The following is a 60,948-nucleotide window of genomic DNA, read 5'->3' on the forward strand; positions in this document are numbered from 1 at the left end:
TAACAGTCCATTTTACGTCTGTATTAAAACTATATTAACAATAAAATCTCTCGATATGCTCTACTCCAATCCGATTATAGTTTTTCTCCAATAAAAACTATGAAGTGCTGCAAAAGAGAAAACAAACTAACGTTACAGTAAAGACGTGATCCGGAAGCTCAACTCGGACCGTTGTCATGGAAACGGTAAAGTAAGTATTTTGGCGCAACATGGAAGCTCTTTTGGAAAGTTTGGACGCTTTTTGTGGTAGTGTAATTTAGTAGGGAGAGCAGGGGCGAAAGTACCATTTTTCAGAAAAACTTAATTTGAAAAGATGATATTTTAGACAGAGATATATTTTTGCTGTGGTCAGACACTTACAAGTGTGGTCTATCAATAGCAGGTGGTATTTTGAAAAAAATGTAGAAGGACTTCAGTATAATTTCACTTTGAACTTAAGACTGCTTATGTTACTTTCGACCCCGTCAGTTGGGACGAAAGTAACACACAGGTGGGTCAAAACTAACACAACAATATACAAGCTAGATTTTTTGTGTTACTCTTGTTTTTTGTTTGTTTTTTTTATTAGCCTAAATATACCTGAGTATATGACCTTGTTAACATGTAACTGCAAACATATTTTGGCCTTTATATAAGCAAAAAATTGTTAATTTAAATTTTCATTTTAAATTTCAGTTTCATCAATGTTTCAAATAACCCAACAGTACAAACTTGAATTGTTTAAAATCTTTTTTTTTTTTATTGGCAATGTCAATCTATTTTATAAAATGTGTTTTCAACATGAACAATATGAAAATTAAATTAAATTACCATAATATAAATTCTCAACATAATGTAACAATAGGCATGTTTCCATCAAGCTGTTTTTATGCATAGATTTAAAATCTGCATAGAAACATCAGGATGGAAACCCTGCAAATCCATATATCACTCCCTCCAGGAAATAAACGACACCATGGCTCTGGTTACTGATGGATTTATTGCACTTGTCATCCTTTTCTCCGCCATCACATTCACCGTCAATGAAATCCACCGTCAAACTACAGTATGACAATGTAAAGATAATCACGTTCACATACACTATAAACTGGTAAATACAAATACACTCTGGAAATACAAACGTAATACACATACCTCGCTGGCTGCACATAACCAAGAGGGAATGAGTTCACTTGAAAATACCCGGTTCAAAAAAGAAAAATGAAAAACATCTTCTTTACTTCTTCACTCAAAACACGAGTAACTTTTGTAATCCACACACGGAGAATAATTTCTGACCAAATATGTGTTTTTCCTGTTGCACCTTTAAAAGTTTCAGAGTGCAACGCAAAATGTAGGCTACTTTAGTTCCTAGTTAACATCGACACTCAATATTCATGAATGGATTAAACAAATATAACAAAAACATGTTAAATAACAGAAATAATATGTATGGCAGTTATACCATAGGTGGAGGTGGAAAAGCTATAAGGTATGGCTAAAACCTAAATGTGACTAGGGTAAATGGAAACAGATTGAGTGTAAAAAAATGGTGACACAGAAATCAGCTGATTTAAATGTGAACGCCCTCTCATAAACATCTGGCTGAATCAGACCTCTATCTGTCTTACTGACCCTCACTTTTGCCATATTCTGTTAGTATAATATGACATAAACATGTTTTAATAAATGCTGCAACACAGAAAAAGTCACCACATTAGCAGCGCGACAAAATAAACACTTGTTTTCACTATAGAGGGACAAAAGTAACAAGTGTTACTTTCGTCCCGACAGGAACTCCGGACATTTAAACCCGATTTACTTTTATACTGAAAAACTCTGACAAGGCAAACTTCAGGATGTGTTACAGCACTTAATAACCTGTAGATAGATCATTACTGTGTGACATGAAACTAAAAACACAACTTGTAATTAGAAAAAAAGTACCGCTTCAGTAATTTACTTATCGCACTCGAAAACTGCTTACCGGACCTAACCGCGGGAAACGATGACGAAATCGCGTGATATTTGGCAGCTCTGTCAAGGGTTGCGTACTAAACGTGCTGTCATAGCTTGAAATGCTAATATAGTCAGGGCTCTGAGAAAATTGCTATGTTACTTTCGTCCCGCATTACTTTCGCCCCGGTTCTCCCCCTAGTCTGTATCGTGGAGCATTTCTTTGTCTCACACGGCCTCTAAAGACGTCCATCCTGTAAGTATCTCAAGAAATCAAAGTGTGAAAGAGTAAAAATGATATAAAATTAAATAAACCAAATAAAATGAATAGAAAACAAGCCTATCGCGACATTTCGGTATTTATAATACCTTCTTCAGGCAGTCTTGTTGTAAATATGGACAAAGAATAAAAGAAAAAGAAGATATATATTTATACAATAATATGATATGCTATAATATATAATATATTTCTCTAATAAATTGGTTTTAAATAAGTTCTTTTTTTGAACTGCAATACTGCAGCGCGATCTTCGTTTCAGCACGTTCAGCTAGTGAAGTGTGAATGGGTGGGCGCACGCTGTAAAGTCCGTAAACTCGAGGGAATTACGAACATTTATTTGCCCGTGTGAATGAGCCACCAAAAACACAGACTTCAGGGGGTAATTTCTTAATTACAGAGGTCCAGGGGTAATACTAATCCCGTGCGAATAGGGCTATAGTCAAGTCTATATGTAACAAATGTATGAACAAGTTTTTCATTCTCTAGGCTGTTTTAGAAAAATTGCTAATATGTATTTTTTTTTTTATCTGGGGTCCCTGTCAAACATGATTCTTCAGTTCTTGACCTGGCTACTGACTTTTACATTTACATTTAGTAATTTAGCAGACGCTTTTGTCCAAAGCGACTTACAAATTAGGACTAAATTAAGCGAGTCATCGTGAAGAGGCAAGAAACAACGCAAGAAGTGCTCAAAATACGAAGTTCAGGCATTGTTCAGAGTAGCATAAGCCCGATAAGCGAGGGTTTAAAGGAAAAAGGAGATTTTTTATTTATTTTTTTATGAGGTTAAGTGCTCATGGAAGAGATGGGTTTTCAGCTGTCTTTTGAAAGTTGTCAGGGAACTGTGAATGAGAATGTTCTAGAAAGTGATTTTGTGGTTTTCTGTGATGGAACCACGAGACGTCACTCGTTGACCAATCTTAGGCTTCTGGTAGGGATGTAGACTCGTAGGAGTGAGTGAAAGTAGGAGGGAGCTGAGCCTGTGATAGATCTGTAAGCAAGCGTCAATGCCTTGAACTTGATGCGAGCAGCGAGAGGTAGCCAGTGCAGAGAGATGAACAGAGGAGTGACGTGGGCCCTCTTTGGCTCGTTGAAGACAAGACGAGCTGCAGCATTCTGAATCATCTGTTGAGGTTTAGTTGCACATGATGGAAGTCCAGCCAGAAGAGCATTACAGTAGTCAAGCCTAGAGATGACCAGGGCCTGGACGAGAAGTTGTGTTGCATGCTCAGTTAGGAAAGGCCTGATCTTCCTGATGCTGTGCAGTGCAAACCTGCATGATCGAGCTGTCTTTGAAATGTGATCTGTGAAGGTCAGCTGGTCATCCAGTATTACTCCAAGATTTCTGACCGACCTTGATGGGGTGATTGATGATGATTCTAGCTGGATAGTGAAGTCGTGTTATAGAGATGGATTGGCAGGGAGGACGAGAAGCTCAGTCTTTGCCAGGTTGAGCTGCAGGTGATGTTCCTTCATCCATGTCGAGATGTCCGCCAGACAGCTTGAGATCTGTGCAGCTACTGTGGGATCATCTTTTAGAAATAAAGAAGCAAGATATAGAGCAATAGATTGTTTCTCTACGACATTATGATAACAAGTGAAGTACTTCTATCTTATCTTTGTTCAGCAGTAGAAAGTTCTGTGACATCCACAATTATATTGTTATAATTTATTGCTATTATAAATAATAGAGGGCCCAAAATTGAGCCTTGAGGAACGCCACAATATATGACACAACATCTAGAGGTGTAACATAGTATTCCCTGCTTCTTAAGTAGGATCTGAACCAGTCTAAGACTGAGTAGAATCTCATGATCAACGGTGTGAAAAGCTGCACTCAGATCTAAAAAAACAAGTCCTGAATAACTTGCAGATTGTTACAGAAGGCCTTCTCTGTTCTGTGGTTTGTACGGAAGCGAGACTGACATGTTTCATTAAGTTTATTGGTGTCATTGAGCTGGAAATTGAGATAAAAGTATGACTGAATAAAAATCCCACACTTGTTATCTAGAAATCATGGTCAGGCATTGACCTGTCAAACTGTGTGTGTGGTTATCTGTGAATCTGTCTGTCAGGCGGTCGGTCATGCTGAGGTCGACACACAGACGCAATCCTGCTGCTCTGGCCTCCTCCAGTCTCTCTTTGGTAATGGCTTTCATGACACGTTTACTCAGCTGCAGCTCATTCACATCTGCAACACACACATCCAGTCAATTAGAAAACACTCTTGGTTCCAATCAGATCATAATGCTTTCACATTGATTTCATCAGGACTTAAAGTCCCCCTGTGGTGAAAATCAAGCTTTTAATGTTGTTTATATGTCTATGTGGTGTTTTTAATATGCTTTAAGACAAACCATGAGCAAATTCATAAGTCGACACCATTGCTGAGTATTTTCTCCTTAAAACTGCAGTGAACTAAAGACAGTCTGAAATCGCTGGTGTTTCTGACGTCACAACAGTAGCGGTTTTTGGCACGGGCGAACCGGGCAATCGCCCGGGGCGGCATTTTTGAGGGGGCGGCGCCGCCGGCACGAGCTGAAAAAAAAAATCATATTATGACTCATCATCTTACAGAGCACGAGGTGTCCTCTCTGTCGGCACACGCGGGCTCGTCAAGATGCGGCCTACATCAAGATGTTAGGTCTGGCCAGGGTCTGGCAACTCACCATAGACACGGCTCAATCCGAGGGGCGGGATAAACGGCTGTCTTTCAAATTCCCTCTGCACGCAATAGGACAGCGCTTCAACCAACCAGAGCGTTTTCTCAACAGCGGAGCTAACGAGTATGGGGTCTCTGCGGAACAAAAGTGGGCGTTTCTAAATTTGTGGGTGAAAATTTAGACCCTAAACCCTACCCTCTCTGTGACGTGGGCAAATCAGGTAACACGGTGGAAAATGCCCCTCTGTTTATGGCCTCGCTCACTGATCTGGTAACTCCTATTACTGTCCTGCAGAGACCTATACTTGGAGCTAACCATAGACTGTAAAAAATATGGACAAAGCGTCTGTGACGTCACCCATAGACTTTCTGAAGAACGGTTTTGAAGCCGTTTATGGGGGGTATGGGCGGCGCCATCTTGGAAAATCTTGGGAAATCCTAACCCCGCCCACCTTCTGACACAGCGCGCGTCACTCAGCTCGCTCTGCTACTCCGGTTATCTCTGTATATTTTAGGCAATGAAATATGTTATAAAACACCATACTAACTCTTTTCGTTTTCATTTAAAGAAATCTTAAACATTATAGCCACACAAATGTGGTTCAGGCAACGCGTATTGATTATATTCACTGCATATAACGTTTGCCTATTTATAACAAAACGAAATATAAAACACAACCTGCCTCTTTTCATTTTAAATATAATATAAAAATATTAAAAATTTTAATATGGTCCAGGCAATATGTGCATTTGTACTAAACAACAGATGTTGCAGTAAACAACATTACAGATCATCTTCGTTGTATTAAAATTTAAAATGACAAAACTCAACCCAGTCTCTTTTTGTTAAATTTCAGTTTTATCAATATTAGCTATTATAAAAGTATAAGTAAAAGGTACAAGAAGCTATACAAATAAAGCAAACAATTCAGTCAAACATACAAAGTCAGCGCTCTAGTCTAACCATACAACGGTAAAGTTAAATAGCTTATAAAGTTATGAAACTTCCCCTCAGCCAAAACGATTGGCCAGGGAAGAAATTGTAGATTCACGAGACCAAAAATCAATCGTTAGATATAGACAAGACGAATTATATCTCATGTTTAACCACTACAGAGACGCCAGAGTCAGCGGCAAATGTCAGAACGACTAGCCGAGGAAAGGCTGTTCCAGGCGGGGTACATGAACGCCGAGCGCCCGGTCATCGCTGGATCTCACCACCTGGATAAAATTTTCATAAATCTTTATAAACCACAGATTTGAGCTTTAAACAACTACATTCTCGCCTGAAAAACTCTTAAAACTACATTTCATGATACAGAAACAGTAGTATTATATTTCAACTGTGTTAAAAAATGGCGCTTCTTATGTTGTCATTCTCCTTGGCGCAGCCTAAGCTCGTTATCAGCTGTCAATCAAGCTGTCAATCAAAGTTAACCACACCCTTATTTGTCATACATTTTATATCTAAATACGATCTAAACTAACGAGTTAGAAAAAAATTCACCCCCCTCACAGTTGTCAGGCACTCGGAACCTATCGAAAAATACAATAAAAGTCCATTGGACCAACCTGTAAAAACATGAATTTATGCTGTGAAAACGGACATTTTAACATGGGGTCTATGGACATTTGCTCCCTTTTGGGACCTCCCTCAGCGGATTTTCGATGTATTGCAGTTTTTCGCACTTCCGGGTAGGCTTCATTTTTCAGATTAGAATGTTGCCGCTTGGAGCTAACCTATAGCGATGTTCGCCGGAGTCAAATGTGACATCACGATATGGGCGTGGACGCGAACTGGTTGGCAGAAAGAACCAAAACATGTCGCAGCAGTCTACCTGTGTTTTGTCAGCATATGCTAATTCTTTGTCCGAAGAAGCTAAAAGGAGATATAAGGTTAAGCTTTTATATAACCAGGGTTCATGTTCTCTGCCTGATCCATATCAGAATTGGAGCAAAAGCCCGGACACATGGCCAGATTTGACATTCGGCGACATCTAATGTTACCTGTATCTCATCGACACGCCATCTATGATTACCAGAGAGTCGATGAAGGCGTACAAATCTTTATATGCCTATATAAGTAAAGCCCTATTCGCACGGGATTAGTATTACCTAGGGACCTCCGATAATTTGTAATAATCGCAGAGGTCGTCTGTGATTTTTATCCCGTGCGAATCTGCCATGTCTGTAAAAATGTCTGTAAAAATTCCCCTGAAAATTACCTACCGTATTTCGGCCAACACAGGGGTCCTCTGATAATACCAGTCCCGTGCGAATCCCCATGTCTGTGATTTGGGCTGTTTTTCTGTGAGCCTATCGTTTCCTAAAGAACGTAACCATTATGGGCCGTTTAACAGTCCATTTTACGTCTGTATTAAAACTATATTAACAATAAAATATCTCGATATGCTCTACTCCAATCCGATTATAGTTTTTCTCCAATAAAAACTATGAAGTGCTGCAAAGAGAAAACAAACTACTGTAAAGACGTGATCCGGAAGCTCAACTCGGACCGTTGTCATGGAAACGTCAAATTAAGCATTTTGGCGCAACATGGAAGCTCTTTTGGAAAGTTGGACGCTTTTTGTGGTAGTGTAACTTAGTAGTCTGTATCGTGGAGCATTTCTTTGTCTCACACGGCCTCTAAAGACGTCCATCCTGTAAATATCTCAAGAAATCAAAGTGTGAAAGAGTAAAAATGATATCAAATGAAATAAACCAAATAAAATGAATAGAAAAACAAGCCGCGACGTTTCTGTATTTATAATACCTTCTTCAGGCAGGCTTGTTGTAAATATGGACAAAGAATAAAAGAAAAAGAAGATATTATATATTTATACAATAATATTATATTCTATAATATATATAATATATTTCTCTAATAAATTGGTTTTAAATAAGTTCTTTTTTTGAATTGCAATACTGCAGCGCGATCTTCGTTTCAGCACGTTCAGCTAGTGAAGTGTGAATGGGTGGGCGCACGCTGTAAAGTCCGTAAACTCGAGGGAATTACGGACATTTATTTGCCCGTGTGAATGAGCCACCAAAAACACAGATGTCAGGGGGTAATTTCTTAATTACAGAGGTCCAGGGGTAATACTAATCCCGTGCGAATAGGGCTTAATTCATAATTACGAATATTACTTGTTTTAACTAAGGATAACTGGTAAATGTGTTACAACTAGAGTAAAATAGAGGTGTAATTTATCCATGGGCTATATTTTGAATCAAAATTATCTTACCTCTGATATTATATATAACATTGGTTAACATATACGTAAAAATGTATGAATGAAAATACAATAATTTGCCCTTAATTTATAAAGGTATGTACACAGATGATATACACAGTACAGTACCCAATCTTTGGGTTATGTCTTTAAAAGTCCCGTTCTTCGTGATCCCATGTTTCAAACTTTAGTTAGTGTGTAATGTTTTTGTTAGAGTTTAAATAATATCTGTACAATTATAAAGCTCAAAGTTCAATGCCAAGGGAGATATTTTATTTAACATAAGTCGCCTACATCGAACGGCCCGTTTGGACTACATCCCTCTACTTCCTTCTTTAATGACGTCAGTAGAACAGTTTTTTGACTAACCTCCGCCCACAGGAATGCTCCCTCAACTCTACCGAAATTCGTTTATGTACTTGCGCACTTCTTATAACTTAGCCTACTGTTTACTCAGCTCTTACGGTGATTTTCTGAAGTAAAACTGACGCTTCATCTTTTGTGTGATGTACAATAAACTTTATTAAACTCATCAGTATATGTTTGATCATCATTCGGACCTGGTCCGAAACAGCAGACTTGTAGGCTATTAATAAATAATGGATACATACAAGCAGATGACAAATACGTTATAATAACCGTAATTAAACTACTAAACTATACCTGTTCCATCTCTATACAGCACTCTGACTCTGTAGGCATTATTGTCCGACTTGAAATGAACACCGTTACTGAGAGTTTCTGATATTATCATCATTCCGTGAGATGAAATTGTCCTGAGAGACTGAGCGCGAGCTCATGAAGCTCCGCCCCCTGTGCAGCAGCAGCTTATTTGCATTTAAAGGGCACACACTAAAACAGCGCGTTTTTCTGAGCCCCAAAAAATTACAATTTAAACATGCTTTAAAAAATGATCTGTTGGGTATTTTGAGCTGAAACTTCACATACACACTCTGGGGACATCAGAGACTTATTTTACATCTTGTGAAAAGGGGCATAATACGGGACCTTTAATGTCATCATACTTTCTTTTTTTTTCAGGTATGTATTGAGCGGACACGTTCAAGAAATTATATCTCATAAGATTGATGGCCAGTGTCCATATATGGCATTAAAGACAAAAGTGACAGCATCACAGAGAGCAAGAGACAAAATGTAGGTAGCAGATGCGATCGTGGTTCGCTGGCTCCCATTGTTTTCCGCTGGGTTCTAGACGCCTAATTACAGAAATCCAAAGCTTTCTTCTTGATTCAGGCTGTTTAGGTACGCGGTAGAAGCTCTTGGGGTTACTCTTATCGAACCTGTTAACACAGCCGATCACACAGGACGATACAACCATTTTTCTTCTGTGTTTGCGCTGTGCAGCAAGCGGCCATTACTTTTCTTCTGCCAACCAGAGCGCACGTAACCGCGTCGTGACGTCACGGGCCAAGATCGCTATACTGTCTATGGAGCTAATGTTAGTTGATAGATTCAACTTTTGAATCTGGCCGGCAAAACTACGAACACATCTTCCTTTTTTAAGAATGACTTAAGTGCCGTTCTTTGCTCTTTTCTCAAAGAAAAACTTAACTCCAAGTCCTCCAGAGTCGTGGCCAAAGCCGATTTGAAAGACTGTTCTCCAGCAGCAGCCATTCTTTCGGTGCGTCCCAATTCGCATACTATCCGTCCTAAATAGTATTAGAAAATTGAATTAGTACGTCCCAAATCGTAGTATGTTGAAATGAGTGTTCCAAAGATACCCGGATGGTCTACTATTTCCGGTCAGAATCCGAAGTGTAGATCGGTGCGCACTATAACGGCTATTATAAAACGGTTAGTTCCAATCCTTGATTCTGATTGGTCAATAGCTGTGCTTTATTCACGATAAAACATGGCTATGACCGCTTCACCCAACTGTTCTATGTATCACTACAACACCCTTAGCAACCACTCTTAGTAACTTAAACACGTTTGATCTCATTGATATTGTTCATTGAAGCTATAGTAGAGTATTGTGAGAGATCGAGTAAGTGAGTGTACCTGCATTTACAGTAGATATAGCATTTTCCTTCAGGTCAGTCATATTCATAATAAAAAAAAAAATCTGTTTGAATGTCCGCTGCGATATCTTGTCCTTTTAACAGTTTTGGGGTTTTTCCCGTGCCCATAGTCATCAGTCAGTTGCGTCTTCCTTCTCCGTGTTCACAAGTTTGATTCCTTTCAATGTAAAAGTCTTCACTACTGACTGACTCACTCATAAAGACAGTCTTTGCCGCCATCTATTGGCAAAATAATGTATGTGACGTCTGTTGCTGTTTACGGTCAGGGACTATTTTTTCCAGCGGAAGGAAGGCTTTTAGTGATTTTACTTCATAAAAGTTGCATAGATACGTTTTTAGGCTTTAATAGTTGTATTGTGTGGTAACGTTTTCTAAAAGCAATAAGGTACTCGAGACAAGTGCTGTATCGTGAATAAGTAACGGCTGAAGCACAGCCTCTCGTACCTTATTGCTTACATATTGCCCACAACCCATCGTGCGTTGGACGAGGATTCGGTTAGAACTACAAACACGAGTGAAAAGTGTTAAAAAACTACAGACATGGAGGACGCGCGAGTCTGGCGGTTATGAGAGGTTTAGATAAAGGGGTTTGAGTGATTAATTATCAGTATCTAACCTGACGAAAATTTATTTTTTCAATGTTGTCCACATTATATTGCATCTGCAGCGGCATTATGAACTTTTGTAAAGATACGTTTAGCCATTAACTTTTAAATGCATCATTATATTCAAATTGCAAACACAAGGAGAGGAGAGTCTCCGCATGAAAGACCCACGACTGGCAGATCAACGTGCAACTACATTTCTCTCCGAAACAATAAGAAATTAAATTAGATTGAATGGAGGATTTTAACTGTGACAAGATGATTGATAGGGCAGTTTACGGTGACAGGACGCACGCAACAGATCTGTCCGTTAAAGATGACGAAGTAGTATGTCCCAAAGCTTGCCTAATCTTTTGCTACACACTCAAAAGTATGTACTTTTTCTTCACAAAAAGATTACATACTTTTAGGGCGTAATATAAGTAGGCGAATTGGGACGCAGCATTTTTTTCAAGTAGCAGGGAACCGTCGCAACTCTGTCGTCATTATGTTAAGCCCGCCCCGCCTACTCTATACACGACGTGATTGGCCTGACCCAATTTAGGTTTTTCCAGCACGAAAGTCAATGGAGAGTTGCTAGACTACCCTGGCTGCAAAATACATTTTGCTGCTGCTAGGGTGCGTCTAGATTTCTAGGCTAGCGGGCTCGAGCTCCACATCAATGCGCAGAAACTCCAGTAAATCAGAGACCGCAGCATCGTTTAGTTTCGACGCTCCGTCAGAGTAACAGCAGCTCTCGTGTGGCGCTTCTTCCATCTGTTTTATGTCTAAAGTCAGATGAATGTATCCCCCACAAAGCAATGGAAAACACATCTATTATAACTGTACGGCAGGAGAAAATGAAGACCTCGGATACTGATAAAGTGAAAGTAAGGCGCTATGCTGCTGAAGATCGTCTCTTCCGACATACTGAAAGTGGAAGCAACAAATAACTGATATACCTTAGATCTATAAACGGATTAAAACATACAGCGATCCTGAAAAACTTTTTATAGAAACTGTAAATGACATAAACACCACAAATGCTAATGTTTTCAACTCGAGAGAGTCGGGCGCGATGTTATGACGTAACGACCACGCTGTTGTTGCTACTTTGGACGCATTTTGCTTAATATACATCATACATAAATGCAAGCACAGTAAAACCAACCTTTGTGTTTAGTTCTTGAAAAAGAAATTCAAATATAGGCCCATTTGTTCTGACTGCACATTTTTCAAGTCAATAAATTATCAATAAAATCAATATGGTTTAATATAATATAGCCTATATACATTCTTATTTTATTCTTGTGTTATCATTTGACATATATGTATTTATTTCTCAACATCTACTTATACGTTTTTCATTATATATTTATTTCTTCTTTTTTTTTAAATTACATCAGTATTATAGTTACATCAATAATATATGCATGTTCATTTGGTAACCAAAAGCTCATATTTAGTGTTTTCTGGTTATTAAATCACACATATCCACATTCTAACTGTCCAGCAAGTGTTACGTGTTAATGTTTAGTTTGTTTACATGTTTTTGTACATTACTTTTTACATTATTTGAAATTTTTTATTTGAACCGTTATATTATAAAAAAAAATTAGAAGAGATACTATAATCATTTAATATTTTACCAGATGCTTTTATTATCAAAAGGAACTTAGACAGAAGTATAAAACATGAGTGATTCATCATCATTATAAAGATTATATCATCAATGCATGTGTTGTAGTACAAACCCTAACTAGAAAAAAAAAGTTTGTTGAGACAAACTTTAAGTTGGCATGAGTAAGCCGGACCAGAGAGTTTGAAGAAGTTTAAAGAAGTATGAAGTTTAAAGTAGTCTGAAGTTACAGTTTTTCTCAATTGTTTACACACAAATACTGGTACTTGAGACACAATGACCACAACATGTAACTCATTCACCAACCCCCTGAACCAATTCTGCTCAACTAAAAGCATAATTCCTGCTTTACACTCAAATTGCAGTTCTAAAACACACCTTTTTCAAAACACTACACACAATTCTCTGCTTTTGGCACAATTTTCATGCAGAAAATCTCTTGTTTTCACAAGGAACACACTGCCATTCAAATATGCACACTGACTCATCACATGGGCAAACACCCATCACACAGTTTTACAATTAGCAATCAGAGCTTTAGCATAAAAGAGCAACAGGTGAGCTCTTCAATGGAGCAATGGATGCCAACTGTAACTTTTTTACTGTAACTGTATACAGTCAATTCTTCTGTTGTTTTGTATGTAGACCACTGTATGTACAACTTTGTGTTGGTTGGGATGTACACTGTGTATATTGTTTTTGTGGGAAAAATAAAATATATTTGTTACCGTGTATTTGTGTGTTCTGAGTATAAAAACAATATTCTCAAATATTTTACAACACACTTAAAGTACTTACTTATGTATGTACTGTCTGTAGAAAGTGTAACACTGAACAAAAAAAAGGCCTAAGTCATTATGATGAATGGAGAAGAAGTGTTTTCCATTCATCATAGTGTTTTACATTGAGCACATCAGTGTTCAACTGGTTCTTATAAATGTCTATTCATATGATGGTTTGTGTGTGCCATTTGAAAACAAAATACCATTTTGAGAAGAAATAACATTGTTTTGAATGTAAAGTTTCATTTTGCAGGGCTGAAGGAAATTTGGGAAGAGGGATGAAATGAGTAGAGGCAGGGAGACCTGTGACGAAATCTAGCGCAATATGTGACCAGGGTCTCGAAGGAACTGACAACAGTTGAAGGAGCCCAGCAGGAGGACAAGTGGAAGGCTTACAACTGGCACAGACCGAGCAGGCCAATACAAAACGACGAGTGTCGCGAGCCATAGTTTGCCGCCATTTACCGCCATAAACTGTTGTTTAATGAGAAAAACATTACGAATGACTCCTGGATGACAAGCTACCTTGGAACAATGACCCCACCGGATAACGTTGGACCGCAATCTCTCTGGCACAAATAAGCGACCTGCTGGGCATCCGGGTAGAGGCACTACCCCATGTAAGGCCGTGCGGACCTTCGACTCGATCTCCCAGGTCAGTATTGAAACCACACAACTCTGTGGAACGATGGACTCGGGAGAAACCAGGCGTTCAGATTGATCAAAAATGCGGGACAATGCGTCAGGTTTGATGTTCTTGGAACATGGACGGTAGGAAATGGAAAAATGTGCCCACCGAGCCTGCCTAGAGTTAAGTCGTTGAGCGAATCTGATATATTCAAGGTTCTTGTGGTCGGTCCAAACAATGAAAGGTACCCCCGCGCCCTCCAACCAATGACGGCACTCCTCCAAGGCTAACTTGACTGCCGACAATTCTCTATTACCAATGTCGTAGTTACGTTCAGCGGGTGACAAACAATGAGAAAGCGCACGGATGAACCTTGCCATCCACGGAGGAGCGCTGGGAGAGAACCGCACCTACCCCCACCTCTGACGCGTTAACCTCCACCACAAACTGACGAGAGGGATCATGGGCGACAAGAATGGGGGCTGAAACAAAGCAGTCCTTTAGTTTGGAGAACGCAGCTTCAGCTGCACTAGACCACCTGAAAGTCGTCATGGTGGAGGTCAAGGCCGTCAGAGGCGCGGCTAGTTGGCTATAGTTGCGAATAAAATGCCGGTAAAAATTGGCAAAGCCCAGAAACCTCTGCAGGGCTTTGCGGGAATCTGGAGTTGGCCAATTTACCACTGCCTGAATCTTGTCGGGATCCATGCGCCACCCCCTCAGACGACACGATGTATCCTAAAAAAGGGACAGACTGTGCATGAAAAACGCATTTCTCCGCCTTGACATAAAGCCCATTGTCCAACAGCCTCTGAAGCACTCGTCTGACGTGCTGAACGTGTTCCTGGAGAGACGAAGAAAAAAATCAATATGTCATCCAGGTAAACATATATGAACTGATCGACCATGTCTCTCAGCACGTCGTTGACGAGTGCCTGGAAAACCGCGGGGGAGTGGGAAAGACCGAAAAGCATGACCAAGTATTCAAAGTGCCCCCTGGGGGTATTAAACGCAGTTTTCCACTCATCCCCCTTCCTAATGCGGACCAAATGATAGGCGTTACTTAGATCCAACTTTGTGAATAAGGAAGCGCCCTGCAGTCTCTCGAAGGCTGAAGACATCAGCGGCAAAGGATAAGCATTCTTTACCGTGATGCTGTTCAGTCCTCGATAATCAATACACGGACGCAGGGAACCGTCCTTCTTACCCACAAAGAAGAATCCCGCCCCTGCAGGAGAAGAGGAAGGGCGGATGAGTTTGGCTGCCAGAGAATCAGAAATATATTTCTCCATGGCCTCCCTCTCCGGAGCGGAAAGTGAGTATAATCTGCCCTTTGGCGGAGACGTACCTGGCAATAAGTCTATAGCACAGTCATAAGGACGATGTGGAGGAAGAGAAGCAGCCCGAGACTTACTGAACACTTCCTTCAGGTCGAGGTACTCCCCGGGCACGTTAGACAGATCTGCCTGCTCATCCTGCAACACAGAACAAGACACAGAAGAACACGCAGACACCAAACAAGACGCATGACAGTTCTCACTCCAAGACATGACAGAGTTCTGACGCCAGTTTATGTGGGGGTTGTGAAGAGTGAGCCAGGGGTGTCCCAACACCACAGGGGCAAAGGCAGAGTCAATGAGGAGGAACTGGATCTCCTCGACGTGATTACCCGATGTGATAAGACTCACCAGTCCGATGGAGTGAGTGATAGACGATAGGAGTTGACCACCCAGTGCGTTGACAGAGATGGGATAAGTGATAGGAATTATGGGTACTCCAAGATGATGCGCCAGGTCGCGGTCCATAAAACTCCCCTCAGCTCCAGAGTCCATGAGAGCCTCGCACAGGTGATGCGAGGTAGCCCACTGCAGCCTTACCAGGAGGAGCGTCGCCTCTCGGGAGGATTCGTCTAAGGAAATGCCACCCGTCAGTAACCTCCTCTCTACTGACGGGCGTTGGCTTTTACCGGGCACTTAAGAGCAAAGTGTCCCCCGGCTCCGCAGTACAGACACAATCCCTGCGCTCTCCTCCGTTCCTTCTCCTCCCGGGAGAGGCGAGCTCTGCCCACCTGCATGGGTTCTGGATCGGATGAGGAGCCGACCTTATCACAGGAAGGGAGGACAGGATGGACCTCTATGTCTGGGACCCGACTTCTCTGCATCAGAAGGTCTCACCGTTGAAGCCGTGCGTCCAACTCGAATAGCTAGATCAATTAACCCATCCAACGATGCAGGTAAGTCCAGGGTATAGATCTTGTTCTGGATACGGTTGGCCAACCCATGCAGAAACATGTCCCACTGCGCCTCGCTGTTCCACTTACACTCTGTGGCCAGTGTCCGGAACTCAATCGAATAATCTGCAACCAACCTATGGTCCTGATGGAGGTCTGCCAACACTCTAGCTGCTTCTTTGCCAGCAGCCGCACGATCGAACACCTTCCTGAGCTCAGTACTGAAAGTCTGAAATGACTCATGTCATGTCCTTGCTCCCATACAGCAGTTCCCCACAGCGCCGCTCGTCTGGATAGTAGTGTAATTACGAAAGCTACTTTGGACTCCTCAGTGGGAAATGATGAGCGCTGTAGAGCAAAAAACAATAAACATTTAATCAGGAATGCACGACATAGCAGCAGGCGGAGGCAGACGTGGTTCCGGGTTGTAGGCTGGTCGATCCGTGGGTGGAACAGCGGGTGGTGGATTAGGCGCAGTGGGCGCGTGGGCAGGCTCGGCTCTAAGATGTTGCATCTGCTTCGTCAGTTCTGATACCTGCGCCACCAAGGCCTGGACTGCTTGACCAGTAGCCATAATCTGTTTGTCCTGTCGATAAAACCGAGCGTTGCTGTTATGAAGAGCGTCTCTTAGTTCGGTCATATTTGCTGGTCTCGAGACCACTTTTACGTGGTCTCGGTCTTGTCACGGCCTTGACGGTCTTTGGTCTTGGTCTTGTCTTGGTCTCGGACCTCTCGGTCTTGTCTAGGTCTCGCTGTCTCAGACCGACATAGTGGTCGGGGGATTTAGCAATACAATACTACAATATCCACGACGACACAACGTTCGATAATGCAACATTATTATCCGCAACGGAACGGATTGAAGCGCGCGTCCGAGTGCAGACAGTGCGGCGTGTGCGCGAGCCACACGAGAAAACACTTTATCTGTGCCACTGATCGCAACGGCAACGAGCATTTTGATCACTTGGTTTAAAAAACACATATGAGTGACATGATGGGTTTTAACTTCATTCAGGAGATTTTGGGTAACTACACAACTGCACAACTGACAGATGACTTTGAGCGCACCGCCAACGGTGTGTGTGTGTGTGTGTGTGTTGTGTGTGTAACCATAGCGACAAAACGACCAACTTTCGGATCCTGCACTTAAGCCTATCATTTCGTTTTTAAAAATTTAATTATGTATTTAAAAGTTGCAGAATGGGTTCATTTGGAGTCTGAGACTCCGAAATCGGCAGAGATAGGCAGGCATTTGCTTAGATGAATTTGTGTCTTTGATATCTCTCTGTGTGTGTGTGTGTGTGTGTGTGCTGTTTGATTACAGTATTGTATTTAAGATGGTAGACTAAATAAATGGTCTTTTAAATATCATCTGCATATCTCCGTTGTGTTGACTAAACATTAGGCCTAATCCAAGTTTATAATTGTGTATCTTTAATTTGATGTTATACGATTTCATCTACACATTAAGTATAATTTCAATTGGTTACATATTTCTCATTCTTTAGACAGTTGTTGGAGGTGTTTGATGTTTTGTCAGATGAACCAGTACCAGTCATGTCAGTCCTCAACAGTACACAAAAGTTAAAGGAGTCTCAATCCTCTAATAGTGCAGTAACAGCCGTCATGCAATTGCTACACATAGTTGATCTCACCCAGTCTGCAAAAACATTTACAGTCTCTCTCTCTTGGTAGTCCATCGTATCCGATGATGACATTCCACTTCATTTTCGGTGTACTCTTTTATGACTGTAAAGTCCAATCCTTGATCCACAAATTTTATTACATATTGAGCATGTAAAGTCTGAGTTTGTAGAGGCAGACATGGTTGCATGTCTCCGTAGTCTTTTTTGTTGTTTCCTTATATTCCTCTCAGATTCCAACTGCACTATTCCTGTGTGGCAGAGCTGCTTCCAGGTGCTTCGGTGTTCTGCCTGTGTAGTTGAAGTAATACCGTATTGTATTGTATTGTATTGTATGTAAACTGCGGCTGAACCCTAGTATGCTGCTGTTCTTGAATTCATACAAGTTATTGCTTAGCTTTAACACTAGTCTGTTTTTTTCCCCTCCGGTCTCGACTTGGTCTCGGTCTTGGTCTCGACTTGGTCTTGGTCTTGACTTGGTCTGTCTTGGTCTTGGTCTTGTCTTGGTCTCGATACCCTCTGGTCTTGGTAGTGTCTTGGTCTCGGTTTAGGCGGTCTTGACTACAAGTCTACGAGACACACCTGTGACTGATCTGATCGCTCGTCTGTGCAGCTGACGCTGATAGGCAATCAGATCAGAGCAGTACACACAGAATGAACAAGCAAACCCGCGAACCGTGACAGATTAGTTAAAAAGAAAGAAAGATTAGTTAGAAAGAAAGAAAGAAAGATAGATAGATAGATAGATAGATAGATAGATAGATAGATAGATTAGTTAGATTAGTTAGAAAGAAAGAAAAATGGGTTAGAAAGAACGAAAGATTGGTTGGAAAGAAAGATTAATTAGAAAGAAAGAAAGATTAGTTAGAAAGAAAGAAAGAAAGAAAGATAGATTAGTTAGAAAGAAAGATTAGTTAGAAAGAGAAAGAAAGAAAGATTAGTTAGAAAGAGAAAGAAAGAAAGATTAGTTAGAAAGAGAAAGAAAGAAAGATTAGTTAGAAAGAAAGAAATATTAGTTAAAAATAAAGAAAAAAATAAAGATTAGTTAGAAAGAAAGATAGATAGATAGATAGATAGATTAGTTAGAAAGAAAGATTAGTTAAAATGAAAGAAAGAAAGAAAGAAAGAAAGAAAGAAAGAAAGAAAGAAAGAAAGAAAGAAAAAGAAAAAGAACGAAAGAAGGAAAGATTGGTTGGAAAGAAAGATTAATTAGAAAGAAAGAAAGATTAGTTAGAAAGAAAGAAAGAAAGAAAGAAAGAAAGAAAGAAAGATAGATTAATTAGAAAGAAAGAAAGATTAGTTAGGAAGAAAGAAAGAAAGAAAGAAAGAAAGAAAGAAAGAAAGAAAGAAAGAAAGATTGATTAATTAGAAAGAAAGAAATATTAGTTAAAAATAAAGAAAGAGATTAGTTAGAAAGAAAGAAAGAAAGAAAGATAGATTAGTTAGAAAGAAAGAAAGAAAGATTAGTTAGAAAGAAAGAAAGAAAGATTAGTTAGAAAGAAAGAAAATTAGTTAGAAAGAATGAAAGACAGCTTAGTGTCACAGTGTCTGGGTTGTGTTCCCTGGGTCACCACTAGATGTCCTCCTTCCCCACGGTGTATGTCACATTTGAACTACATTCCCCACGATCCTTGTCTCTTCATTGCACTCAGCTGTCCCTTGTCACTCATTATTACACTCAGCCTATTCCCCATTAGTATTGTCATTTACCTGTGTATTTATACCCTGTCTGTTTTAGTATGTGTTACGGAGTCCTTGTTATATGTCACTGACACTTCGCAAGTCTGTTCCTCGTCTGTTCTTGTTCTGTTCCTTGTTTGTTTTTGTTCTGTTCCTTGTTTGTTTATTTTGTATCTTTGGACTGCTAATATGGATTTTGACCCCTGCATGGATGACGACGAATTGGATTGCCCTACTAATAAAATAGTTTTTGGATCCACCTGTTTCTCTCCCTTTCCTGTATGTGTGGATCGTGACACTTAGTTAGAAAGAAAGACATATTAGTTAGAAAGAAAGAAAGACTGATTAGTTAGAAAGAAAGAAAGATTAGTTAGAAAGAAAGAAAGATTAGTTGGAAAGAAAGATAGATTAGTTAGAAAGAAAGATTAGTTAGAAAGAAAGATTAGTAAGAAAGAAAGAAAAATAGATTAGTTAGAAAGAAAGATTAGAAAGAAAAATAGATTAGTTAAAAAGAACGATAAGTTAGAAAGAAAGTGATAGATTAATTAGAAAGAGCAAGAAAGATAGATTAGTTAGAATGAAAGATTGGTTGGAAAGAAAGATTAATTAGAAAGAAAGAAAGGTAAGTTAGAAAGAAAGAAAGAAAGAAAGAAAGAAAGAAAGAAAGAAAGAAAGAAAGATTAGTTAGAAAGAAAGAAATTTTAGTTAAAAATAAAGAAAAAAAGATTAGTTAAAAAGAAAAAGATAGATTAGCTAGAAAGAAAGATAGATTTGTTAGAAAGAAAGATAGATTAGTTAGAAAGAGATAGATAAGTTAAAAAAGATAAATAGATAGATTAGTTAAAAATAAAGATTAGTTAGAAAGGAAGAAAGATTAGTTAGAAAGAAAAAGATAGATTAGTTAGAAAGAAAGAAAGAAAGAAAGAAAGAAAGATAGATAGATTATGTGATACACACAAAGTATGTACACAATTGTGTTTTTTTTTCTTCTTTTCTGAATATGTATATTGTTTACTGTTACTATATTGTATATTGTAAAATTATTGCATTATTTTCTTATGTTGTGTTGAAATTCTAATTAACAAATGTATATTTACATTTATATGGAGAGAAATAAAGGACTCTTATTTTGATACTTTAGTTGGAGAGTCGCGAACGAAACAGTGAACTGCGCATGCTCCCTCATATCTGCAGAGGAGCTGTAAAAGAGCAGACACACTCTCCCGTTCTTATCATTTTATCCCGGTGTACAGGTAAAATATGGACATTCAAAAGAGAAAACTTTAACGATAGGACAGTGATCGCACTATTACCATGTTTGGTGAATGTAAAGTGTTAAATGTGTTTTAGTTGATGACGTTTTGTTTGTCTTGATGCCACATGAGGAAAATAAGATAAGTAGCCTATGCTCCAGTGGTCATTATATCTTAACGATAGTTTTGTATTGATACGTTCTGAGTCATAATAAGTTTGTTTACTCATGTTAATGAGTTAATAGGTAGGGTTAAGTGTATCCTTGAAGCTCACTCTGTGATCGCATTTGGCACTCTTGCCAGTCACGTGACCAGGAACTGAGAGAAGCATAGAAAGCCACAATCTCTGTGTATCCATCAATAATCCATTCCTATGGAGGTAAAAGAGTGAATTGGGTTGCACAATGGTTTTAAGGAGCAAGTGCCATTGGAATACACACTTTCAGAGTTCATATGAAGTAAATTCATGCTTAGTATCATTGTGTTAATGAATATTGGTAGTAGGCCTACTGTTTATTATATATATATATATATATATATATATATATATATATATATATATATATATAAGTTAAATGTTAATTAAAGAAGGTAAAGTGAAGAAATGAGCTGTGTGAAAAGAGTGACAAAAAGTGATTTATTTTGATGTTGGTGACAAAGTGATGTAATGAGACAGACAAAATAATGTGAATTAATGCTTTAAAAGCAACTGTTGTGCTAAAATTGACTTATTGTGCAATGTGCATTAAATAAAGATATCTGCAGAGGAGCTGTAAAAGAGCAGACACAACTCTCCTGTTCTTATCATTTTATCCTGTTGTACAGGTTACAATAAGTCAGCTGGGCCTTCTGAGCCTGGGCCAGCAACAATTAGTTAGAAATAAAGATTAGTTATAAATTAGTTTACTTTCTAACTAAAAGAAATATTAGTTAGAAAAAGAAAGAAAGATAGATTAGTTAGAAAGTTAGAAAGAAAGATTAGTTGGAAGGAAAGAAAGAAAGATTAATTAGAAAGAAAGAAAGATTAGTTAGAAAGAAAGAAAGATAGATTAAAAAGAAAGAAAGAAAAAGAAAGAATAGTTTGAAAGAAAGAAAGAAAGATAGATTAGCTAGAAAGAAAGATAGATTAAAAAGAAAGAAAGAGATTAGCTAGAAAGATAGATTAGTTAAAAAGAAAGATAGATAGATTAGCTAGAAAGAAAAATAGATAGTAGATAGATAGATAGATAGATAGATAGATAGATAGATAGATAGCACACCGAGTCAAAACAGTTTGAAGGTCTGAGCCAAGTTTGGAGTATGTAGAGTTAAAGCTCTAGGAGGAATTAGAGTTGAAAATTTGTGTCAGAAGAATAATAATAATAAAGCCAACTTAATAAAAAATCCAGACATTTGAGGTTGAGTTTATTATTATTAAGTCTTTTCTGATACCTGTCTTGAAAATCTGCACAAGTGATCCAAGGGAAATTTCATGTGTTTCTTTGTCTGAAATAAAACCTCATTCAGGCAAACCACCAATTCTCCAAACCAGCATCAAATGTGTGTCATCCAGTCAGACGAGGAGCTGCTGGAAAAACAAAACCTTGCCAACAGTATCTCATTGTCTATATTATAATAAATTAATGTAAACATAAAAACAGACGATGTGGACAGAGTTGCGTTTGTAAGCATTTCTTATTTTGGACACGTGTTTTAGCGAATAGGAAGCTGAGGGTTGTTGCGAAGCTGGCGGTTGTGTGAGGGATGTAGTGTGGTAATATTCATATCTGCTGAATTCTGTTAAATCTTTACAACCAAATCCAATCAAATTGTTTTCAGGCCTGTCATGTGAAAGTCATGTACATGACTCAACAGATTTTCCTGTTACCGTTAATCAAAATGTTCTCAACTTCCTCACGAGCTACAAATGAACAACGTACAGAAAAGAAATGAGCCTGTTATCGCTAATGTCTCTGGAGAATTTTATCCTATATATTTTGGGCGAATCAAACTGATTTATGAATATTCATTTTCAGGGGCAACTGTGATCAATAAAATCCCAGGAGAGCAGTTGGATTTATTTATCAAGTGAACTGTCAGAATCGTATATGATAGGACAGCCTATATTAAATATGTTTGGATAATGAATGAGGCTCATGATTTAGTGTTTGGGTCTCATTTAAACTTTTGGACATTAAACCAAATTCTTATCTGTCTGGACTGAAACCATACATTGTGAAATTCGGGATGCAACAAAATCTCCTTATATTATAATTTGTGCCAGGTTTACACATTACACAGGTTTACACAGACAAGGAATTAGTCTTGGTGACAGAAGCTTCCACAGCACATACAAAATGCCACTGACATGACACAGATAATAAAATTAATACAAATAAAAATGAATAGAAATTTCAAATGCACAGCATTTAAGTAAGTATAAGTAAAGCTTTATTTATATAGCACATTTAATAAAAAACAGTGTTTACAAAGTGCTTTACAAAAGAGAAATACGTGTGCATTCACAGAAAAGAACAACAAACACACACATACAATAAAACAAAATACAACAATAAAATAAATCAAGGAAAGGACCTAGTGAACCTGTGAACGAATGTATTTTAAGGTACTTTTTAAAAGTGCGATTGCTTGTGGCTGTCAGAAAGAGAGTTCCACATTGGGACTGAAATGACTTTAGACCGCCAAATTTTAGCCATGATTTTGGTACAACAAGTTACTATTGGATGTTCGGAGCAATCTTGCTGGAGAATATTTATTCAATAAATTAGAAGAGTATATTGGGGCAGTCCCATAAAGACATTTAAAAACCAATAAGAGAATCTTGAATTCAATTCTGTATGATACAGGCAGTGAAGGGATCTGAGAGTCGGAGTAATGTGATTTCTCATTTTACAGCGAGTTAGCATTCATGCAGCTCCATTCTCAACTCTTTGTAATCGAGCTCTTTGGTAACATAGTCAAGTCTATATGTAACAAATGTATGAACAAGTTTTTCATTCTCATTCTCTAGGCTGTTTTAGAAAAATTGCTAATATGTATTTTTTTTTTTTTTTAATCTGAGGTCCCTGTCAAACATGATTCTTCAGTTCTTGACCTGGCTACTGACTTTTAGCGATAAAGAAGCAAGATATAGAGCAATAGATTGTTTCTCTACGACATTATAATAACAAGTGAAGTACTTCTATCTTATCTTTGTTCAGCAGTAGAAAGTTCTGTGACATCCACAATTATATTGTTATAATTTATTGCTATTATAAATAATAGAGGGCCCAAAATTGAGCCTTGAGGAACGCCACAATATATGACACAACATCTAGAGGTGTAACATAGTATTCCCTGCTTCTTAAGTAGGATCTGAACCAGTCTAAGACTGAGTAGAATCTCATGATCAACGGTGTGAAAAGCTGCACTCAGATCTAAAAGAACAAGTCCTGAATAACTTGCAGATTGTTACAGAAGGCCTTCTCTGTTCTGTGGTTTGTACGGAAGCGAGACTGACATGTTTCATTAAGTTTATTGGTGTCATTGAGCTGGAAATTGAGATAAAAGTATGACTGAATAAAAATCCCACACTTGTTATCTAGAAATCACGGTCAGGCATCAACCTGTCAAACTGTGTGTGTGTTTATCTGTGAATCTGACTTTGTTTGTCAGGCAGTCGGTCATGCTGAGGTCGACACACAGACGCAATCCTGCTGCTCTGGCCTCCTCCAGTCTCTCTTTGGTAATGGCTTTCATGACACGTTTACTCAGCTGCAGCTCATTCACATCTGCAACACACACATCCAGTCAATTAGAAAACACTCTTGGTTCCAATCAGATCATAATGCTTTCACATTGATTTCATCAGGACTTAAAGTCCCCCTGTGGTGAAAATCAAGCTTTTAATGTTGTTTATATGTCTATGTGGTGTTTTTAATATGCTTTAAGACAAACCATGAGCAAATTCATAAGTCGACACCATTGCTGAGTATTTTCTCCTTAAAACTGCAGTGAACTAAAGACAGTCTGAAATCGCTGGTGTTTCTGACGTCACAAACTACCTTGTAACCAATCAGATCAACGTGTGATCGTCAACGAGTGGATCTCTGATCTGAGTGAGTGAGTGGAGACGGGGCTCATTTGCATATTCATAGAACCACTTATACTAAATGAGGCAAGGGTGTAGAGTTACATTCAAGCCAAAAAACGTTTGGTGATCAAAGATGAGTTTTAAGGAATACAATTATTAACTACAGGGAGAATTTTAAATCATGTTAATCAGGCATTTTGGGAGACACAACAAATGAATAGGGAAATAAATTCTACATAAATATTCTTATGAGATATTCTTATGAAAATATTCCCAATTATTACACGTCTTTCTTAATTACATGTTGTCCCAAAAACACATAAATATGCAAATTAGATACAGGTGTATAGATGCATTGCGTAGAAGAGGAATGGCATTTATGGCTGTTTACACACATTTTGCATAAAGTAATATGGTATATCAAATCATTCTGTTATACTGTATCTTTCATAACATAATTGAGAATCATCTTTATACAAAGTTTGGATTAAAAAAGCTTGAAACCTAAAAATGTATTGGTGAATAAATAAAACATGTTTTTTTGCCTATTCATGTCTTTTCATTTTCTTAATAAATAATTACTCCAGTCTTCAGTGTGTAGGAAACTTTTCCTTCGTCCAAGCAGAGACCAGGAGACGTTGAGATATCATTCAAGCAGAAGTTATTCTTTATTGAGGACTTCGCTGTGCATTGCTGCGGTCATCCAACAATCTAATCTAAAGTAACTTTACCTTGCACTTTTATATACATTTTTAGGGGGAGGGATTTACATTGAGGTTTGAACAAAGCATGTAAATGAAGTATACAGGTCTAGGAAACCGCCCTAGACTCCAGAGTGTTACCAGTCCTAATCCAATCAGCATAACTATTCAAACACATATATGCTAATCCAATCAGCCTAACTATTCAACGTCTGGGGCTGAGGCTCTGGCTCCAAGAGCCATTAAAGACAAAAGGTGAAAGTCTCCGTGGTCTGACTCATTTAACTTACAATGGAAAAACAGGTCAGGCAGGAATCTCTTGCTGGAAACTCAATAATCATCTGAAATCAGTCTACTAAACTTTCTCAGTTTATATACTATTGTAGTGGAAACCTAAATTAAACATTTAATAAATTTGTAATACAACAAGTGTCACATGATCCTTCAGAAATCATTCTAATATTCTGATTTGCTGCTCAAATAACATTTCTGATTATTATTGTCAATGTTGAAAACAGTTGTGCTGCTTTATATTTTTGTGGAAACAGTGGTGTGTATTTATCCTGATGAATAAAACTGATGAATAAAACAGCATTAATTTAAAAACATAAATATTTTGTAACATTATTAATGCCTTAATAAAACATTATTAATAAAATTGTGAGTTTATGATATTTGACGTGTATGATAGGGACATAAAATAATTGATATATACAGTCAAACCAAACATTTTTCAGACACCATAATTGCTATCATAAGTTACATAGTGTCCTGCGCCCACTAGTAAAAAAAGATAAAAAATGATATAGGGTGTCTGAATAATTTTTGGTTTGGCTGTAAATATTTATAGGCTATTTTAACAACAAAATTAGAGTAGAAAGGGAACACAATTATAAAATAAAAAATGATATACTGCCTTATGTGCAATTAAAATGTATATACACAAATCCGCTAGCCTGGGAAAACCCAGACAACTTCCAGCAAATTTAGAGTTGCTCTGCAAGTAGTTTGGCAAAGAGCTCATTCAAGCCCATTTCTAATCCGTCGAAATCGCGGCACCAATCAGAAACGTTGGGGTGGGCTTTACACAATGACGATTGATTGATCGGTTTTAAGTCTCTGATTGGTTTTAGGTCTATCCAATTGCGCCCAGAGGCATTTGAGTCCGTTCAACTTTTAAATGCATTATTATATTCAAATTGCAAATACATGAGGGCAGTCTCCATGAAAGACCCACTGGCAGATAAACGTGCTACTCCATTTCTCTCCGAAACGGTAGGCAATTAAATTAGATTTAATAGAGGATTTTAACTGTGACAAGATGATTGACAGGGCAGTTTACATGACAGGATGCACGCGACCAGGGATGTCACTAGGATTGGAAGACAGGGGGGGCTTAGCCCCCAGGGTATTTGTAACTTGCATTTGCAAAATCTTTGCACTCACATCTAGAGCTACACTTATGTCAACAACCAGTCAAGAAACCAAGATGTTAACAAGTAAAACGTGACAGACATATCCTCTTCTTCCATTTCTACTCTGTTAAAGAAAAGTTACTTTAATGTTAGCTTTTAGACACATCAAAGCTGCATGGGGGAATTTACTTAGGTTATTCTATAAGCAATGACTATCTGTCTGCTCATGTAAATGTATGTAATTGTAAGTAATTGCATACTATATCTAATTCCTCTCTATATAAGATAAGTTGTCCACAGAATGCTATTTAATTACACTAATTACTGTAACAGCGCTGTGGATTGGTTCAATCAGAGTGTAATTTCACTGTGTAGTTTAGCTTGCATACAGTTTAACCCAAGAACCAGTATTTTAAGGTAATAGTGAAATTTGACAACACAGGTTTGAGCGTTTCTCAATTAAAGATGATTTATTCTGCCAAATGATGTATACAATGTATGATATAAATCAACAACAAAAAGGCAGAATTCAAATAAAGGAAAATTAAGAATGAAATCATGTTCAACACCACAGTCAACAGTTACTTTTTGTTTATTGTTTACTTCGTGGGTGGAAGCATCAAATAATGCCTTCTGTTTTTAAGGGTGGCAAATCGATCTATCACTCTGTTGTGACTTAGGTGCTTCAGTATGTCATTTTCAATCAACATGGCTGCAAGATTGTGAAGCCTTTTCTGCCCCATTGTTTGACGCAGCCAGGAGTGAAGCCAACGCAGTGCACTAAAGGACCTTTCACAAGAGCAGCTGCTCACAGGCACTGTAAGGGCAACTTGGATGGTTGCCCTCAGAGAGGGAAACATGTCTGGGTCTAGGAGGTTGTGCACAGCTAACATGTCTTGGGGTGGACATCCAGCCTCTGTTTTGCGGGCAAGAAAGTTTTTTGCTACGAGAACCTCCTCTGTTTTCAAGTCAATGCTGTAGTGCCTGGCTAACTCATCCAAGTGGGATTCACTCAAGAAGTTCTCAGATTTAGGGCTGCATGCCTGGATGCCTTTTAGGAGCCCTGAATGTACACTTGAAAATCTTAGTTCAAGCTCACTAACCATCCTGTCCACACAGGGGAAAAGCAAACTGGTTTTCAACGTCTCTGAGCTGATCAACTCAGTACCTGAACCCATGGTTGTCTCCAACACAAAATCTTCCATTTTCTTCTGTTTATGCCTTTTCTTAGCATGTGGTTCTGGTGTGTGTGTGGCACATGGCCTTGGTTCTCTCATACAGGTCTGTGGCAAATGCATCTGTGCGTTTGCCCCTCAGTGTGTCACAGACAGCTTCTTTGCCCATAAAAGCTTCTGCCAGGTCTAAAGTCTCCTTCTGTAGGAGCTTGTGGAGTCCTTGAGTTACAGACAGAAGTTCCTGAAACATCAGTAGTGCATAGACTGTTGAGAACTTGTAGAGCTTTGCTTTAAGACCAACAGCTATGGGGGATCCAATGACAGAGAGACACTCAAAAATGGAAGGTAATGCCTCAAGAATGGCATTAATGGATCGCAGCTGGCACGCCCAGCGAGTGTTTGAAAGTTGTACAAGCTCAACTGCTATCAATCCAAGCCTGGACTGAGCCTCTATGAACTTGTGATGATTTACTAGAGAGGTGCTGAAAAAAGAATACACACTCTCCAACAAGCTGAAAAGCTCCACAGCCTCTGAAACAGCCCTGCAAGTATGGCACAACACTAGGTTTAGCTCATGGGCATAACAATGCACATAGATAGCCTTAGGATGGAACTTTCTAAAATATGCTTGGACACCTCCAGTGGACCCACTCATAACAGCTGCGCCATCATATGCTTGTGCTACACACTTAAGTTCTGCTACACCATTCTTCTGGATCTGCTGCTGCAGCTCTTTAGCAATGGACTGGGCATCAAATGACTTTATCTCTTTAAGTGCTAGGAAACGTTCCTTCACTTCCCCCTCTGACACGTACCTAACACAAACAGCCAGCTATTCTGACCGTGCATCTCTTGCCTCATCTGCCATAATGGCATAGATTTTGGATTTTGTCATCTCAGATACAATGACATTGGTCACTTCTTGAGCACAACAATCAATAATCTCGTTCTGAGATGTTGGCGAGATATAGGTAGCATTTGATGGAGGTTTACATTTTTGAAGGAATGGATCAAACTCCTTTAAAAGCTCCATAAAAGCAAGAAAGTTGCCTCTGTTTGGTTCATCTTTGCCTTCTTTATTACCACGAAAGGGGATTCCCTGTCTCCCTAACATGGAAGTGACTGCAACAATTCGCCTTAGATATTCTCTTCTCTCTGCTCACTTGCATTTGCAGATGCTATCATCTGTGCAACATCTCCCTGTCGGCTAGTTGCCTGGTAGCTTTTCCATGCAACAACACTATCCTTATGTGTGTGTGCCATCTCATGCTTGCCAAATATAAACAAGGCTTTCTTCCAGTTCTTGCAACCACTACTGACCAAAGCATCATGTTTTATGTTTTTGCCAAACACTCGATATGGGAAGCAGAAAGCTGCATTACGGTTGATTGAATATTCCAACCAGTTGTGCTTTTCAAACCAGCTGTGGTGAAATGACCTGTTCTGTGTACCAAAGCTATCTTGTGGGTAGCTCTTCAGCTTCACCTGCCGGGGCCCTGTACCTTTGTTACCTAAATCAAGCACATTACTGGAAGAAGTTGCTGCAGTTGCTTCTTCATTTTCCTTCTCTAGGTCTGTTTGCTCCTCTCTCCCTGGATCAGTTTGGTCTCCCGCTTGCTCATCCTGCCTCAAGCAGCTTGCCTGTTGACCCTTTTCCTCCTCAGCCTCTCCTTCTTATCCTTTAAGATACCCGAAACCCATTGATTATGGGTCATTGAGTTCCTTATTTAAGCCTGAGTGATCCCTGTGTTTGGTGCGAAGTCTTGTCACACTGTAAGCGTACATCTCTGAGCATTCTTCCCTGTTTGAGTATTCTGTGTTTCTCTGGACTCTTGACCCTTGCCTGCTTCTTGGACTGTGTATGAACCTGTGCTGCCTGCCTCGACCTAAGCCTGTTATCACCACGAGTTACTGGATTGCCCCTTGTTTAATTGTATGCCGGAGTTTATGTCTACTTGTGTGTGAGTTGAAATAAAGTGCTGCATATGGATCCGACTGCCTCTGTCCTTACGTTACATAGAGATAGGTTATATTATTGGAAAAGAATAAAGAGTTGTGATTAGCTTGCTAAGTTAACCATTTCTTGTATTTTGCTTGTTTACTCTAGCTAGACTATTTTTCCATAGCAAACCAAAATATCCCCTTTCCATTACCTCAAGAAAACGTAAGATAAGCAGGTAATTAAAAACAACTTACAATTTCACTCTGTATTACGACACTTACCAATCTTCCTTTCACCATTAGCGTGTGTATCGGTGTGTTTGGGCGCGGGCGTGGAGGGTGCATAGCGAGTTCAACTTCAGACCAAACTAGAGTAACGACGAGACGAGATGAATCGAGTCCTCCAGTTACTTGCAGCGCTCTGGTCTTCAACGCTCTGAAAGCTGCCACAGTTCACACCAATGCAACGAGACGGTGCGGTGCATCATCGACTTTGTGGCTATTTTTTGTAGCTGGATATATATCATTTGTTGCGTCTAAATATGAATGAGGATACGGTTATTGATAAATCGAATTGTTATTGTTGTTCTTATCATTTAGGGGGGCTTAGGAACATTTTGGGGTAGCTTCAGTGTAACAGAGTTAGAAATGTAAGTTAGTGTTTGTATGTGATTTTTCACCGTAATTAAGCAGCTGTATTGAGTTTGGTGTTTTGGAGCCCCCCTTTGGAGAAATGGTATACTGCAGCTCTGCTGCGTTTTGTCCTTGTGTTGTTGCCGTTCCCGATCAGAAGCGGTATGCTTTACATTGGGTAGGTTGACTGTATAAAGCACTTCCCACTTTGTTTTAATGTTGTAACTGTAAAATGTTGTTTAAGTTGAAAACTTCGACATATCACCTGTGTTATATTACTTAACATGTATTGTTAAGATTTGGGTGCAATTCTAGCAACTTAGAGAAAGTTTATTAATGCTTTCATCATGACCACGAGTTCATACACACTGAGTGTTACGTGACTAGCTGTAAACTCCGCTAGCAACTTTCCATGTATTCAGTGTATTTCTTTTATTTTGTATGTGTTTTATGTACGCCAGTGCCTGAAGGCATGTTTTGTGTTCTGATTTTCCAAAGGTATGTTGCTCCATATCTTAAAAGTGAATTAGTTACAGAATGAGGAAATATTTTCCTGTGTATTTTTCTTAAGTTTATTTTATCCCCGTCTAGTATGCTAAAGGTGTATCCTTCTGTATAATGTTTCTTTTTGTAATAATTTACAACAGAAGATCAGAAGCGGTATGCTTTACATTGGATGCTGTTTTATGTACGCCAGTGCCTGAAGGCATGTTTTGTGTTCTGATTTTCCAAAGGAATAAATGTGAGAAAAGCCAGTTTTGGTCTCAGTCCCTTCACCGCCTGACCACTGTTACATCAGCCCCCCTAAAATAGGCCTAACGACGTCCCTGCACGCGACAGATCAAGTTCGATAAAGATGACGAAGTAGTATGTCCCAAAGCTTGCCTACTTTTTTGCTATACACATTAAAAAAATAAATACCTTTTCTTCACAAAAAGAGTACATACTTTTATGGCGTAGTGTAACTTAGACGAATTGGGACGCAGCATATGGCTTTACACGATAACGATTGCTCTGATTGGTTTTAGGTCTATCCAATTGCGCCCAGAGGCATTTGAGCGACGTCCGTTGGTGACGCCCCTTTGGAAATGAGTTATTAATGAAGCTTTGCCAGACCATAACTCAGTTACTACTGCCTGGTTTTAACCAGGCTACAAATCCGCTTGTATTTGAGTGATGATAATTAAATACATTTAACTAATTGATATAAAAAAAATATTTCTGCAAAAAAATAAATAAATAAATAAAAATTCGGTGTAGCCTATCACCGTATTACGGAGCCCCTGAGGAGACCTTTGCAAAGAAACTTTGAGAAAGTTTCGTGTGCGCACGAGAAAACTATCGCGTGCTCACACGTTACAATTTCCAGTTTGCATTATAGTGTCATTACTACAAATGTGGGAAAAGGGCTGAGATGAGAGTGTATGGATACAGTTGGTTGCATAAAAGCCACTAGAAGACAAGCCTGCAACCTTCAGCCAAAAAAAGGAAAGGAGTCTGTTTTTTTTTTTCTTTTTAATGGATATCAATGGAGATGGAGAAGAGCCAGAACCGTTTTTGTGAGAAAATAGCTTATTTAATGAATCGACTGCCTGTCCACTAATCTTCAACATGTTTTGCACTAAACAATACTTTTGTTGGGAATGATAGGCTATGTAGATTTTACTATGATAAAAGATTATTGTATGAGATAATGCAAAGAAGGGAATGTCGCGACAGGTAGGATCCATTTGCGACATTACCATAGTATTTAATAGTAATATTGAGTGATATTGTACAACAAACACAAGGGGATTAAATAAGGGAGAAAATAATGAGGCAACATGTGACACTGATGAAACAATGACAAACGAGGAGAACAAGGGGGCGGGGTAAGGAGACAACAAGCACACAGCCCAAACAAAAGGCCATGTGCTCGCACACAAAACATGGGCCTGTCATGATCCTGCCTCAAGACTAGAGTAACACATGGACAAGAGGGCAGAATCATGACACCGACAAACTGAAAGTGGAAGTAACAAATACCTGATATACCTTATAGGTATATATAGGACAGAATACTATATTATACATTTAATTTTAGTTTTTGCTAAATATACATAATACATAAGCACAGTAAAACCAACCTTTGTTTTTAGTTCTTGAAAAAGAAATTCAAATATAGGCCCATTTGTTCTGACTGCACATTTTTGTATAATATAATATAGCCTATATACATTCTTATTTTATTCTTGTGTTATCATTTGACGTGTATGTATTTATTTCTGAACATCTACTTATACGTTTTTCATTATTTTGTTGAAGATTTTTTTTATTACATCAGTAAACTAACTTTGTTCCAGCGAATATGACATTTGGCAAATACCAGTAAAAATCAATAATATATGCATGTTCATTTGGTAACCAAAAGCTCATATTTAGTGTTTTCTGGTTATTAAATCACACATATCCACATTCTAACTGTCCAGCAAGTGTTATATGTTGATGTTTAGTTTGTTTACATGTTTTTGTACATTACTTTTTTTGACATTATTTTACATTTTTTATTTGTATATTTGAACCGTTATATTTCACTGGTATAATTAAAAAAAAAATGAGAAGAGATACTATCATCATTTAATATTTTGCCAGATGCTTTTATTATCCAAAGGAACAAAGTATAAAACATGAGTGATTCATCATCATCATAAAGATTATCTTTGTTCAGCAGTAGAAAGTTCTGTGACATCCACAATTATATTGTTATAATTTATTGCTATTATAAATAATAGAGGGCCCAAAATTGAGCCTTGAGGAACGCCACAATATATGACACAACATCTAGAGGTGTAACATAGTATTCCCTGCTTCTTAAGTAGGATCTGAACCAGTCTAGGACTGGACCTGACAGACTCGGTCCTGAAGAACAAGTCCTGAATAACTTGCAGATTGTTTAAAACCTTTATCAAGGCCTTCTCTGTTCTGTGGTTTGTAAGGAAGCCAGACTGAAATGTTTCATTCCAGTTTATTGGTGTCATTGAGCTGGAAATTTATACTATTTTTAATAAGAAATGGAAGATTAGAGACTGGTCTGTATACTGAGCACAGAATTGCAGTTTTAAAAATTTGAGGAAAAACTCCTTGCCGTAGGGAATGATTAACAACTGATTGGATCAGTATACAATATATGCAGTGTAACAGACTGTGTCTTTAGTGTAGCACATCATTGGGTTCATGGTGTCTTGAAATCATTAGACAGGACAGACACATATCAGTCAAAATGAGGGACTCAGAATGCAAGAATACAAAACTCTTATTTTTCAAGAACTGGCATTTAAGTGCTCTGTTAAACACAGTGAGCTACGGTGTCTTGTGAGTAGTGAGAATAGAATATTAGTCACAACATAAATGTCTTCTATGCTTTCTTGGCCACTCGCTCTTTTTTCTCAATAAAGAGAATGAGTCTTTTAACCCATGGTGTCCTGGGGTTTAGACAGATCTTTTCTCCACTTGATAAACCAGCACTGAAAAGAAAAGAAAAAGATTTATGTAGAAGATACAGTAGTTTCAAAGATTTGGGTCGGTAAGATACTTTTATTCAACATGGACACATTAAATTAATCAATTCAATTAATATTTATTGTGCTTTTCACAATACACATCGTCCACATTACAATTTAGAGTGATCTGTTATCAGAGGAAACTGTCTAAGTTATGTATTTCAGAAATGTACATGTACAAAATCACAATTAGCTTAAAATTCATTAATTTAAACAATGTAATCATTTACAGTCAAGAGTGTAAAGACATTTAGAATTTCACAAAAGATTTTTATTTCAAATAAATGTTTTTTTTTTTTGTTAAAACTTTATATTTATCAAATAATCCTTATAAAAATGTATCATGGATTTCCCAAAAATATTATAAGCATCACAACTGTTTTCAACATCGATAATAATCAGACATGTTTCTTGAGCATCAAATCATCATATTAGAATGATTTCTGAAGTATCATGTGACACTGAAGACTGGAGTAATGATGCTGAAAATTCAGCTTTGATCACAGGAATAAATTACAGTTTAAAATATATCACAATAGAAAACAGTTACATTAAATTGTAATATATTTCACAATTTTTTTGTTTGTTTTTTCAAAACATTAAAAATCTTAAAAGGTAGTGTGTTTATTAGGTTTTATGGTTATGCTGATTAGAATTTGCAGCTCTATTTTCATATTCAAGCCTGATGTGAAAATTTATGAAAATAAATGATCAGTTAATAAAATACAAGCTTGTGCAATTTTCAGTTACGACAAAAACCCTCAAACATTTACAACATCCTATACCTAACTAAATGGAAATATTTCAGGAAGACGCATGACTCCGTGAGGAAGTACTTACATAACCTCAGTAGTCTTGCAGTGAGGGCCTCTAGGCAGGATCTCCACACGCCGCAGATTATCCGGCGGGATGATCCTGGACTCCAGCTTCAGACACATGCAGCGGCTGTTGTAACCTGTGCCAAGAGGCTGCACAGCTGAGGAAAAATAGACAACGGTTAGAAAGGCTAGAAGGCCAAATTAGCAAAGTGAGACCAACATCAGTTGCACAACTCTTAACTCACATGTGTTTTTTAACCTTGTGCAAAAAGGGATTTATAAAATAACAGTGTGCAATGGCTTTGAGGAATGTGAAGCAAGCTCCAAGGAAAATGCTGAAATGCTGATGTTCATTTCCAATGAAACTACATACGCACATTGTAAGAGAGTATTGTTTAGAAATAATATTACATATTTGTCCTGATGGAGATATTTGACATGGCCGGCAAAAAACAGCTTATTTCTAGTGAAGCAAAGTATAACAGATAATGAATGTGAAGCTTACCACCGGACAGAACGATGCTGGCTACAATAACGGTTAACATCAGGAAGACGTTCATGATGGGTGAAGCTTCTGCTGTTGATTTCCGAGTGAACACTCAAGATCAGATGCCTTTATTTGTGCTGCTGTTCGGCCTTATATTATATGATTTCAAAGGCCTCGTGATACAAAGTGGTGATTTTATTCCACTTCCCCTTTAACCGTTGTGTGTGTTTGTGTGTCTCTTCATGTGCATGTGAAGGCTTGTGTGTAAATATGTGGTTTGTATCTGTTCACATGTCTATCAGCCGTGTGTCATCTGGACACATCTCATGTTCTCCAGGTTACCACGGTCAAAATCCCCCTGGAGTCCCAAGCTGTGTTTACCAAAGCTTTAACCAAAAGTCATGCGTGATTCATATTTGTCTGCTTACAACAGGTGGAACATTTCTTTAATAGCCCAAATATTACATAGTGTATATAGTTTATATAGTGTATTATTATGATTTATTTAGTAAAATCTATCTATCTGTCTGTCTGTCTGTCTGTCTGTCCGTCCGTCCGTCCGTCCGTCCGGCTGTCTGTCTGTATGTCTGTCTGTCTATCCGTCCGTCCGTCTGTCTATCTATTCTTCTACAGAATAAAAAAAAACTGAGACAAAGTAGTTTAACATTAACTGAAAAGTCTATAAAAGAGTAGTAAACTCTGGTGTGTGTGTGTGGGTGTGTGTGTGTGTGTGTGTGTATGCTTTGTGTGGAACAAGCCTGTTGTGCTGCTGACAGTGTGACTTTTACTCAGTGGTTGACGAAGTACACAAATTGAGTACTTGAGTAAAAGTATAGATATACTTTCATAAAACATTTCTCCAGTAAAAGTACTCCTTTCCAATTTTACTCAAGTAAAAATACAAAAGTACTTGATTTTTAATGTAGTTAAGTATTAAAAGTACAATGTACTGATCGATATTTAATAATTTTGCTCAAGATACCATGGGGAGTTGCTGGGTCCGACATCATTATGAATTGTCAAGTATCCAGAACTAGTCAGTAAGGACGATTAGTGGACACATATACATATGTGTTGATCTGATCTGCACGTAAGAAAACGTTATCTTCTTACCAAAACTTGTCATACAGTACAAAAACATTAAATATCAGTTTTAGTTAAGTGATACTTCATGTGTGAAAACTAGTGAAAAATCAAACAAACAAAATATAACATTTACCCCTGGTTTAACAGATGAGGCTTAAGCTAGTCCCAGACTAAAATGCATGTTTGAGCTGTTTTACAGTTTTTCTCCATTGGTTTGGCTCATTTCTTGAAACAGAAATGACATTCTCAAAACAACATGGACAAACCTCCAAACCACTTGGCAATTGTTCACAACAGAATTGAATTTCTCATTCATTTCATCAATTTGCAAATGTCTAAGTACATGTCTCAATGTCTCAGTACATCTTTGCAAATGATTAAGTACAGGTAGCCTACATTTAGCACAAATTCCAAGTGAATAGATCTTGTTGATCTAAACTGATTGTTGATTCTCAGTCTAATGGTTGTTCGCTCCAAAACATGTCAGCGTCATTTCATTGTATAAGTCATCACATGCACAATAGTCTGTTCAATTGTCAAAATTAGTCAAAAACATAATACCATGAATACCATATGTGTGTGTATATATATATATATATATATATATATATATATATATATATATATATATATGTGTGTGTATGTATGTGTGTATATATGTGTGCATATATATATATATATATATACACTCACCTAAAGGATTATTAGGAACACCTGTTCAATCCCTCATTACAGTTTTTCTCGATTGGTTTGGCTCATTTCTTGAAACTGAGATGACATTCTCAAAATAACATGGACAAATCTCCAAACCACCTTGCAATTGTTCACAACAGAATGTCATTTTTCATTGGTTTTATCAAATTGCAAATGCTTTAGTACATGTCTCAAGTGACTCTGTGCTTTTTTTCAAATGATTATGTACAAGTAGCTACAGTTAGCACAATCAGCCCACATTTAGCACATTTTCCAAATAAATAGATCTTGCTGATCTAAACTGATTAGTTGATTTTTCAGTGAAATGGTTACTCTCTCCAAAACATATCAGCATGGTTTCATTGTGTAAGTCATCATATGCACAATTGTCTGTTCAACTGTCAAAATTAGTCAAAGATATAATACCATGAAAGAATTTCTTGGAACATTTGATAAATTTATGACAGTACTTGACAATCAATCAGGTGAAATTAGAACTAACGAAGGAGCAGTTTCCCACATCTCAGATGACCAATCAAACAGTTTGTTTAGTTACCTGACAGGTGTTGTCTATGATTATGACTGCTGCCAAAAGTATATAGACAGAGCTTGGCCCGGGGCCAGTTTCATTTGCAGTGTGAACATGGAAGCACCTCGCCAAGTACAACAGCAACTTCCTGCTCGAGGAAGAGGAGGAAGAAGAAGAGGAAGAGGAGGAGTGAGAATGCGTGGAGGAATAGGGGGAAGAGGCCGAGGAGCACGGAGGCACCATGATGTCCCAGATGAAATCCGGGCCACCCTTATTGACCACGTTATAAACCATCGCCTCACAATGGCAGAGGCAGGTCGCCGAGTGCAGCCTAATGTGCCTCGGTCTACAGTCTCCTCCATCATCCAAACCTTTCGCAGGGAAAACAGGTACAGAACTATTCTATTGAACTATTCAGTGTTGGTGTGTGTGTAGGCCTAGAGTACTGTAATATCTTCATGTGATGTTATATGATACTATAAAAATGACAAAGAAAAAAAAATGGAGAAAATACTGTGAATAGTATTCCAGTCACTGTGCAGTGCATCACACTTTTAGTACCATAAAACAGCAGTACAATTACATTGGTAACTCATTTTGTAACAAATTTACAGTGTTGACCTTTGACTTGTATGTCTAGGATTGGACGACAGCCTCAAGTGGGTGGCAGAAGAAAACTTCTAAATGAACAACAAGAACGAGAAATATGCAACATGGTCATTGCAAATAATGCCATCACACTGAGACAGATTTGTAATGCAATCCTTCTAGACAATGTATCAGCATCTCCACAATAGACCGGGTATTGAAGAAACATCAGATGACCATGAAACAGATTTACAGGGTACCATTTGAGAGAAACTCTGACAGAGTGAAAGAGCTGCGGTACCAGTATGTGCATGTAAGTCAACTACTGGTTGTCTATCATTGTAACACTATTACAGTAAGACATGGTTACCACTTTTTTTTGTTTTGCTTTATCCTTTTTACCTTCAGAATCCAGCTTTGTGTGACTAGAGCATTTTGCCTAGAAATTGTCTTCAGTTTTTCACTCCCTCTTTTTACAGTACTTTAGATCCTCCCTGCAGTATCTGTCTCTACTTGACTGATTAGATTTATTTTTATTCTATTGTAGAGAATAATGGCATTAGAAGGCAACGAAACCTCTCACATCCTAGTGTTCGTTGATGAAGCTGGCTTCAACCTGGCCAAAGGTCGAAGGCGTGGCCGTAACATCATTGGCCACCGAGCCACTGTGGATGTCCCAGGCCAGCGAGGAGCAAATATAACAATGTGTGCCGCTATATCAGAAAGAGGTGTGGCCACACACATTCCCAGTTTAGGGCCCTACAATACACAAAAGCTCCTCAATTTTTTGGACCACCTTTATACTGATCTGATCCCGGAAAATGAGAGAGGTGAAGAAGGACCTCAGCTACCACATTATGTCATTGTGTGGGATAATGTGAACTTCCACCGTGGCCCACGCATCAGAACCTGGTTCACCACCCATCCCCGGATGCTAATGGAGTTTCTTCCACCTTACTCTCCTTTCCTAAATCCAATTGAGGAGTTTTTTTCAGCTTGGAGGTGGAGGGTGTATGAGCATCAGGCTCAAGACCAGAGGGCCCTGCTGCATGCAATGGATGCTGCATGTGAGGACATCACAGGGGATCAATGTAGGGGATGGTTGAGACATTCACGCCGTTTCTTCCCTCGCTGCATCGCAAGAGAAAATATCCGTTGCGATGTGGATGAGAATTTATGGCCTAACAGAGAGCAGCGCGTCGATGGCCAGGAGGATGAGGATGGTGGCCAGGAAAGAGAGGGTGACAATGGCGACCACTGAAAATATTACTGTACTATAGTTCTGAAACTTTATTTACAGTATGGTAGGCTAGAGATTTTTTTGTTTTTTGTTTGTGTTTATAACTGTTCACATTTACAGAATCCTGTATATGTTTTCTTTTCACAGTATGTTCTCTAATGTTAACATTTCTTTGTACGAATAAAAATGTTTACAGTTTCCTTGAGTATGAGTGGTTTATTGGAGGCTGATTTTACTGTAAAATCTTTTAGTTTTATTCATAGTGGTATTCTGTTGCTAGACCTGTGCCTCAGTGACAAAACGTCTAAGCATTTTGACTTGCAGTGCTTAAACAATGCCAAAGGTATAATGCATTTTGGGGGCATTGACTATTTATATGAGAAGGATATTTAGTTTTGACACATGGATAAACTGTTTTGGGAGAGATATGAGCTTTTGCAGGGGATCCATGGTGTTGTGCTAAACCATCCAGGTTATTTTGACAAAAGCACTAAATGAATGCACATGTGCCAAGGCAATTGAGAAGGATCTGTGCTATTTTGACTGTACTGACCTTTTATATGGGAAAGCAACATGACATCATGACTTTGCGTAAACATACACGCCACTTTCAAGTCAAGTGGCGTGTTATTAATACGCATTTTCAGCTTTCCGCGTGTATGTCCACGCGCGTGTATGTGTACGCCGTTAAACGTCCGAGTGATTCCGCGTGTATGTGTACGCCGTTAAATGTCCGAGCGAAACTGAGGAAAATGTATATTTACATCTGGGGAGCAATATTTTTTTTCCTAGGATGGTAGGGGAACACTCATAAATGGTATTAACCCGAGTGATGGGTAGGTTTAGGGACGCGGTTGGGGTAGGTCATATATATTTATATACAGTAATGTAACGTAAATCAACGGCGTTGATAAACACGCTGAAAAGCGATTATGCGTGTTGATAACACGCCAAAAATGGAAATACGAATTGGCGTGTCATACATACGCCATTTCATGAGATCAGTCTGGGGAAAGGAATCTGCTTTTGAAGCATGGACGAAGAGTTTGGGGAAAGATATTTGATTTTGCTAGTGAGCTATAATGTTGAGCAGAACTGTAAGACTGTTTGGCCAAATGACCTTATGGTTTTGAGAATGTCATCTCGGTTTCAAGAAATGAGCCAAACCAATCGAGAAAAACTGTAATATGGACTGGGTAATGTGTTATGAACGAAAGGATGCCACATCGTATGATGGAAATGAAAATAATCAACCTACAGAGGATTGAATTCAAAGACACCCCGGAAATCTAAGTGAAAAAATGATGCAGCAGGCTTGTCAATTTTGCTGAAATTTCATTGCAGCAACTCAAAATGGTTCTCAGTAGTTTGTATGGCCCCCACGTGCTTGTATGCATGCCTGACAATGTCGGGACATGCTCCTACTGAGACGACGGATGGTGTCCTGGGGTATTTCCTCCCAGATCTGGACCAGCGCATCACTGAGCTCCTGGACAGTCTGAGGTGCAACCAGGTGATGTCAGATGGACCGAAACACAATGTCCCAGAGGTGTTCTATTGGATGTAGGTCAGGTGAGCGTGGTGGCCCTTCAATGGTATCATTCCTTCATCCTCCAGGAACTGCCTGCATGCTCTCGCCACATGAGGCCGGGCATTGTTGTGCACCAGGAGGAACCCAGGACCCACTGCACCAGCATAGGGTCTGACAATGGATCCAAGGATTTCATCCCAATACCTAATGGCAGTCAGGGTGCCATTGTCTAGCCTGCAGAGGTCTGTGCGTCCCTCCATGGATATGCCTCCCCAGACCCTCACTGACCCACCACCAAACCGGTCATGCTGAACGATGTTACAGGCAGCATAACATTCTCCACGGCTTCTCCAGACCCTTTCCTGTCTGTCACGTGCTCAGGGTGAACCTGCTCTCATTTGTGAAAACCACAGGGCACCAGTGGCGGACCTGCCAATTCTGGTGTTCAATGGGAAATGCCAGTCGAGCTCCCTGGTGCTGGGCAGTGAGCACAGGGCCCACTAGAAGACGTCGGGCCCTCAGGCCACCCTCATGAAGTCTGTTTCTGATTGTTTGGTCAGAGACATTCACACCAGTGGCCTGCTGGTGGTCATTTTGTAGGGTTCTGGCAGTGCTCATAATGTTCCTCCTCGCACAAAGGAGCAGATACCGGTCCTGCTGATGGGTTAAGGACCTTCTACGGCCCTGTCCAGCTCTCCTAGAGTAGCTGTCTGTCTTCCTGGAATCTCCTCCATGCTCTTGAGACTGTGCTGGGAGACACAGCAAACCTTCTGGCAATGGCACGTATTGATGAGCCATCCTGAAGGAGCTGGACTGCCTGCGCAACCTCTGTAGGGTCCAGGTATCGCCTCATGCTACCAGTAGTGACACTGACCCTAGCCAAATGCAAAACTGGTGAAAAACAGTCTGAAAAGATGAGTAGGGAAAAAATGTCAGTGGCCTCCACCTGTAAAACCATTCCTGTTTTGGGGGTTGTCTCACTGTTGGCCTCACCTACCACTATATGTCATTGTATGGGACAATGTGAATTTCCACCGTGGCCTGCTCATCAGGGCCTGGTTCACTATTCATCCAAGGATGGTCATGGTGTTCCTACCACCTTACTCTCCTTTCCTCAATCCTATTGAGGAGTATTTCTCCGCTTGGAGGTGGAGAGTGTATGAGCATCGGGCTCAAGATCAGAGGTCCCTGCTCCATGCAATGGACGCTGCGTGTGAGGATATTACAAGAGATCAGTGTAGGGGATGGTTGTGACATGCACGCAGTTTCTTCCCTCGTTGCATCGCAAGGGAGAATATACACTGTGATGTGGACGAGAATCTGTGGCCAGACAGACAGCAGCGTGTGGATGGCCAGGAGGGTGAGGATGGTGGCCAGGAGAGGGAGGGTGAGGACAGCGACCAGTGAAGAACTGTTAGTTGTGAAACTCCAGCTTTATTTACAGCACTGTAGGCTGCATATCATTTTCATTGTTTTTTGTTTGTGTGTTTATATTACAGTATATTATGCTGTATACATTTTCTTTTTACTCTGATGTATGGAAGTTACTTTATGTGTGTGAATGATAATGGTTACAATTTCCTTGGCAGTATGAGTGCAATGTGTGATGTCAAACCTTGGAGGCTACTCTTACCCTAAAATCCTATTTCTTTTTTTCAGTTTTATACACAATTGTATTCTGTTAGCTAGACAGAAAACAGTACAGTAACCAATGTCAATGAAGGACTGGGCTAAGACTGAAAGGTGGACATGAGGGATATTTCAATGGTCCTCTGCCATAGTGACAAAACATCTAAACATTTTGACTTGCAGTGCTTACACAATGTCAAAGGGACGAAGCATTTTGGGGGCACTGACTGTTTAAATGAGAAGGAAATTTAGTTTTGACACATGAGTGAACTGTTTTGGGAGAGGTATGAACTTTTGCAGATGAACCATGGTGTTGTGCCGAACCATCCACGTTATTTTGGCAAAAGCACCAAGAGTGTTGAGAACGTCCGGTCTGTTTCAAGAAATGAGCCAAAGCAATTGAGAAGGATCTTTGCCGTTTTCGTGGCACTGACTCTTTATATGGGAAACAGATTTAGTTTTAAAGCATGAGTGAACAGTTTTGGGAGAGATATGAGCTTTTGCAAGTGAGCTATAGTGATGTGCTGAACTGTAAGACTGTTTTGCCAAATGATCTTAAAGTTTTGAGAATGTAATTTCTGTTTCAAGAAATGAGCCAAACCAATGGAGAAAAACTGTAACTGAAAAAAAACTTGCAGTGACATATCTTAAAACTTAAGACTTAAAATATGTCAGTGTTTTGTCTCAAGATGCACACCAGCAATGTTTTTTTTCTTTTTCCAAGGCACATTTATAAAAATGATTATCTATCTATAATCATGCTCTATGTGATGCAAATGTTTTCTGTGGGAAAAAAATCATTTCCAAATAATGGTCTAGTCCTCCTTTCTGCTGCATGCTGAGAGACTGAACAGAGCAGTGGTCATACAGAGTACATGAGTTAAGTTCATGTGCAAAGTGAATCATTTTATCTGGAAGAAAAAAAAAAAAAAAAAAAAGAGGTCAGAATGTGGCGTAATACATGAAGAAAATGCATGAATGGATTTAATGGCGTAATACATGAAGAAAAATTTATAAATAAATAAAAATTCAAGACAAGTTTCAGCAAATGTGTTCAATGGACGCCACTATGACTTCCATGCAGGAGGAAAGTAATTTGAGATTAGTCAATGAATCTTCTGTATTACATGAATCATGTACTGTATGCACCATTATGCATGTCAGAAAGAAGTTCAGTGGAAGATATGCAAATAAAAAAAAAAGAGGATTCTTGCATCATTCATTATGTAGGCTATTATGAAATCACAATTTTCCTAGGCATCAAAATATAAATAATATCAGCTCTCAAAACATGTTTAAGTAATAGTTTACCACAAAATAAACATTGTGATCATTTACTCATGTAGATTCAAACCCATATGACTTTCTTTGGAATTTATTAATTTCATAAATGTTATTTGTATCTGTGGAATTTATTAATTTAATAAAAGTAAAGTTATTTCTTACTTGCTGCTATAATTATCACAAATTATTATATATCATTCATATATATATATAAAGTTTGCCATCTTGAAATGGACAAAGACCATTTTCTGAAGTTTGTTGAAAACTAAAAAAATATTTATTTTTTTTCAACATATTTTCTACATGATTTCCACAATATTTTCTGTACTTTTTTAAATGCAAAGTGTCATTTATGGTAGATGAGCAATAGTGCTTTCAGAAAATTTGGTAACACTTTATTTCGATAGTCCACTTTAGACATTCTACTACTAACTATAAGTAACTTTGCAACTACATGTCAATACTGTCATTAGATTATTAGTAGACTGTCTGCTAAATATCTGCTAACACTTTATTTTGTTGGTCCCCCAACAGATATTCTATAAGTAACTTGGCAACTACAAGTTCAACTTATTCTACTAACCCGAACCCGAACCCTAACACCTAACCATAACCTCATAACAGTCTACTGACAGTCTACTACACTCTACTAATACTCTAATGAGAGTTAGTTGACATGTAGTTCCAAAGTTACTTGTAGTTAGAATGTCTAAAGTGGACTATCGAAATATTTCCATGCCATTGAAACCGAAAATTTGCCATGCCATTTGCCATCATGCAAGCTTTCATACATTTGCTTATCATAATGTTTATCTATTCATCACTTTTAATGAGCAAGTCATGCATCCAAACAGAGTTGTATTGACATTTTTGCAATGGGAGACGATACATGTATGTTTGCATTGAACGCATGCATTTTTCACAGATCTCTAATAACCATAACCATTAAACACCATAAGCTTTTGCATATAAACATAGATGAGAAATTATCCTTCGATGATCTTTTTCACCCATTCATCTTTGGGATTGAGGCAGGTCTGTCCTTGTTTCAGAGTGGCACTATGTAAGACAAAGAAGGTTTAATGAACTCTGATTAAAAAACAAATTAATGCATCCATCATGCATTCAGATTGCACTGATCTTTGGTGTATATCACACTCACATGATCTGCATGTTTTTGCATTTTGCTCCTGCAGGAATCTTCTCTATGTTCTGAATTAGTTTTGGATTAATTGGTTTTCCTGAATATGTTTGAACACACGGGCAGCGCAGCTGTGGAGCCAACAGTCTAGCAGCGAAGACTTCATGTAAAGAGAGAAATAAGAGTGAGCAATAATTCTTTCAACACATCTTTAGAGCTGATTTATAGCAGAACTGAATTCTGTTTGCATCACTGATCTAACTATCTGTATTGTATGAAGTGCTTTATAAATAAAGGTGACTTGACACATGACAATTTTCAATCCTTTAAAAAAAAATAAAGACTTAATATTATCAAGTACAATTGATATTGCAAATGACATGCAGAAAATGCCTCTGCTTACCTTCTTTTGTGGACAGCAGTGCCATGCAGGTCAGAAAAAGAAAGGCTGCAACGGTGAACTTCATTGTTGTGAAATTTCCCACCGAGCAAACAACGTGTAAGTATAGGCTATAGAAGTGGTAAAGCTGCCGGAATTAACTTTACCGTCTGTTGATAGTGTTTGTGGATTATCTGGCAGGACTCTCTCTTTTAAAGTACCGCACTACTGACATCATGCTTGTTTAAAGTGATTGTGCAACAGGTCTTTCTTCAGTTAACCCAAATTCTGCTGAAGGCACTCAGGAGATTTAGCTTTAGACTCATTTAAGCCTAATTTTTCACAGATGACAAGCATTTTCCGCAGAAGGAAGAAAAAGATCAAATGGGGATTGTAAATTGATGAAAAGTCAATAAAATCTATCATAATAATGTACTATACACCTAAAGTGTGGATTTCGACAGAAGATATTTGGAAATGCAAACATGGCATGACATTTAACCACAGCTAAGAGATGGACTGATGTTTTGGAAAGTCAAGCACAATCAGCACAATTTATTTGTAAATGTAAAAGTTTACATTATATAATATATTGAATTGCATATTATAATGCAATGTACACATCTTTTGAAATATGTAATAATGACAATTAATAATAATAATAATAATAATTTGTTACATTGAATATAGATGTTTTCTCAGCACTCAAAGCACTTTACATTTACAAGTGCTATCAAATGTTTCTCAAGTGAACATGCAAATGTGTTGTTAAATTGTAATATTTTAGATCAAAGGGGTTCAGATGACAAAAAAGTTTGGAAATCCCCTAAGTAAGGTGTAGTAGATTGAGTTATTTTTAGCAATTCCAGTTTTACCACTAGGGGTTGTATATGCTTGTGTTGTGTGGGAATTACCTATTGCTGTAGTATGTCCAGTTCTGTGGGATAGCCAGGTCGTGCTGATGTAATCCTGTAAAATAAGAACATTATTAGTAAATTTACCCTCCTGCATTCCTCTCTCTTGTGTGGTCTTTTCATACCAAGTTACCACATAAGGAATGACGCAAAATCACAGGGACGATGTACACACTGCACATGGACACTTAGTACGTACATAAATGGACATGAAATCTTGATTTGAGCTGAAAAGATGTGAGAGATGTGAGATGAGAAAACACAAAAATACACATTTATCTAAATAATCTCATTCTGATTCTTATTTAGCAGATGCTTCTTTCCAAAGCGACTTAGAAACGCTAAGTTGCTTTGGAAAGAAGCATCTGCTAAATAAGATTCAGAATGAGATTTTTTAGATAAATGTGTATTTCTGTGTTTCCATGTTCAACCCTCTAAGAAAGCGACTTAGAATTTTAAATAATTTAAATATTTAAAAAGCGCACTTTGGAGGTTGGCAAGATCGAGTCACTTTTCGTTTAAGGTGCTTAATAGCAAGCCGCCTAAACTGGATATTCATGAGATGAACTGTAGAGTATCACTGAAAAATATGTAGGCTAAATATTAGTTTTGGATAGACAGAAATTATGTGTCAGGGTTCTGTCACTTCTGTCTGGTCTGTATCTTGGTTTGGTGACAGAGCTCTGACACCCCCGGTTTGTCATGTGTTTGTGTATAGTCTGGTTTGTTGTGAGCACATGGCTTGTCATGTATTTCCTTGTGCCATGTGCTCTCCTGTCAATTGTCTAGCCCCTCCCATCTTGTTATCTGATTATTGATTAAATTGCCCCACCTGCTTTCCTCGTTACCCTCTTTTGTTTGCTTCCCTATTTAGTCTCCCTATGTTTGCAGTCCTTTGCTGAACCATTGTGTTGTTTGTCAACCGCCAATAAAATTGCTGATTGCTGTTGCTAACAACCTTTGCTGATTCGTTGTTCTATGTTCCCTTGTGTTTCCAGTTATGCCAGATGCCTGTCTTGTTTTCCCCTATGGGGAGTTTTTGTTGAAGTTTTCTTTTATTTTTGATTACTTATTAAAATTCGTTCTTTCCCGCACATGAATCCTCGCTTCACTATTTTTACCATTCCGTGACATTCTGATCACAACATTTTTTTAAAATAATGCCGCTATACGGCATGTAAAAAATCAAACTGGGATCAGGAGTGTGATCCTGAAAAATAATTATACTTTTACAGGCTACATCACTACTTCTCTCACACTCTTTTAAATAAAGGTTCTTTATTGGCCTCTACGGTTCCATTAAGAACATTTATGACATATTTATGATGCTTTTGAAAGCTTGAAAGATTCAAGATCAAAGATTGTTTATTGTAACGGCATGTAACATTTTTCTAGATTGTAAGACTTGATTTTCCTGCTAAGACAAAAGCTGAGATAAAACGCACTCTGCAATGAAGCAATAAAACGTACCCTGGAGAGAGGATCTTAAAGAAAGAGCACAGTACATCACCTTGTCCAAACTTTTCTCCCTCCTTATCTGTGCATCCCTCTCTCCCTCCTACCTTCCCTTTCCCCTGGTTCAAGTCACTAAAAGTTCACTGAGAATGTCTATATATCACATATTATGCATCTCGTGAATTTATTCTTCCCTTTCGTTCAGTCACTACGAGTTACGTCAGTGAATGACGAAATGGGGGTTTCGCTTAGAAGCCTATCACCTTCGAGTTCTAGAAAACGAGCCAATGGCAATGGAAATGCCATGGGTCTGCGGAATTTGCATAGCATAAACCCGTCCGACCGCATGGGTATAAAAGGAGGACGCCGGCAATCTCGCATCATGTTTTTGCTTCAGAGCCAAGAGTACCACTTCACTCCCTACAAGCCTGTTCTGAGTTATTCGTGGTTCTACGAGATGAGTGGCTCTCCAGTGTATTGGTGTAACGGTGCGTTCCAGTGAGATCACATTGCCTGCTGCTGATCTGTGCAGTGATCTGCCATCAGTGTGTGCGTTTCTCCCTGGGTGCTTCAACACTCTGCGGAGTATTTCCTCTTATTCACAAAAGAGCTTGCACGTGGCACGTCTTTTTAAAGATGTCTCGCCCATGCACTTCTGGATACAGTCGGCCCGTTTCATCCTCTGATGGGCACAATCTCTGTCTAGTGTGTTTAGGCTTAGATCACGCTCAGGCAGCGTTTGTGGATGACTCATGTTGTCATTGTGGGAACATGACCATTGCGACGCTCTGGTTGAGACTCGATGACCTCCGTAGAGGTAGAGTCCCCTCTGCCACACCCCAATCTATCCCCTCCGCAAGAGGTGGTACTTTGGCTGGTGGCCAGGGTGACGGTGTGGAACAAAGCCCCGACGATGCTTCCTCGGGCCACACCCCCCTCTTGCGCACCGCAACCCGCGAGTGTTCAGAGTGAGATTGCGGGTCCGTTTTCGGATGCTCCCCGCGTCTCATTCGGCGCTCCAGATGATGAGACCATGTCCATCACATCACAAGTCGGGCTGGAGTCTTCTGGAGATGAAGACTTGGCTGTGCTGCCTCCTTCGGGTGTGCCAGCACTGCTCGAGTCTGATCCAGAATTGACAGCCAGGCTCTCCCGGGAAGCCATCGGGCTGGAGTGGAACCCTCCGCCCTGTCTCGAGCACTTGCGGCTGGATGATGCCCCCAATACCTTTCTTCCCGGAGGTGCATGAGGAGGTCACAAGGTCCTGGAAGTCACCATTGTCTTCCCACGAATGCTCGGCGGCCTCCTCTGCCTTCTCTTCCCTTGATGGGGCTGCGACTAAAGGGTACACTGGGGTCCCCCCAGTGGAGCGCTCTGTTGCGATGCAGCTGTGTCCTCAGAGCGCTTCAACCTGGTGTGGTGATCCTAAGCACCCCTCCAAAGCCTGTAAATTTTCGTCTACCTTGGTGGCAAAGTCTTGCAGAGCTGCAGGGCAAGCCACTGCCTCACTGCATGCCATGGCAATACTGCAGGTCTACCAGGCCCGGATGCTCAGGGATATGGACGAGGGTAGAGCTGACCCAGGGCTCATGCAAGAGCTGCGTGCCGCCACCGACCTCGCTCAAAACGGTGGGACAGCATGACCTGGTCGTCAGGTTCCTCAGGGGGGCGAGGAGACTTAATCCTCCTCACTCTCCTCTTATACCCTCTTGGGACCTCGCAGTGGTCCTATCTGCCCTGCTGAGAGCTGCTTTTGAGCCATTGCGATCAGTGGAGCTTAAGTTCCTGTCAATGAAGACAACGCTCCTGGTCGCTTTGGCCTCCATCAAGAGGGTAGGGGACCTGCAGGCATTTTCAGTTGACGAAGCATGCCTGGAATTCGGGCAGGCTAACTCTCACGTGATCTTGAGACCCCGCCCTGGATATGTGCCCAAAGTTCCCACCACTCCTTTCAGGGATCAGGTGGTGAACCTTTAAGCGCTGCCCTTAGAGGAGGCAGACCCAGCCTTGGCACTGCTCTGTCCAGTACGCGCCCTCCGTGCTTACGTAGACAGAACGCAGTGTTTCAGGACCTCAGATCAGGTCTTTGTCTATTATGGTGGGAAGCTGAAGGAAAAGGCTCTCTCCAAACAAAGGTTGTCTCACTGGATAGTGGACGCCATTGTCTTGGCTTACCAATTGCAAGGTCGACCATGCCCCCTAGGGGTGAAGGCACACTCCACCAGGAGTGTGGCTTCCTCCTGGGCTCTAGCGCATGGCGCCTTGCTAACAGACATCTGCAGAGCCGCAAGCTGGGTGACACCCAACACTTTTGCGAGGTTCTATAATCTCTGCGTTGAGCATTGTCCTCTAATGTACTCACTTCCACTAGCCGGTAAGCAGGACCTGCTCATTGTCATCGCTTACTGCGCCATTCCACTCCACGGACTGGAAACGTGCACTAATTCACTCAGATGAGTTCTCCTTAGACCCTGAGTTCCTCCTAAACTGTTGATGCCATCACCAGAGTGCATGCCCGGTTGGTCAGCCCTCATGATTGGCTAGGTGTTCCATGCGCATGGTTCCCCCATTGGGTGACCCCCACATGTGTATTTCCACGGTAAGCCTCCTCCGAGCACGTGTTTTCCCTCGGCAAGTTCTCTCTTGCCATCTCGAGGTTGAAACATTCTACCCTGCGGGCTGGACACCTCTGAGTTTACCATATGCATCTCGCTCTCGGGTTATATGTGTATTCTAAGTCCTCCCCTCGGGTAGGTGCTGTGTTACATATTCCACCTGGGATATGCCACCCAGTGTACCTTGGTATTCCTTCGTTAAGCCTAGCCCTTAATCCGTGCTAGTCTCACGACAGGTACTGCTGTACCGCTGGAACGGCCTGGAGCTCAGTCTTGGCTCCTCAGCGGAAAACATGATGCGAGATTGCTGGCATCCTCTTTTTTATACCCATGTGGTCTGGCGGAGTTACACTATGCAAATTCCCCAGACCCATGGCATTTCCATTGCCATTGGCTCGTTTTCTAGAACTCGAAGGTGATAGGCTTTTAAGCGAAACCCCCATTTCGTCATTCAATGACGTAACGTCTTCGTTCCCTCCTCAGGGAATGAGGGTTACATACGTAACTGAGACGTTTTTTCCTTTTTATGTTTGGTATCATTTGAAATGTCTCAGTGCGATTGGTAAAATGGTCTTCATTTTATTGCAGTCATTGGTATTATGAGAAAGATTGAAAACTTAGGAGAATTCTGTTCTCATTTTTGGGGTGTGTCTCTTCAAGATATCTGATAATTCTCTCCTCTCCCGAAGCCAGGTGTACATGGGGTACATGAATAGACCCAAAACTACTCAAAAAAATAGTTGTACAAGCCTTTTGTTCTGGTCTGGTCTGGACGTTCGCTCGAAAAGCAAGCTCGACGAACGCTTCCTGCCGTCTAGATCACAGCCTCAGCGCCGGAGCCTACCGTTTTTCCCTGATCTCCACACTGAGGTGTCGAGATCGTGGGAGAAACCAGTTTCGTATAGAGTGTATAGTTCCCAGACCTCAATCTATTCATCTATTTCGAACTATAGAGAGCACGGTTATGGGGAGATGCCAAAGGTGGAGTAGACGGTAGCGAGTTATCTCTCTCCAGCAACGGCATCTTCCCTAAAGGTTCCGGTACTGCCCACTAAGCCTGTCAGAGTAATGTCTCCTCTGGTGGGCAAAGCTTATTCTGCCGCTGGCCAGGCTGCAGCGTGTTTACACACAATGTCTTTGCTGCAGGCCTACCAAGCGGAATTGTTGGGTGATTTAGATGAGGGCGGGGGTATTGGTCCTGAGGTAGTGTGCGAACTACGCAGAGCCACAGATCTGTCTCTCAGGGCCACCAAGGAGACGGCAAAATCCATCGGCCGTTCTATGGCAGCCCTGGTGGTCACTGAGAGGGATCTGTGGCTCAACCTCAGTAATATCAAGGAGAAGGAGAAGAATTTTCTTATGGATGCTCCTATTTCTACTACTGGCCTCTTCAGCAACGCTGTTAATACTGCTGTTGAGAAATTCCAAGAAGCATCTAAACAGGCAGCCGCCTTCCAAAAACTCCTTCCCCGACGCTCTCATCGCAGCGCGCAGGGCGCAGCGGTGTCCGGCGAGCACATATCTCAAGGACCACCCGGAAGCGTAGTGGCCTCGGGATGCCCGCCCCCTCTGAGGAGGGTTTCAGAGCAGTCCGTTCAGTCGTTCCCTGCCGGTCCACTGTTACAGGGCGACGGACCAACTACTCAACAACAACAAAATCCAGAAACCAGTCTTGAGAGACTGGTACTTCTTGTAGAATATTTGACAACGTGGAAGCTACTGCCAAATGTTTCTCGTTGGGTCCTGTAGACCGTAGAAAAAGGGTATCAGATACAGTTTGGGTCTCGCCCACCTCGGTTTATGGGGGTCCTACCCACAGTGGTGGACCCTGCGCAGGTTCTGGTTATGGAACAAGAAGTGAACACTCTGTTAGAGAAAGGGGCCATAGAATATGTACCTCCCTCCAACAGGGAAACCGGGTTTTACAGTCAGTACTTCATAGTTCCAAAAAAGAATGGGGGATTGCGTCCTATTCTGGATCTTCGAGTTCTAAATGAGTCAGTCATGCAACTTAAGTTCAAAATGTTAACATTGAGACAGATCGTGCCACAGATCAGGTCCGAGGACTGGTTTGTCACGATAGATCTCAAGGACGCATATTTCCATATTTCCATCCCTCCGTGTCACAGGAACTTCCTGAGGTTTGCTTTCGGGGGCAAAGCTTACCAATATCGAGTTCTTCCATTCGGCCTAGCTTTATCACCCCGCACTTTCACCAAATGCGTGAATGCAGCTCTGGCGCCCCTGCGCCTTCAGGGTATTCACATCATGAACTACATTGACGATTGGATGATTCTAGCTCAGTCGCATCAGATGGCGGTTCGGCATCGAGATGTCATTCTTGCCCATATGAAAGAGTTGGGGTTACGGCTAAATGCCAAAAGAGTGTGCTTTCTCCACTTCAAAATCAGGGTCACGCAGCACTGCTTATGTGCCCTGGTTATGTGGAAGAAACCTTGGTTCCTGTCCCAGGGCCCCGTGCTGGGAGCTCCTTGTCGTCGCAAGCTGCTAACGACGGATGCTTCCCTCACGGGCTGGGGAGCGATCCTAGAGGGTCTCTCAACTCAGGGTCTGTGGAAAGACCATCATCTTTCATGGCATATCAACCGCCTGGAGATATTGGCTGTATTTCTGGCTCTCAAGCATTTTCTCACAGATCTCAGGGGACACCATGTTCTAGTACACATAGACAACACATCGGTAGTCGCCTATATAAATCATCAAGGGGGTTTGCGCTCACGCCCACTATGCAAACTGGCACGCTATATCCTCTTGTGGTCCCAGGAGAAGCTGTTGTCGCTCAGAGCAGCTTACATCCCTGGGGCCCAGAATTTAGGAGCAGACATTCTGTCGAGACAGGGGCTGAGGCCCGGGGAATGGAGGCTCCACCCCGAGGTGGTGGAGCAGATATGGAGGGTGTTTGGCCGAGCACAAGTGGATCTGTTTGCGTTCTGGAGAGAGTTTGCAGGGACCGGGTTCAAGTTCAAGTTCAAGTTCATTTTATTTGTATAGCACATATACAACAGCCAATAGGCTGACCAAAGTGCTTTACAGATGATACCACATACACAGAAAACCAGACCAAGCAAAATTTAATATAACCCAATTTAAAAAACAAAATAAAATAAAATAATCACAGTAGTCAATATCACAGTAGTCAATACACTAAGGAAAACAAATACGTTTTAAGCAGGGACTTAAAAACGGACAGTGAAGGGGCCATTCTGATCTCTAGAGGCAGGGCATTCCAAAGTCGAGGCCCTGCCACTGCAAATGCGCGTTCGCCTCTACGCTTAAGCCTAACGTGAGGGACTACCAACAAAGCCTGGTCACGGGATCGTAGGCTTCTGGACGGAGTGTAGAGATGAAGAAGTTCAGAGAGGTAGACAGAGGCTAGGTTGTGCAGGGATTTGTATACAAAGAGTAAAATTTTAAAGTCTATTCTCTGACAAACCGGCAGCCAGTGTAAGGATTTAAGAACCGATGTGATGTGTTCATGTTTACGACACTTTAAAAGAAGTCTGGCCGCAGCATTCTGAACGAGCTGAAGACGTGCAATTTGACCCTTAGATATTCCGCAGTATAAAGAGTTGCAATAATCTAGAAGAGATGTAACAAAAGCGTGAACAGCCATTTCTAGAGTTTTTGGAGTGAGAAAATGTTTAATTTTAGACAGTAAGCGAAGCTGATAGAAACTGGATCCGATAACAGAGGAGATGTGTTTGTCAAATTTTAAATGCTGGTCAACAAGAACTCCTAGGTTCCGAACCCTTGAGGATCTAAAAACTGATAAACTTTCTAACTCAGGGCTTATACACTGAGAGTTCTCATTTGGACCGAAAACAATTACCTCGGTCTTGTCTTCATTCAGGAAGAGGAAATTTTGGGCAAGCCATAATTTTACCTCCTCTAGACATTGCAGAAGAGAAGTAATCGCAGTGGGATTGTTTCTTCTGATGGGTACATAGATCTGTGTATCATCTGCGTAGAAATGAAAAGACACGCCATGTCTACGCAATATAGAGCCCAGAGGAAGCATGTAAAGAGAAAATAAAGAGGGAGCTAAAATAGAGCCTTGTGGAAGGCCACAGGTCAAAGGTGCAGGGGAAGAGGTAAAATTACCCAGCTTCACTAAAAACTTTCTGTCAGACAGGTATGACTGAAACCATTTCAGGACGTTAGCTTTTAGACCTACCCAAGACTCCAGTCTAGATAATAGAGAGGAGTGGTCTACGGTATCAAAAGCGGCAGACAGATCTAAAAGAATAAGAACCACAGAGTCTCCGGAATCAGTGGAGAGGTAAATATCATTTAACACTCTTGCCTTTGGCTTGCTCAGTTGGGGATATTTTGGGGATATTTAATTTTATTCTATCAATCAATAAATTCCACTAGAAACAAACTTTGTTGTATTATTTTATTTTAATACTGTGAAGCTGCTTTGATACAATCTGTATTGTGAAAAGCGCTATACAAAAAAAAAATATATATATATACTCTCAACAGGGCGGACTCAGTGCTGTGAGCAGACTTAAAACCCGATTGAAAAACCTCATAAATACAGTTCCCCACTAATGTGGTCAGACCTGTTATTCTGCAGGCCTTCTGTCCTCCTCCCTTTCAGAATGCGGACCAGGAAAGAAATAATTTGCTCTGCCCAGTTCGGGCGTTAGATGCTTATGTCCACAGAGCTGCCCTGTGGTGTAAAACTGATCAACTGTTTGTGTGTTTTGGGTCCCCAAATAAGGGGTCCCCTGCATCTAAGCAAAGAATGAGCAAGTGGGTGGTTGAGGCCATTTCACTTGCTTATGAAGCGGCCGGACAGCCTTCCCCTATGGCTGTCCGGTCTCACTCTACAAGGAGTATGGCGGCCTCCAAGGCCCTTATATCAGGAGTTTCCCTTCAGGATGTTTGTGATGCGGCAGGCTGGTCCTCACCGCACACTTTCATCAGATTTTACTCTCTGGACTCTCAGGTTTTATCATCCTAGTGCTGCTCGCTCGATTTCACACAGGACAGACATTCGTAGCTATGGTGGTGTTGGTATAGACGTTCCCCATAGAGTCAATCTTGACGCAACGCAAGTTCCCTTGAAAGGGAACGCCTCGGTCATGACTGTAACCTCGGTTCCCTGAAGAGGGAACTCGCGTTGCGTCACCTTGCCATATCTCCTTCATGCCTGTCAGCGACTACTTCAGACTGTACAGAGCTGACGCTCTCTGTTTTCGAGCAGGCTTTATAGCTTCCTGGTTCGTGACGTCACCCGCATCTGACGTTCCGCCACACCATTGGACTGATTTTACATGTGCTTCAAGACATCATCACGCAAAGCGTTCCCCATAGCGTCAATCTCGACGCAACGCGAGTTCCCTCTTCAGGGAACCGAGGTTACAGTCGTAACCGAGGCGTTTTGTTATGAGTCAGCAGAGAGCGACCACTTAAAGGTAAAATAGTTTACACTGCATCCTCTGACTATTTCAGAACTTGCTAATTTATGTCTGTGAGCTCATGATATTTTGCCGACGTACAGTCTCAAAGCGATACTGGGTCCCTTAATGAACGAATAATTGAAAATATGAGATACCCAAAATAATCAAAGATCTAAATTAAATCATAATCAATATTTTCTAATAAGAAACACAATCTAAATTTGATAATCATTTGAAATTTGGAGTCAGATTAAGTGCAGAGCTAAAGTAAGATTCAAAAGTAAATTCTACAAATTGAGTGAACTTCACAGAAAACTGAAAAGACATACGCATTATACCTTCGCCCACAACGTTGGATTCTGTCATTGGGCCAATGGATGGCCTTTACAAGATTTCTAATTTTGTGTTCTGTAGAAGAACGTCATACGGGTTTGGAATCACATGATGATGAATAGCTCAGGGAATAATACTGAATTCATGTTGTAATCTACAGTAACCTGAATAGAATAGAACATAACAGAATAGAATAGAATAGAATAGAATAGAATAGAATAGAATAGAATAGAATAGAATAGAATAGAATAGAACAGAATAGAATAGAATAGAATAGAACAGAAGAGAATAAATCTTTATTGTCCACCAGAAATTTTTCGTTGGCTCACCAAACATACTGTAAGGATGGATTTCTACTAAGACTGAACTCAAGAATTCGAACCTGCAATAAAACAATACAACTCACTATTCTGAAGAGATATATGGGACAGAGAGCACAACACAGCTGGCCCAATCTCATCTCTTCCCCTTCATGTTGAGTTTCTGACTCTGCACACTATCTTCTCCCCTACAGGTCTCATTCAGTCATGCAAATCTCACAAACCTACTGTCTCCAGCTGTTTTATAAGTGGTCTGGAACAATGCCTGTTCTTCTGATGTGGGAGATTCCCCAATAAAGATCGTTGATAACCATTTGTCTTTATCCCCCAAACTCAGGCGTGACCACTTGGGGCACGAGAAAGAGTCCAACGAAAGCTGAATAAATATTTGGGTGCTAGATGTTTATTGTTCTTTTGTTCCACTTGGGTATTTAAAGGGAATTGGCAAACCACTCAAGGAAGCATCTGTGAACAGAACTTCCCACACTGTTGCTGTGTGTCTCTACTACTGACTTAAGAGGTATTAGCTAACCCTGCATCCACTGACTAAAGTCAGAACTGACAAGTTTGTGTCCGGGAGAAACATGATCCGGCCGACGTGATCTCTATGCGGCATTGGGTCCATAATGAATTAATAACTGAAAGTATGAAATGCCCAGAATAATCAAAGATCTAGATTAAATCACAATTAATCTTTTGATCAGCTGTTAAGATAGAAAATCAGTAAACATTAAAGAGTCATTTAAAATTGGATTCAGATTAAATTATTTATGGAGTCAGAATTAAAATTAGAAATCAACTGTTTAATAAATTAAAATAATTTTTCTAGAAGTGCCCAAAAAGACATACACGCTGAATTCCCTTCGACCACGACACCGGATACTGTTTTTTGGCCAGTGGGTGGAGTTTACAATACAAGACAGACAAACATACAGACAACATCTCAAACATAGTAAAGGAAATATAAAAAAATATATATAAAAGGATACAATGGAAAATATCATAATGAAAAGTGGATTCCTGCAGTGGTTCAAGCTGCAAGACTGCCGAATGACTAAAGAAACGTTATTAGCAAGATGGTAGAAAACTGCACATTTCTTGTCTATTCCACCCACTGCCACTTATACCAACGACTGAAATAAGCGCAGTTACAATAGCTTAATATTTGTGGGAGAGCATTGCTATAGAGAGTGACGATATTGTATTGCAATATGTAGTCAAAACCAAAATTCAAAGTCAATACCAATTCAAAACTAGTTAGCACATTAGTTGTAATTGAAAAGGTTTAATGACAAAATATGGTTATGGTTAATATAGATACAAAATATGTATGAGATGATGATAACTTATATTATTAATTGTACCCAGCATATATGAAAAAATGTTACCAGAGAGAGAGAGAGAGAGAGAGAGAGAGAGAGAGAGAGAGAGAGAGAGAGAGTTAGAGGAAGGAGGAGGTAAAGAGAGAGAGCCCCAAGAAAGGGACCCAGAGAAGAAGAGAGCCAGAGCATCAAGAGAGACAGAGCAACAGTTTCAATCTTCTTTTATCCTTTCCTGACCATGTGACTAAAACCCAGATGTGAGACATTCCAATCAGATAATTACACTTCTCCCACTGTGCTAAAGGTGTGACAATTCATCGACCCCCAAAGTACAAACATATTGGCCTACAGGCCTTGATCACTATCAGCCCCTCTGTGCCTTTAGGAACTCCAAATGGTCCTTGTAATAGAAAGAGGTGGTGGAAACAGTGAAGCAAATATCTTTGTTCATTTAAAATATCTTGGATTATTTTCAATCCTACATTGGTTTTCCTGAATATGTTTGAACACACGAGCAGCACAGCTGTGGAGCCATCAGTCTAGCAGAGAATACTTCATGAAAAGAGAGAAATAAGAGTGAGCAATAATTCTTTCAACACATCTTTAGAGCTGATTTACAGCAGAAGTGCCATTCAGGTCAAAAAAAGGAAGGCTGCTACAGTGAAATTAATTTTTGTGAAATTTCCGACCGAGCAAACAACCGGAATTCACTTTCACGTCTGTTGATAGTGTTTGCGCATTGGCAGGACTTTCTCTTTTAAAGTGTGCCACTACTGACATCATGTTTGTTGAAAGTGATTGTGCAACAAGAGCTTCTTCAGTGAACCCTTACATATTGTAAGTTGAAGGCTTCTTACGTGTACAGCGCATTGCCAAATGCAAAAAGGTTCATCCAATCGGCGAGCATCTCATTTGGCCTGTCAAAGTTGACATGTGGAATTATTTGGAGCAGAGAATGCAAAAAATAAGTACGAAAACGGTTTCCAGGTCAATGTCAAACATGGTAGATGATATAAAAGCACAGAAGTGATGGATTGATGTTTTGTGAAGTCAAGCACAAGTAGCACAGTTTGTTTGTAAATGTTAAAGTTTACTTTATATAATATATGAAATTTCATATTATAATCTTTTGAAATATGTAATAATAACAATCAATGATAATAATAATAATATTTGTTATATTTATATAGTTTATATACTTTTATCAGCACTCAAAGTGCTTTACATTATAAGTGCCCCTATTATGGATTTTTGAAAATGACCTTTCATGTAGTGTGTAACATGTAGTGAATGAAAACATCCTGCAAAGTTTTAAATCAGAAAGTGCACCGCATATAAAGTTATTGTCTTTCAAAAGTAAGAGTCAATGAGTCAATGAAATGAATAGTTTTTTCAAACGATTTTGTTTCGTTGTGACGTCAAGACGAAACATTAGCATTTTGCCCGCCCACTTATTGCATGCACAGACACCAGGGAAAACTTGAACCTCAAACAGCTGATTCCTGTGGATACTGGATAGCATCATGTCGAGAAGACGCTGTGCTCTACAATGTGAAGGTAAAGCCAGTTCCCTTTCAGTCGAGAACGTCAGACGTCGACTATGTCCTCTGTTCCCTCCTTCAGGGAACGGTGGGTTGCATACGCAACCAGGATGTTTTTTTAAAGGACGATCATATGAAGAATCAGTGGTTAAAATTAATATTTACCATGCTATCACAACAGTATAATCCTAAACTTTTGCTGTGTTTTGCTGTGTCTTTAGCTCTTGAAAGATGGTGTTCAAAATACTTAGTTTTGAGTTTTATATTGTGTAGGTCTCCTGCTAACTGGCTAACTCACGTTATTCCTGTCTTACTGAAACACTTCTGCTAATCAGATGTGGACCACTATTACCTAAAACTGTGTCTATTTATGCAGATTGTCTGTCGTTCTCACTACTTTGAAGAACGATTAAGCATGGAGCAAGATTTGTTTTACCAACGTTTGTTACATCAGTCATTCACGCTACAGCTCGACTAATGTATGCGCTGTTATTGATACAGTTTCCACATGTTCACCACAATAAATTAGAAAAATACTCTTTAAATAAATAAGTACAAGTAAAATAATGGGTTTGTTGATGGACATGCACTTGTTAATGCTGATGGTGAGGAATTACAGTTGCAACATCTCATAATGTACCTCAAACTGAGTAGTGTATCACTGCGAAACGTCCTGTTCGAGTCGTCATTGAGATGGAGGTTCGGGTTGAATAACTAGTTCTTTCAATGTTTCATCATCGGACTCACGCTCAGACAAGCCTCAGGACAAGCAGAGCTGACGTTGTTATGGCAATGGCCGTTTTTGTTTTCGATATGCACGCTGTACGCCAGTAAACCAATCACAACAGACTGAGCAGTCTGGCCAATCAGAGAGAAGTAGCTTGCGGAAGGCGGGATTTAGAGAGATTGATTCATCTGACGAGTCATTTGAGAATCATTGAAAATGTGGTGATGTGCAAATGTATATTATGAGAAAATTAAACAGTTTTTTGACCTTTGATGCATGTAAACCTGTAGGAGACTCCAAAACAACATTAAGAAACTTTAAAATAGCATAATAGGGGCACTTTAATGCTATATGTAAAATGTTTCTCAAGTGAACATGCAAATGTGTTGTCAAATTCTAATATTTTAGATTAAAGGGGTTCAGATGACAAAAAACTTTGGGAATCCCTGAAGTAAGGAATGACACAAAATCGCAAGGACAATGTGCATATGAACACTATGAACATAAATGGACATGAAATCTTGATTTGAGCTGAAAAGATGTGAGAAATGTGAGATGATAAAACACAGAAATACATATTTATCTAAAAAAATCTCATTCTGATTCTTATTTAGCAGATGCTTCTTTCCAAAGCGACATAAAAACTGAAAACATCACAAGCAATTTGTCATGAGAAACAACAATATTAGCAGTGCAAAATTCCAAGGCTATTGGATTATACACAAGCAGGAGTAGATAATTGAATAGATGTTGGATATTGGTTGTCAGTTATGCAACAAAAAAAAAAAAAAAAAAAAAAAAAAAATTAATTGCAGAATGTCAC

General features: G+C 39.7%; 3 protein-coding genes across 3 annotated transcripts; 1 reads left to right on the forward strand and 2 right to left on the reverse strand.

The window, feature by feature from the left end:
• Nucleotides 1-33,144: 33,144 nt before the first annotated feature.
• Nucleotides 33,145-35,540, reverse strand: cxcl19 (chemokine (C-X-C motif) ligand 19). The gene is made up of 3 exons (XM_084110464.1): nucleotides 35,388-35,540; nucleotides 34,905-35,040; nucleotides 33,145-34,028 (listed from the first exon to the last, which is right to left on the reverse strand). The coding sequence occupies exons 1-3, from the start codon at nucleotides 35,440-35,442 to the stop codon at nucleotides 33,920-33,922; spliced, it is 300 nt and encodes a 99-aa protein (XP_083966590.1). The 5' UTR covers nucleotides 35,443-35,540; the 3' UTR covers nucleotides 33,145-33,919.
• Nucleotides 35,541-37,274: 1,734 nt separating this feature from the next.
• LOC311080333 (uncharacterized protein) lies at nucleotides 37,275-40,506 on the forward strand. The gene is made up of 3 exons (XM_084110249.1): nucleotides 37,275-38,066; nucleotides 38,318-38,578; nucleotides 38,813-40,506. The coding sequence occupies exons 2-3, from the start codon at nucleotides 38,498-38,500 to the stop codon at nucleotides 39,524-39,526; spliced, it is 795 nt and encodes a 264-aa protein (XP_083966375.1). The 5' UTR covers nucleotides 37,275-38,066; nucleotides 38,318-38,497; the 3' UTR covers nucleotides 39,527-40,506.
• A 3,719-nt stretch (nucleotides 40,507-44,225) lies between these two features.
• On the reverse strand, nucleotides 44,226-45,772 carry LOC311079834 (interleukin-8-like). The gene is made up of 3 exons (XM_084109564.1): nucleotides 45,494-45,772; nucleotides 45,112-45,250; nucleotides 44,226-45,008 (listed from the first exon to the last, which is right to left on the reverse strand). The coding sequence occupies exons 1-3, from the start codon at nucleotides 45,555-45,557 to the stop codon at nucleotides 44,936-44,938; spliced, it is 276 nt and encodes a 91-aa protein (XP_083965690.1). The 5' UTR covers nucleotides 45,558-45,772; the 3' UTR covers nucleotides 44,226-44,935.
• Nucleotides 45,773-60,948: the final 15,176 nt, after the last annotated feature.

This window comes from Abramis brama, assembly GCF_963993115.1.
Source record: "Abramis brama genome assembly, chromosome: 3".
NCBI classification, from domain to species: Eukaryota; Metazoa; Chordata; class Actinopteri; order Cypriniformes; family Leuciscidae; genus Abramis; species Abramis brama.

Bases quoted from the DNA above. Each gene is read 5' to 3' on its own strand.
- cxcl19 (XM_084110464.1), bottom strand. From the start codon at position 35,442: ATGAACGTCTTCCTGATGTTAACCGTTATTGTAGCCAGCATCGTTCTG. The intron at 35,041-35,387 runs GTAAGCTTCACA...ATTTTTCCTCAG, and splicing joins CAGCATCGTTCTGTCCGGTG to CTGTGCAGCCTCTTGGCACA. The intron at 34,029-34,904 runs GTAAGTACTTCC...TTTTCTTTTCAG, and splicing joins TGCAAGACTACTGAGGTTAT to TGCTGGTTTATCAAGTGGAG.
- LOC311080333 (XM_084110249.1), top strand. From the start codon at position 38,498: ATGACCATGAAACAGATTTACAGGGTACCATTTGAGAGAAACTCTGAC. The intron at 38,579-38,812 runs GTAAGTCAACTA...ATTCTATTGTAG, and splicing joins TGCGGTACCAGTATGTGCAT to AGAATAATGGCATTAGAAGG.
- LOC311079834 (XM_084109564.1), bottom strand. From the start codon at position 45,557: ATGAAGTTCACCGTTGCAGCCTTTCTTTTTCTGACCTGCATGGCACTG. The intron at 45,251-45,493 runs GTAAGCAGAGGC...CTTTACATGAAG, and splicing joins ACTGCTGTCCACAAAAGAAG to TCTTCGCTGCTAGACTGTTG. The intron at 45,009-45,111 runs GTGAGTGTGATA...TGTCTTACATAG, and splicing joins TGCAAAAACATGCAGATCAT to TGCCACTCTGAAACAAGGAC.